At 39.6% G+C, this 72,089-nt stretch overlaps 1 protein-coding gene across 1 annotated transcript in view; it reads right to left on the minus strand.

The window, feature by feature from the left end:
• Positions 1–71,271: 71,271 nt before the first annotated feature.
• LOC145086537 (NDR1/HIN1-like protein 10) overlaps positions 71,272–72,089 on the minus strand; it is a 985-nt gene continuing 167 nt past the window's right edge. The window contains exon 1 of the mRNA XM_079024340.1: positions 71,272–72,089. This exon is cut by the window's right edge and continues 167 nt beyond it. Within this exon, the coding sequence (XP_078880466.1) occupies positions 71,413–72,089 (677 nt within the window). The 3' untranslated portion in view covers positions 71,272–71,412.

Genomic DNA, 72,089 nt, shown 5'->3' on the forward strand with positions numbered 1-72,089 from the left:
CATCCGAGCCTTGTTTTTTGTGATTACATTCCTTTGCAAAATGATCAGTGCTCCCACAGTTATAGCATTGAGCCTTCTCTTTCTTATCAGCACCATGCTTTTATCAGCTTCTGATCCTTTTGAAAACTTTCCACCCATCTTCTTCTGAAACTTTGAGAAGTTTCGGCCTGATTTCTCAAAGGTCTTTACAATCAAAGCTGCACTAGCCACAACCTTTTCAAGATCATCAGCGTCAGTTTTAGAGGAATCAGTGTCTGAATGGCTATCAGTGTCTGAATCTGACACTAGCTTTTTGTTTGAGAACAAGGCTACAGATGATTCACGCTGAGAATCTTTCATCAGCTCCTTTCTTTGAAGCTTGGATTCCTCATAGTATCGAAGATTTCCATACAGACTTTGTAAGTCCATAGAGTTGATATTCTCACTATTTTTCAGCACATCAACATGGTTCTCCCAACCTGTACCTAGAGAATCCAAAAACTTCTGAACTAGAACAGTTCTATGCTTCAACTGATCTAATCTCTGAAGATCATTAACAAGAGTATTGAATCTGTTAAAGGTTTGAGTCAAGGTTTCACCTTTCTTAGCAAAAACATGTTCATACCTTCGGTTAAGATCATTTATTTGAGTAGCCTTGACTTCTTCAGTGCCTTCAAAAGATACAGTCAGAGTATCCATCATCTCTTTTGCTGAGATGCAATTTTGAACTAGCCCAAAAATGTTGTATGGCAGAGCGTAGCTGATTGCGGCACGAGCACGAACATCTAGACCATTTTTTCTTTTGTCATCTGCCGTCCAGTTTTCTCTAGGTGTTTTCTTCATAACACCATCAAGAACGTTGTTTTTTAGAGGCTGATACATTGGGACATATGGACCTTTTTCGACAATGTCCAACATGTCTTCATCTACTGACTCTAAAGCATATAGAGCCTTTATTTTCCACATAGCAAAGTTTGTTTCATCAAAAGGAGGAATTTTAGCAGAAGGATGATTTGATGAGTTCGATGAAGAAGAAGATGAAGCCATTTGTTTGATAAGAGAAACCTGCTCTGATACCAATTGAAGAGGCCTTTAGATCAATCAATTTATCAAACAGTAACAGTAAATAGGAATAAGAGGAATTCACGAAGAAAAGCTTTCACTAAGAAGAATAATCTCACAAAGAGATTATCGTGTGCACAAAGCAACGATTAGGGTTTGTGAAAAGCGTAGCAATTCACAAACCTATACAAAAGATTATATACTGCTATTCTAGAAAATCCCTACAAATCAAGGATACGCCAGCTAACTAATTAGGCTAACAATGGAAACAAGATAAATACAAGATCTGTTACAATGTACTGACTAAACTATTACAAACTGAGCTGCTGAAACGTTGATGCTGACACTGAGATATGTACTGATGCTGAGGTCTATTTTAAACATTATCATATTTCAAGGTTTGACCTTACACTTCACCAACAAACACGAAGCTTCCATCACCTCTGCCACTGCTGCCATTGATGCATCCTCAAAGGCATGCACTGTTGCGACCAAAAAAGTCGAAAAACTATTCAAAGATGCTAACATTTTTCTGGAGTCTTTGTAGGGGGCTACCGAAACCAATGCAGATAAGGTCAATTATGCCATTACGAAGCTGACCACTTTGTTTGCCACTGAACAACAGAACTTTGCTAGTCTTCGACAGACTCTTGAAGCAGACCATAAATCCTTCCAGTCCAGCATTGACGAGCGTCTCTCCAAACTCCAACAGGATCTGGCCACAGAAAATTCTATGATGGATGCCCTTGCTCACAAAACCTCTGCGCTTATAGCCAAGAACCTTCTTCTTTCTTAATCTAGAAAGGAGGTTGTTACTCTTCTGTCAGAGCGAGCAGTGATTAAAAGTTGTGTTTCGGATGTCCACAACACCATTTCCAACATCCTTGAAGTGCATGACCCGATTCTCAACTACTCGGTGAGGCGAACCCTGCATGAGAAGCTGGCTCCTACGCTTGCCATACTCAGCCGAATTGAGGGGCTTCCTGAGCCTGTGGCCTATCCAAAACAAGGGGGAGAAGACATTTCAAAGGGAAGTGATCAATCTCAACCTCCTCCTGTTTCCACTGCTCAAACCCAACCGCCTCCCATCTCTTCATCTAATCTAACCAAAGCAACCAAACCACCAACTGGTCATGCATCAGGTTCGCGTGCTAAAGATAAAGGCAAGAAGGTTACTGGTGATAGTGATGAGGATGAAGATAAAGAAACTATTGCAGAGATCTTGAAGAAGCAGGCCAGGGACAATGAACTGGATCTGAACGCTCGGGTTGCTAGGGAGGCCGAGGCAAATGAAAGGAGGATGAAGGAGGCTCATGATCTCCTTGAAAGTCGAAAAACTCTGTTCCCTCCTTGGACTCTTGAAAAGCTTATCAAAGAAGCAATCGAGTCTCCAAGTCTCCTCTGGCTAGAACCTGTGATCTCACTGGATCGAGATAACTCTGTCGACTCACAGTTTGACATGCCCCTGACCCGAAAGGCCTTCATCTTTCATGCTTTCGACCACATTGCTGAAGTTCCTCATCCACACCCGAAGGTTGACAGGGAGTTGATTGATTTCTACCTGAGGTATGCTCAGCCTCAGCATAAAACATGGAGTGCATAGAAAATCATCAACGTCCGGGTTCTCAAACCTGCAAAAGAGGGCAACTTCATCAATGTTCGATTCAAAATCTTGAGGGGATCAGAGAAAACCGTACATGCCATTTCTCTTGCTGATCTTCCCAACTTAAATCCTCATGATTGGATCATTCTGCACAATATCCTCCTCACCAATGAAAAGGAATATGAGCCGATCATAGATCACTTAAAAAGGATGTTGGGCTGCTATGTCATGGAGGTTGCCAAGCTGGATCAAGAAATCGCAAGTGTCCTCAGAAAGAAGCCTACCGTCGCCCCAGTCGGTTCTGCAAGTGATTTGAACAAAATGCAGATGGGGGAGGATTGAATCGAAGCGAAACTCGGTCATGTTCACAAGAGGAGAAGGCCAGAAGTGTTTGTTTGCCTTAGCAGATAAACATCTCTACTCTACAGCTTGTCTGGAGCATGTTCTGGGGATCATCCATCGATGCAGGCAAAACTCTAACAGTGACAAGAAATACTTCAACGATATGATCCAATGGTATATTCGGTTTAGGGTAACTCTTATCGCCATCATTCCTTGCTTATTCAATGCTACAAAGAAGGCTGATGCTACTGGGTCTAGTAAGCCGAAGTAGAGTCTCGCCCCATTTGATGCAAAGGGGGAGATTGTTGGGTGTATGGTGTTGCGTCTTGGGCTTGGCTCTTAGCCCTGTTTTGTATCCGGATTGGGCCTATCCAACCGTGATTTATTTGTTAGGGTTTGAGTATTTATAGATGCTTGCATGCATCTTAGTACGTAAGATTTCAGAGTTAATTTCATAACGTTTATTGTTCTTATCGATTGTAACCCTAAAAGCCTCTACATCGGAAGTTCTTTGTCGAGCTCTACTGAGGCTTGAATCATTTGAATCATTAAGCATAATGTTGATTCCATCTCTTGTTTATTACTTTGTTTGAATCGTTTTGCCAAACCTGTGTAAGATCTAAACAATCTAAGAGATTAATATCTCATCAGGATCAGGGGCTGAATGGTAAGTTTTGGACCTAAAATGAAAGGAAATTATAGAATCAAGGGCTATATGGTAACTTATGGTCTAGTTTTGAAAAGATCTTGTGGGGGAGGGGCTAATGTTGTAAAATTGATCAAATGTTTGATTGAAGGCACGGGATTGGGCGGTGACTCCTTTTCATTCTCGTTGGAGCATATGAACCCTAAACCTAATCTTCATCAACCGCCTCCATCAAGCTCTCTTAGTCACCGCCACCTGCTGTGTCACCCGCCGTTCGCTACCAGGTCGTTGAAGAACCGCCACCAAAACTTGCTGCCAACGACGGCGGGATCAGCCGGGAGTTATGCCAATCGGAAGGAGGCATTGGGTCGTTGTGTTTGGGTCTTGAGTCACCGGAAACCCACAGTTAGTTCACATCTAACCCATCCTTGCCCCTTCTCTCTCTCTCTCGTTCTTTTGTGAGTGTGAATCCAGAATTGTCGCTGCCACCTAAGAGTTGGATGATTGTGCCACTGTTGCATTTTCCGGTGACACCTGATGCCAAGTGGAGGATGATGGTTCTTATGTTGATTGTAATGGTTGTTTTCGGTATTTTGTGGTGTGGATTGTGTGCATTTGTGGCCGAGAACCCACTGTCACCACCGTGAGGAGGTGGCTGCCAACCATTATCATTTTTTGCCACCATTAGCTGCCACCATCCACCGCGGGAGGTGGCTGTGGGTGTGTGTTTATTATGTGTGAAGTGGTATGTGTAACGCCCCGTCTCTGGTATGTTGCTTCCGTGGCATTTATTTAGAAGTTTTATTGAGGGACTCAGCGAGTCTATGGCCTGACTCGTCGAGTAGGGTCGAGTTTTCGAGCACGTGTTAGTCGGCGACTCGGCGAGTCCATATTCGGGACTCGGCGAGTCTGCCTGCCAGGAAGAAACCCTAAATCCCCGGGTTGCTCACTATTTAAGCAATGTTATGTGCCCCAAACTCGCCTCCTTCACCCTCAGAGAGCTGTGAGAAAACCCTAATCCATCCCTTGATTGTTGTAAGTGTTTTTGTGTGGATTTTGAAGGTTTGAAGAAGAAGAAGAAGAAAGGAACAAAGAGAAGAGGTGTAGAGCAAAGATCCAAGGGCAAAATCAGAGTTCATTGAGGTATTTCTCGGATTCCTTCTGTTTTATGCTTTAGACCTCCATTAGAACACTTCTAGGGCTAGTTTGATGTATTTTCCAAACCTTATAGTTGTATGGATGCCTTAATAGGTCGAGATATCCCTAGATCTGTTCATTTAGGAGTTGTAGAGCCCGGATCTATTGCCTTTTTGAAGATGCTTTGCATAAGAACCATAGATCTAGCCTTTATTATGCTTTTTGAGCCTTATTATCTTCTTGGTCGCTTATGGGCACGTAAAGATAGAATCCTTACGTGCTAATCGAACTAAGGAAGCCCAGATCTATAAGTTTTAGACGCTGGATTCAAGCAGAATCGAGTTTAGAGTAGCTGCATGGATATGACTCGGCGAGTCGGAAGAACGACTCGGCGAGTCAAGTCGCGAGTCCCGTTTTTCCCTTTTTGAGTGGGAGAGGGCTCTTCTTGTTCCTCAGTATGCCGCCGATGAGGAGATGAAGAAGGCCCGCTATCATGAGATGTTGCGGAGCGATATTCGCCAGTTTGTGAGCCAGTCCAGCTGTAAAACGTTGGACGACATGATTGCTAGGGCTCGAGAGAGGGAGATTGATCTCGAGATGGAGAAGAAGAGGAAACTGGAGGCGGTTTCGGGTTCAGGAGGTTCGGGCAAAAAACCCAAGGTTTCAGATCACAGATCTAGGATTCAGCCGAGCCACAGTCGATGTGGCAGGTGTGGGAAGATGCACGATGGGGTGTGCAAGGCAGGGAGTTCCGGCTGCTTCAAGTGCAGTCGGATTGGGCATTTGAGCAGGGATTGTACGACCCCTGCTACTGCCGTTGCAGCAGCAGATCTGATTTGCTTTCAGTGCAATCAGAGGGGACATAAAAAGTCCCACTGTCGGAGTTTAGCTGCAGTAGGGAAGGTGGCTGCACCTGCCCCTGCAACCTTGAGGATTACAGATGGCCGGCAGGGCCGAGCCGAGGCACCAGTGGCGAAGAGTAGGGCGTTTCAGATGACAGCAGAGGAGGCGCGAGCGACTCCTGATGTGGTGACGGGTATGTATCTTCCCTTCATCTCTATATTATTATTATTATTGATTGATTATTGCTTATGATTGTGTGTTTTATATAGGGTCGTTCTCTGTGAACGACATTTCTGCTATGGTATTATTCGATTTGGGGGTACCCGATCATTTGTATCTCTTGCGCTTAGCAAGAGATTTAGCAGAGCTCCAGGGGAGCTGGATTGTCCACTAGAGGTTGAGATAGCAGATGACAGGACCGTGAGGGTCGCCAGAGTGCATAGAGGGTGTTCTCTTCAGTTGTTTGACGAGCAGTTTTCGGTGGACCTGGTTCCTATTCCCCTATGAGGGAATAAGGTTATTATAGGCATGGATTGGCTAAGCCCCAACGGGGCGGTGATTGATTATGAGCTTCAGCTAGTGAGGGTTCGCACTCCCAGTGGGGGAGAGTTAGTGATTCAAGGCGAGAGGCCACAACGCGGACCGACCTTTTGTTCCGCCGCAAGGGCGAGGGGCTATTTTCAGCAGGGTTGTGCTGGTTATGTAGCTTATGTCTTGGATGCCCGGGAGAAGGGCAAGACGACAGTTGATGATGTTCCGATAGTGCGAGACTTCCCGGATGTATTTCCCGAGGATTTACCGGGAATACCTCCTGAGAGGCAGGTTGAGTTTAGGATCGACCTGATTCCTGGTGCAGCTCCAATAGCCAAGGCACCGTATCGCCTAGCTCCCCCTGAGATGCAGGAGTTGTCTACGCAGCTGCAGGAGCTGCTAGACAAGGGTTTCATTCGACCGAGCAGTTCGCCTTGGGGAGCGCCGATCCTGTTTGTAAGGAAGAAGGATGGGTCGCATCGTATGTGTATAGATTACCGGGAGTTGAATAAGGTAACGGTGAAGAACCGTTACCCACTTCCAAGGATAGATGATTTGTTTGACCAGCTTCATGGAGCGTCTTGGTTCTCCAAGATCGATCTACGCTCCGGGTATCATCAGATACGGGTTAGGGATGAGGATGTGCAGAAGACTGCTTTCAGGACCAGGTATGGTCATTATGAGTTTGTGGTGATGCCATTTGGGCTCACCAATGCCCCAGCCGCGTTCATGGATCTCATGAATCGCGTGTGCAGGCCGATGCTGGATCGGTCAGTGATAGTATTCATAGATGATATCTTGGTATATTCCAAGACGCAGGAGCAGCACGAGGAGCACCTGAGGGAGGTGCTAGAAGTTTTGAGGAGGGAGAAACTTTTCGCAAAGTTCTCCAAGTGTGAGTTCTGGTTGCGCGAGGTGCAGTTCCTTGGTCACCTCATCAACCAGAAGGGTATTTTGGTGGATCCGGCCAAGATAGAGGCCGTGATGCAGTGGGAGGTCCCGAAGTCTCCATCCGAGATTCAGAGCTTCCTAGGATTGGCAGTGCCGCTCACCCGACTGACCAAGAAGTCGGTGGTTTTTTGTTGGGGGCCTGAGCAGCAGGCAGCGTTCGAGACCCTCAGGCAGAGATTGTGCGAAGCTCCGATCCTTACCTTGCTAGAGGGAGTAGAGGACTTCGTAGTCTACTATGATGCCTCAATCACAGGTATGGGAGCAGTGTTGATGCAACGAGGCTATGTGATAGCTTACGCCTCGAGACAGTTGAAGCCTCACGAGGCTAACTATCTTACCCATGATTTAGAGCTGGGGGCGGTTGTGTTTGCCCTCAAGATTTGGAGGCATTATCTTTATGGGGTCCGTTGTACTATCTACACGAATCACAAGAGTTTGAGGTACCTTATGGATCAGCCGAGTCTGAACATGAGGCAGAGGAGGTGGTTGGATGTGCTGAAGGATTATGATTGTGAGATCCTTTACCATCCAGGGAAGGCCAACGTGGTGGCCGACGCCCTAAGCCGCAAAGTGTCGGCAGCCCCTATCAGAGATTTGTGTTTGAGGATGACAGTGATTACTCCGTTGTTGGAGCGGATCAAGGAGGCTTAGGGTGAGGGCCTCAAGGAGGAGAGGCAAAAGTGTGAAAGGATAGTGGGCCGAGTATCTTCGTTTGATTATGACAGTCGGGGATTGCTGACACTTCATGGGAGAGTATGGGTACCGTACTGGGGTGGGGTACGGCAGGTGTTGATGGATGAGGCTCATAAGTCTCGATTTTCTATCCACCCAGGGGCGACGAAGATGTATAGAGATCTTCGACCCGATTATTGGTGGCCCTGCATGAAGCGGGATGTTGCTTGGTATTTTGAGAGATGCCTGACCTGCAGGAAGGTCAAGGCGGAGCACCAGAGGCCTCATGGCAAGATGCAGCCGTTAGACATTCCCGTGTGGAAATGGGAGGACATCACCATGGATTTTATCACCAAGCTTCCCAGGACCACACGAGGAGTAGATTCGATATGCGTAGTAGTGGATCGGTTGACGAAGAGTGCTCATTTTATCCCGATTCAGGAGAGTATATCGGCAGAAAAGTTAGCCGATATCTATGTGCGTGAGATCGTGGCACGTCATGGAGTGCTGGTATCGGTAGTGTCAGACCGAGATGTCCGTTTTACATCCAGATTCTGGAAGCGGTTTCACGACGAGATGGGTACTCGTCTCCATTTCAGCACCGCTTTCCACCCTCAGACGAATGGGCAGAGCGAGAGGACGATTCAGACTCTTGAGGACATGCTCAGGGCATGTGTTCTAGACTTCGGTGGCAGTTGGGATACGTATCTTCCGTTAGCGGAATTTTCGTATAACAACAGTTATCATGCGAGCATTGATTGACCTCCCTTTGAGATGCTTTATGGGAGGAAGTGTAGGACCCTGATTTGTTGGGGCGAGGTCGGTCAGTGAGTCGTTGGGAGCACAGAGGTGGTGCTCAAGACGACCAGGTTGATTCAGCAGGTCCGTAGTAGACTGCAGACTGCGCAGAGTCGGCAGAAGAGCTACGCCGACAGGAGGCGTTCAGACTTGGAGTTCCGGGTGGGCGATATGGTCCTTCTGAAGGTCTCACCCTGGAAGGGTATCATCAGGTTTCGGAAGAGGGGCAAGCTGGGCCCCAGGTTCATTGGTCCTTTCAGGGTTTTGGCCCGAGTGGGTCGGGTTGCTTATCGGTTGGATCTTCCTGTAGAGCTTAGCCAGATCCACAACACTTTCCATGTGTCTCAGTTGAGGAAGTGTTTGGTGGATGAGTCAGCAGTTGTTCCCTTAGAGGATATTTAGGTTGATAGCAGCCTGAATTATATTGAGAGGCCGGTCGCGATTCTGGACCGGAAGACAAAGACCTTGAGGAACAAGGCAATTCAGTTAGTGAAGGTGCAGTGGCAGCACCGGAAGGGGTCTGAGTGGACGTGGGAGGCTGAGGCAGAAATGAGAGAGCACTACCCGGAGTTATTTGCAGATTCAGCCGTAGCAGACTTCGAGGACGAAGTCTGAGACAAGTGGGGGATAATTGTAACGCCCCGTCTCTGGTATGTTGCTTCCGTGGCATTTATTTAGAAGTTTTATTGAGGGACTCAGCGAGTCTATGGCCTGACTCGTCGAGTAGGGTCGAGTTTTCGAGCACGTGTTAGTCGGCGACTCGGCGAGTCCATATTCGGGACTCGGCGAGTCTGCCTGCCAGGAAGAAACCCTAAATCCCCGGGTTGCTCACTATTTAAGCAATGTTATGTGCCCCAAACTTGCCTCCTTCACCCTCAGAGAGCTGTGAGAAAACCCTAATCCATCCCTTGATTGTTGTAAGTGTTTTTGTGTGGATTTTGAAGGCTTGAAGAAGAAGAAGAAGAAAGGAACAAAGAGAAGAGGTGTAGAGCAAAGATCCAAGGGCAAAATCAGAGTTCATTGAGGTATTTCTCGGATTCCTTCTGTTTTATGCTTTAGACCTCCATTAGAACACTTCTAGGGCTAGTTTGATGTATTTTCCAAACCTTATAGTTGTATGGATGCCTTAATAGGTCGAGATATCCCTAGATCTGTTCATTTAGGAGTTGTAGAGCCCGGATCTATTGCCTTTTTGAAGATGCTTTGCATAAGAACCCTAGATCTAGCCTTTATTATGCTTTTTGAGCCTTATTATCTTCTTGGTCGCTTATGGGCACGTAAAGATAGAATCCTTACGTGCTAATCGAACTAAGGAAGCCCAGATCTATAAGTTTTAGACGCTGGATTCAAGCAGAATCGAGTTTAGAGTAGCTGCATGGATATGACTCGGCGAGTCAAGTCGCGAGTCCCGTTTTTCCCTTTTTGAGTGATGTCGAGTGGGAGCCTGTGAGTAGTAGAGTGGACTCAGTGAGTTGGAGGGCAGACTCAGTAATGGAGGGACTCGACGAGTTGTTCATACAACTCGGCGAGTCCAAGGCAATCTGCTTAGCTCAAGAACAACTCGTCGAATTGTTCATATGACTCGGCGAGTAGGATGCAGATTGTCTAAGTTCTTGGATCGAGAGGGTACTCGTCGAGTCGATGCCATACTCGACGAGTAGCCCCGAGTAGGGTTGAGAAGTGAGACTAGAGACTCGGCGAGTTGGCGGCCCAACTCGGCGAGTCAGGTCAACTGTAGGTTGACTTTGACCAGGAGGGTTGACTTTGACCAGGGGGTAAAAGAGTCATTTTACCCAATGCAGTGATTAGCATCTGATTGAGTGTGTTTATGGATTGTAGCCGGGGAGATACCGGAGCTGCAGCAGTTAGCTTCCAGATCCATACACACAGCAGCCTATTCACGAGGTGAGTTTCCCTTCAGTAGGAACGGGTCTAAGGCCACAATGCCGGCCCGTTCAGTTAGCCGTAGTTTCTGGACTTCGGTCTAATGCAGTAGCTAGTATGTTTTACGCCTCCGTGGCTCAGACAGGATTTATGTGTTTATGCTAGTTGATATGTTTATGCTATGTTCAGTCAGCTTCGGACTTCGGTCCGATGTAGGGGACAGAGGTCCCAGTCAGCTTCGGACTTCGGTCCGATGTAGGGGACGGAGGTCCCAGTCAGCTTCGGACTTCGGTCCGATGTAGGGGGCAAGGCCCCAGTTAGCCCGGACTTCGGTCCGATGCAGTGGGCAAGGCCCAGTATGTGCTTTATATGTTATTGTGTGGTATGTGGTAGTTTGGGGGAGCTCACTAAGCTTCGTGCTTACAGTTTCAGTTTTGGTTTCAGGTACTTCCGCAAGCAAAGGGAAGAGCTCGGGATGATGGCATCGCACACACCACAGCTTCAGTTTTGTCCTGGGAGTTGATTCAGTTTTCTTGATATGTTTGGATACAGTTGTGACACAGTTTTTCTCACAGTATTTTGTTATGGTTTTTAAAACACGCAGCATTTGGTTTTATTATGTGATGCTCAGTCTCGTGGGTTTTGTTATAATAAAAATCGAAATTTTTGGGTGGTATTTTTGGGTTGTTACAGTATGTGTGATTTTTGGGCGGGAAGCACCACCACCACCATTGGAAATGGTGGTTGCCTCCGCCCGACGCCATGAGTTACCGCCGATCACCACCGCCCGTGGTGGCGGTGGGTGGTGCCCGATCTAGTGGAACCTTAATGGGCCTAAACACTTGATATTGGACTGGGCTGCTTTGTGATTGGGCTAGAAACCCTAATTAGGGTTTAGAAAACCCTAATTTTGGGTTTGTTGGTTTGGGCCTATTGGGACCCGCATTTGGACCAGTGGATTGAAGATATAACTCATGATGATTCTATTGTATGATGGATTAGTAGGATAATGGGCTTAATGGGTCAAGTGAGAAACACTTAACCCTAATCGTCATTTTATGTGAAAACCCTAAATTGTTGGGCCTTTATATTGGGCTTTGGATATTGGGCTATTGATGGGCTATCTAAGAGCAATCATGTGGACTAGAATATTTAGATGGGCTTTAGGGTAAGGCCCATATGAGGGTTTGTGCCCAATTTGGAAAATTGGACCATAGTTGGGCCGTTAGAGAACGTTTTGTGGGCCCAATTGGTATAGGGCCTTGGTGGGCCCATTGGGCTTGGATCATTTATGGACTGGATTGGTGAACCATATTTAGACCTAATAATGTGAAGGTTGGTCTTGGATCCTAATGGGTTTATTTGTGGGTTTGGCTTAGTGATAGAAGCCGGAGTGTACCAGCAGCATTTATAGGATCTGTTCGCCATCCGATGTGAGTCTTCTCACTATACTTACCTGTGTTGTAATTTGTGTGTGACCGGAGGGTCTTATTCTTGTTGATGACCAGAGGGTCTTATTTACACTATTGACCGGAGGGTCTTAGTATATTATTGACCGTAGGGTCACTGTACATTGTAGACCGGAGGGTCTTAGTACATTATGAACCAGGGGGCCTTGCTTGTTTATAATGTGATATGTATTATGTGCATACTGTCTTTGTGACTTATGCTATTATAGTAATCTGTGTATATGTTGATCTTATGTGTATAGACTGTGTATTGAGATATCCTGCTTATCTGTGTATTGAGATATTCTACTTATTGTCTTGTGATATGTATGATGTGTTTTATTGAGTTACTGAGCTGAGGGACCGGAGGGTCCATCTGAGTTGTGGGACCAGAGGGTCCCACTGAGACACATTGACTAGAGGGTCTTACAGAGTTATAGCCTAGAGTGGCTAATGACTTGTGTGTGTGGTATTTGGGGAACTCACTAAGCTTCGTGCTTACCGCGTTACGTGTTATGTGTTTCAGGTACTTCTCAGGATCACGGGAAGACGTCGGCTTGATTGTACACACCAGAGAAGGAGTTATGCTTTAAGGATCCTGGATTTTATTCAAATAATTATGAACACGTGCTTTGATAATTGATACCAAGGTTGTAAAAAACGCTCGACGTTAGCTAGTCGGTGGACTGGGGTCAAGGGATTAATCGGCTAGGTAGAGATTTATCGGAGGATTAATCGGGGACCATTAATTGCTAATTTTTTGAATTTTAAAAAATTAAATATGACTAATATCATATCAAAGTTCGTAAATACCACTAATATGATAAAGAAATAGGTTAATATGATTAATACAACACTAATCATGCCTCATATTGTTTCCATTGAAATAAAACTTCTTCAAAATGTTAAAATTTCATCATTTTATAATGTTTCACTCATTATGTATTCAGAGATTAATTGCTAGGTGCCCTATAATCAGTCGAGTATCGCCTAGGGATTAATTGGAGATTAATCAGGACCTAGTCGGGATTTTTACAACAATGATTGATACATTGAGATTTTGTGAAATGTGTTGATGTCATTTATATGAATTTAAAAATGAAAATTTTGTATGAAATTTTACGGTGTTACAACCTCTCTGTTTCCACCTGCCGCCAGTTACAACGCAAACCAAATATTCATTCGTTTTTTAGAGAGGTTTTAAACAAATTTTCCAAGGAAATAACAACAAAAATGATAATTTTTTGAAATTTTTTATATATAATAAGGTTGTTTCGTAATTAAACCCTATCAATTTCGTAGTAAAAAAAACACACATACACACACAAAATCGCACGTGAATAGAGAGGAAATCGCAGATGGACATCTGCGATTTTAGGGCTGGAAAGGGGTTATATATACAACGAAAAAAAAAAACCACCTGCGAACGTACAAGTGGTTAAAGCATGGTTCGCACAAGTGGCTAAAACATGTTTGTGCTTTAGCCACTTGTACGTTCATAGATGGAATGACGAAATCAAAGATGGATTATACCCATCTACGATTTTAGTGGCTAAAAATACAATTTTAGTTTTTTTGACAATTTTCCACAAAGTAATTAATGTATTTAGCTAAATTCGTATTTTTCTCATAATTTTTTTAGAATATCCTTTAATATTGAACTCTTTTGTAACCGGCTAATCAATCATTTTCGCAAAAAATAGGAAAAAATTATTATTTTTTTCCTAAAAAGATGTCCAACTATAGTGGTTTTAATATCGTTTGCCCAATATATGATTCTAGATCCAAGCTTCTGAGGTCTTGGTTCCCTGAAAGTATATTATGTACATTATTATGAGTTTGTTTAATTATGATAATAAACTATTTGGTTCTTGACCAGGTCTTAAATCCGGACACGAGCATGGCTATTGGTCGGACTTACATCCAAAAAAAAACCAATTCCAAGGACCTAGGTCTTAGTTGTTCAAAAAAAAAAAAAACCTTGTTCTTAATTATCTGGAATAGATATTGACTTTGACCCGTTTCTCACACGACCTATACTTTTCAAAGTTTGTTTACTATTTCTTTCATAGTTTTTTCATGCTTGGAATTGGTGTATTGTTTGCATATTTTCTTTATTCTCATCTTCACTAGACACTATCAAACAAAGTTGTCAATAGCTAAACCTATATGTTACGTATTGATATCGATGAAATAACGCCCGTTATTCTATGTTTAGCGACAAGTTAATAGAAAATTGAATATATAGTCACCTTAATTATTTATCGATTATTATATAAGAATAAATAAACTATGGTCATTATAATATAAAAAATAAGTAAACTGTCATGTTATAAGAGCCTCCACATCGTTTCTTTTAAATCCAATTGCAATGCGATGTTTCAATTTATTGCAAGACATCTTTGATTGTTGTTTTTATATATGAAAGCCTTTCAAACATACAATTAACAATGATTACATTTTTCTCATTGTAATATTACACTCTTTTACTTTAAATTTTATTAACATATTCACCTATATAAATATTAATAGGTCAACATGTATTATAAAAAAAAGTAAATATTGCACATTTTTACTTTAAATTTTATTAACATAACAAATTATATAAATATTAACAACGATCAATCGGGATAAAAAGAAAAGTGACATTTTTAAAAGATGCTTGACATTTCATTAATATTGTAGAAGTAATTATAAAAACTGATGTGATATATTTAAAAAGAAAAGTGACATTACATTGATATAGATGACATAATCTAAAAACGAGCAAACTAAACATTATAATATAATACTATTACTTCGTGAAAAATAAAGTGGCGTTTAGAATCAAATTGATAACATGAAAACTTAATTAGATACCAAACTTAAAAATCATATGTTTAATAACAAGCTTTTATGAAAAGGCCTTTGGCCTATGTGTCTTTATTTAGTTAAGCGTTCAAGTCTCACTTGATACATATGTAACACTTGGAAAATTGGGCTTTTCAGTCTAGACCCTTGGGGGTGGAAAGTTTTGCGGATTTAGTCCCTAGGGGGAAAAAGTGTCAGTTTCAGGATAGATGGAGTACGTTGGGCATACTCCTTGTACGCTGGGCGTTAGAAAGTGGTGGATGCGGAGCTCATCCATGTATGCTTAGCGTACATGAGCATGAAAAAGACCCTATTTTTCGGGGTTGTACCCTATTTAAACCATAAGTTAGCCTCTTGTTGCCTTGTTGAACTAGTCTCCTCACCCTTGAAAACCCTAATTTGTTCCTTAGCCATTGTTTGGAGCTTTTGAGCTCTTGTGAAGCTTTTGTGGAGGATTTTGTGCATCTTGAAGGGAAAAAAGAAACTTGAAGACTCGTTTTTTAGGGGAGGGCTTTGGGATCCAACTTAAGCACCTTATTTTGGTGGCTTGTGAGGTATAAAGTTCAAACCTTGCTGTAACACTCGGTTTCGAATTTGCTTCTTTATTCACGGTTGCGGCCCAATCTTCTGTGGTCATGGGGCTTAGGGCCTTGGGAAAGAAAGGATTATGCCTTTCTCAGGTGTGGGTATTATGGTTTAAGTGATCCAAGTGTTCGATTGTGTCTTCGGAGGTCAAGGATATAATTGTAATTTGATAATTCGGTCTTTTATGGATTTTCGGTTTAATTCAGGAAGTTTTAAGGCTTGGATGTGTTGTTAGAAGCATAGGGCTTCTTGCCACCTTTCCGTGGATATAAGGTTCGTTGGAAACGAACCTAAGATGAGGAAGTTATGGCATTTTGAAGATATTGGCAGAATTCGCCCCTAATGGAAATAGTTGGCATATCGTTCCCATGCATGCAAGGATAGAATGCGCGTGTCTGGCTGGGTACGCCCAACGTAACGATCAGAGTGCCAAGCCCTAAAATTTTAGGGTTTAGGCACTATTTAAACATCTTTATGAGCTCAAGGCTCTTTCATTTCTCAGCCTTCATTCCTTCTAGCCTCATTTCGGAAACCCTAATCTCATTTTGAGTGTTTAAGAGATCTAAGTGTGCTTTTTGGTGCGTTCTTGCTCATTTCCAAGAAAATGGTGGTTGGTGCTAGCTTGTGGTTCAAAGGGGGGGGGGGCGTTTAGCTCCAAACTTTAGGCTTCATTTCCAGCTCATCCAAGGTATAAAGCTCTCATATTGACCTCTTATTGTGAAAGTTTGAGTTTAGGGCAAGATTAAGGGTTTTTATGGTGTATTAAGATCTCCTTGTGAGTTTGAGCCACTCCAGGAGCTTGGAGTTATAGATCTTGCCTCTTCTGTTGTTCCTAGTTCATAAAAACGCTTGTTTGATGTTTAGAAATGGTCCATGTATGTTCTAGTTGGATTATGTTGGGTCTTAATGGATTAAGTTGGTTGTTGGGTCCCATTGAGTCATGCAAATGCATAAAGGTGCTGACTTTATGCATTAAGAACTTAGTTGGAAGGTCTTCTGAGGTTTTGAAGTGAGGACTTAAAGGGTTAAGACGTATTTTGAATTTTGGAGAAGTTCTAGTTACGCCCCGCGTAACTGATGGTACGCCCAATGTACCTTCTTTTGGTGGCGATCCTGATTTCGTCAAGTACGCCCAACATAGCTGAGCGTACGCCCCATGTTCGTCGATCAGATAGGTTTTGGGTTGTTGCGTTTTGGGCTTGCATTCCTTGGGCCACTTTGTTGCTTTGGGCCTTTTGGGCTAATTGAGATTTATTGTTGGCTAAGAAATTCTTGGGCTTTAGGATAAGGACCATATAGGGTTGGGCCCAATTTGGAAAATTGGGCCATTAGTGGGCTTTTATGGATCTTGTAGTTTTGGGCCTTTTTGGTTTTGGACTTGGCCTCAGTTTTGGTTCATGTTGGTTCAGGGGTAAAATGGTCATTTTATGCCAAGTATGAATTATGGATCATAGCTTGGAACCTAATTGCTAATTGGGTGTTATTTTGGTATTGATAGCTCGGAGGAGTCGTTAGGGTAGCAGCTAGGGATTTCTTTCAATGAGCTTCTGCTTTCGAGGTGAGTCTCCTCACTTTTCTATTGGTTGAAGGCACCAATGTCGACCCATTTGGTTTACGTATTATAGGAAGACCTGGGGGTAACCCTTGGTAGTTTGTATGAAAGACTAGGAGGCGGCTCCTGGCAAACTGTATGCAAGACTAGAGTCTGAACTTTGGTAGATAATTAGATAAGTAATGTAGATTGTATGCTAGTTTTCTTTGTGATGCTTACATGGAAGACCCAGAGGTGGCTCATGGCACTTGACTGTAAGAGCTAGGGTTTTGGCCCCCGGCCTGGCAAGGATGACCACGAGGCGGCTCATGGCATAATGGCTTGTTTGATATGTTTGGTATGTGGTATTTGGGGAACTCACTAAGCTTTGTGCTTACAGTTTGTGGTTTATGGTTTCAGGTACTTTCGGTTCAAAAGGGAAGGGCCCGGCTTGATCGTAGCGCATGTGTTGGATTAGGTGTCTAAGACCATAACTATGATTGGTATGTACTTGAATTGATAGTAGCACAATCCTTTTGGGTTGCCTTCATACTAGCAACTAACAAGATAACTTTTAGTGAGAGAGGTTGAATTTATTATGAGAGGTTGAATTTATTATTTGGAATAATAAATTAGTAATAAAATGATTTATTAATGTATTATGAAATATTATGTAGTACAAAAATAATATATTAAGTAAAAATCATGTTATTTAATTAATATTTAATCAGAAATTAATTTGGAATTAATTTTGGGATTAAAGGAATTAATTAAAAGTATAGGGGTTGTTTTGCAATTATTTAATAGTTGTGGTTTGGGCTCTTGGATCATCCTAAAGAGGGTTGGCCGAAAATTCTAGGGAGGCATTAGGGATTTTCGTCCAAGTCCTTGAGAAGGGGAGTCCATGGGCTGCTTAGGCCTTAAGTTGGAAATTAGGGTTTCCTCCAGCAAACCCTAGCTTTGGCTCTATGCAACCAACAACTATATAAAGAGCCCCAACCCCTTGAGATTTCGGCCACATGCTTCCAAACCTTAGAAGAACTGAATTCTAGTGCTTCCTCCTCCTCTCTCCTCTCATCCTCTTGCATAGTGTGTTTGTGAGCCATTAGAGGTGTTACACTTGTGACACTTGCTCTCAAAGTTCAAGAGCTTCAAGGAAACCATTGTTATTACTACATAAAAATAAAGGTATGTATCTAAAACCTAGTTTTATGTTAATTTCAAAATTGTACATGCCTCCTAGGGTTTCTAGTTTTTGTGTTCAATGCTTGTATGTCTAATAGAGAAAACATATATCCAAAAATTAGGGTTGCATGCACACATATGATTGTTTGTTATGCTCAAATCCCATCAACATGGGAATGAACTCTGATAATTGTTTTATTTTGAAATGCTTTTCAATGTTGGATGAAATTACACTAGTGTTTTGAATATAATAAAAATGAAATTTTTACCCTTGATCTTTTGGGATGTTACAAGTTGGTATCAAAGCCTTAGTTTGAGGGATTCAGGTATACTCTCAGGTGTTCCTGGACTCAAACTGAGGGTTTGGTGAATTTTTTTATAAAATAAACATTTAAATAAAAAGAAAATTATAATCAAAGAAATAGGTGTGATGCGCGCAATCGGATGAGCTCAAGTAAGTGGTTCTCAAAATACCAATACATGTTTATTATGATATATGCTATGATTATGAGAAATGCATGCTAGATTAGGGTTAAGTATCTGCTTGTGTTATATGATAGGAGAGATTCCTTTTTATGCCTGATTGTATGAGCTTTAGAATTGCATGCTAGTATGGATTCCAAATGAGTGGATAGAATGGCTTGGTTAGTGTATGCTAGTTAGATTTTTCTGTTGTCTGAATGCTGCTTGCTTAGTGCTTTGTGGGATTCTTAGTGATGTGAACCGACTGCTAAGTGAAAATTCTAAGTCGCATGTGGCACAGGTTAAATAATCTTAGAGTGATGAATTTGACCCTATTGTGCAGCTCTTATTTGAGTCCAACCATTCTAGGGTTGAGTCTTTTACTCGAAGGATTATCTGATCTCTGTTGCATGTGACAATATTCATGAGGGAGCTAGTTGACATTGGTGGGAATCTTTCAGCAGCTGAGGACTGGGTGAGGTCTGGAACCGAGAGCCTAGGATATGCTTTAGTGGGTTTACTGGTGCGGTTTATTTAATTTTGGTGCATTGGTTTGAGGAAGTGACTTAGTGGATTCGGGAGGATTACTGAGTAAAGTATGGATAGGTGTGGAAGGTAGTATTGGGCCCGTACTACTGAACGCACATGTTCTATACTCAAATCGATGAGTGTCTTGGAGAATCTAAGAAGCTTATGGGAGGAGGATTTTGGATATGTTTTGATATTTGGCATGTCGTATTTCAATTTGGTGATTGGTGGGAAGAGGTTGGTAGTGAGTTGGGTGATGGTGGGAAGAGGTTGGTAGTGAGTTGGGTGATGGTGTTGTTGATGTTATTTCATGGGATGACTTCTCGACTAGGTTCCAAGCTGCATTTGCACTGACGATTGAGGTGCAACAGTTGGCGCGAGAGTTTTTGGATCTCTGCCAGACTATTGAGACTGTGGAAGCGATCGTTGCCAAGTTCCGGGAAAGGGCTTTATTGGTACCGCAATATGCAACAGATGAGGAAACGAAGAAGGTGAGGTATCATGTTATACTACGAGATGATATAAGGGAGTTCGTGAGTATTTCAGGGTGTGAAACCCTGAATGATATGGTTTCTAGAGCCCGAGAGCGGGATATCGATTTAGGGAACCTCGGGAAGAGGGGATCAGATCAGGTGCATATAGTGGAGGGTCTCGAGAAGAGACCCACGACTTCTAATCAACGTTTGAGAGGCCAGTAGGTTCGGGGTCAGTGCAGCACGTGCGGGAAACTATACGATGGAGTTTGTCGTTCCAGGGGTTCGGGCTGCTACAAGTGTGGCAGGGTTGGTCACGTCAACAGGGATTGTCCTCAACGGGCAAGCTCGTTATGTTTTCAATGCAATCAAGTGGGCCACAAGAAGGTCGACTGTCCGATGTTGAGGGGATGAGCATTAGGTGCGCCTCCTCCAGCTACTTTGAGGATAACCGATGGACGAGAGGATAGGACAGGAGTCCCAACGGAGAGGATTTGGGCTTTGCAATGTTAAGGGACGTCAGGACTCCATCTGGCGATGTTGCGGGCATGTATCTTTTGCTTTTTTTCGGTTTTATCTGTATTTTTTTGTGTGGAGTCTTGGATCGGTTTGGGTAAGCATATCTTTGGTTTATTTCACTGCTTATGTTTGGGTTATATCTTCAAGAAATGTTATATGCCTTTTGCATGCCATGAATCATTAGTGGTTTAGTGAAGGGTTGATTCTCATACAACGGGTTCCGAGTGTTCGGTTGTTATTCTGGGTTGTAGTCTAGATCGGTTCAGGAGAATTGTGTGGAAGGTTTATGGTCAGGATTTAGTTGGTTAGTTATCCGTATCGTCGGGATTTAGTGGTTTTAGCATTGGTGCGTGGATTGGCTTTTGGGGGTGCCGAGGAAGTGGTCTGTTGCTGAGGTTTAGGTTGGAGCATTAGTCCTTGGGACTTCAAGATTTGAGTGTGATATCATTTTAAGCATCTGGGGTTATCAGTGTTGCTGGGATCCTGGAAGTGCTCAACTTGCAGGGGTTGTGCGGTCTTTTGGGATGGTTAGTAATGGAACACTAGCATTGGTAAGCGCTGGTTGTCAGCAGATCGATCATTGGAGGGTAAGAAGGATTGGTAATCTTTCAATTATTGTGTTCTGTGAGAACTTAGTCGAATCAAAGTGGAGGAGAATCGTTCAAGTATTCAGGAAAAGAAGCAGTTGTGAAACTAGGATGAGTTTCGCATCCCCGTCGGGGAAGAAGGCGGCTAGGTGGCTACCTGGATTGAGGATTGTGTGAGTTGGGAGTTTCGTCAACTTCCTAACATTGGGTTTGCGTCTTCTTGGTGTTTGATATCAGGCTTTGGGGGACCCAGGGTTGGGTTCCAATCATGAATCGAGTTCAGCTCGAGTGTTTGGTTGAGTGCATGCTCGACTCTGGATATGTTCGAATTGATAGGTTAGCGCTAAGGCATTGGGTGGCGGTTGTGGCAAGATAGAACTATTGTAAGACTATGGGGTGGCCCATTGTATTCACTAGTTAGTAGTTAGTGTGGAAGTATTGTAAAACTATGTGGTGGGCCCGTAGCATTCACCGGTCCCTGTGCAGCGGTGAGGTTGTGGCAAACTGTGTTTTGGTCACAGATTTCTTCAGATGGTTTAGGCTAAGGTGGGTTAGTTCGCAAGGTTGTGGGGAGGGGGCACCGCAGGTTTGGAGTTAGGAATTGGTAGGTCGTGGGAGATCGGGTATGAGGTAAGACTAAAGTTAGTCCGATAGCGTTCAATTTAGCATCGGGTTGATGTCGTGATGGTTCGGGTAATTATTGGCAGTCGAGGTTTTCTTTCGGAAGTCGCATGGGGTGACTGTGTGAGTGTCTTTTGGCTTAGAAACTGGGCGGGAGTCTGGTATTTAAGATATTTGGCTGACAGGTTGGGACCAGGGAGGTCTCGACTGCTTTTGGGAAAGCAACAAGGAGGCAGTATGATGTTTCAGACAGTAGTAGTGATTTGGGATCTTTATGTGTGGGATAACTTGATGATCGGGAAGTGATAAGCCTCTTGCAATGGGATTAAATAATCTCAGAGTAATCGATTTGACCTTGTGATGCAGATCTCATTTGAGTCTAACCGTCGTAGGGATGGATCTTCTACTCGAAGGATTATCTGAGCCTTCTGTTAAGTATGGGCATTCTGCATCTGGTTATGGTCAGTGAATTGTTCTGCTAGTAGCATCGAGATGATCAGGCTTGAAAGTGTTATGTTTGGTCTGTTGTTCGATGATGATTTGGCACGGAGTTGTTTCAGCGTGGGCGGTCTGTCGGGGAGTCAGACCGATGTAGATTCTAGGTTTCGGAAAGGGTAGAAATGGTTTCCTTCGGGGTCTAAGGGTTTGTATTTATTCGGGATGGAAGTTTCGGTTTTGGTTTGGTTGTCTTGGGAAGGTTGTTTCAGGCGTAGAATTTTCTATTGCGTTCCTCAGGATGTTAGTTTTAATATGAGTGTTAGTAAGGAGCAATTTCGAGGACGAAATCTAATTTAAGTGGGAGAGAGTTGTAACACTCGGTTTCGGATTTGCTTCTTTATCTGGGGCTGTGGCCCAATCTTCTGTGGTCATGGGGCTTAGGGCCTTAGGAAAGAAAGGATTTGGCCTTTCTCGAGTGTAGGTGTTATGGTATAAGTGATCCAAGTGTTCGATTCTGTCTTCGGAGGTCAAGGGTATAATCATAATTTGATAATTCGGTCTTTTATGGATTTTGGGTTTTGTTCGGGATGTCTTAAGGCTTGGGTGTGTTGTTAGAAGTATAGGGCTTCTCGCCGCCATTCCTTGGATATAAGGTTCGTTGGAAACGCACCTAAGATGAGGAAGTTATGGAATTTTGAAGATATTGGCAGAATTGGCCCCTAATGGAAATAGTTGGAAAATCGGTCCCATGCATGCAAGGATGGAATGCGCGTGTCTGGCTGGGTACGCCCAATGTAATGATCAGAGTGCCAAAACAAAAAAATTTAGGGTTTGGGCACTATTTAAACATCTTTATGAGTTCAAGGCTCTTTCATTTCTCAGCCTCCATTGCTTTTAGCCTCATTTCGGAAACCCTAATCTCATTTTGAGTATTTGAGAGATCTAAGTGTGATTTTGTGTGTGTTCTTGCTCATTTCCAAGAAAAGGGTGTTTGGTGCTAGCTTGTGGTTCAAAGGAGGACGTTTAGATCCAGACTTTTGGCTTCATTTCCAGCTCATCCAAGGTATAAAGTTCTCATCTTGACCTCTTATTGTGAATGTTTGAGTTTAGGGCAAGATTAAGGGTTTTTATGGTGTATTAAGATCTCCTTATGAGTTTGAGCCACTCCAGGAGATTGGAGTTATAGATCTTGCCTCTTCTGATGTTCCTAGTTCATAAAAATGCTTGCTTGATGTTTAGAAATGGTCCATGCATGCTCTAGTGGGATTATGTTAGGTCTTAATGGAATAAGTTGGTTGTTGGGTCCCACTGAGTCATGTAAATGCATAAAAGTGCCGACTTTATGCATTAAGAACTTAGTTGGAAGGTCTTCTGAGGTTTTCAAGTAAGAACTTTATGCCCCACGTAACTAATGGTACTCCCAACGTACCTTCTTTTGGTCGCGATCCAAATTTCATTGAGTACGCCCAGCATAGCTAAGCGTACGCCCCATATTCGTCGATCATATGGGTTTTGGGTTGTTGCGTTTTGGGCCTTGCATTCCTTGGGCCACTTTGTTGCTTTATGTCTTTTGGGCTAATTGAGATTTATTTTTGGCAAAGAAATTCTTGGGCTTTAAGAAAAGGCCCATATGGGGTTGGGCCCAATTTGGATAATTTGGTCATTAGTGGGCTTTTATGGATCTTGTAGTTTTGGGCCTTTTTGATTTTGGACTTAGGCCTCAGTTTTGGTTCATGTTGGGTCAGGGGTAAAATGGTCATTTTACCCCAAGTATGAATTATGGATCATAGTTTGGAACCCAATTGCTAATTGGGTGTTATTTTGGTATTGATAGCTCAGAGGAGTCGTCAGGGCAGCAGCTTGGGATTTCTTTCAGTGAGCTTCTGCTTTCGAGGTGAGTCTCCTCACTGTTTTATGGGTCGAAGGCACCAATGCCGGCCCATTTGGTTTATGTATTGTAGGAAGACCCGGGGGTAACCCTTGGCAGTTTCTATGAAAGACTAGGAGGCGGCTCCTGGCAAACTGTATGCAAGACCATAGTCTAAACTCTTGCATGTGATGGGTTTGGAGCATAACTACAATCCTATTTGATCATGCAACCCTAATTGCTTTGGATCTAAGTTTTTCTCTATTGAACATGCAAATATGAACACCAAAGCAATAACCCTATAGACTAGCATATACAATTCGAAATTCATATATAAACTAGGGTTTGATGATTACCTCACTTGTTATATTGTAATAACAAGAACAATCCTTGAAGTCCTTGACTCTTGAAAGCTTAATGCCCCAAGTGGTGCATGTCTAATGGAGTCACAAACACTCAATGCAAAGGATGAGCTGGAGAGATGAGGAAATCGGCCACTCTAGGGTTTCATAAGCATATGACCGAAATTCCTTAGTCTTGAGGGTTTATATAGGTTGTGAGCTGCTAGGGTTCCAGGAGGAAACCCTAATTCCTGCTTAAGGCTTAAGCAGCCCATGGACTCCTCCATAAGAGGCCTTGGACGAAATCTATAGGGCCTCCCTATAGGATTTCGTCCACTCCTAATTAAGGAGTCCATCAGCCCAGTTTTGCAACTACTAATGATTTGCAAAACAGTCTCTCCATTATTAATCAGTTCCTTTGATCCCAAAATTAATATCAAATTAATTTCTGATTAATCACCAATTAATAATCTGTTTTCCAAATAATATATTAATCTTATAATATATTAATTAAATCATTCTGAGTACCAATTTATTATTCATATAATACATCCTACTCTCTCTCTCTCTCTCCACTATTCATCTTATCAAGTTGCATGTGTGAAGGCAACCCAAAAGGACCATGCTTATAATCAAATCAAGTATATACCAATTATAGTTATGGGCTTAGACACCTAATCCAGCAGTCTTCCACTTGGATAAGTCTAATAACTATAATTTCAAGTACGACTTCAGAATCCGATCAACAATCATAACTTTCAAAAGCCGTTGTCGAACTCTGATCTTATCAGTAATGCGTCCTTTAGATAAGGGATCAAATATTCCTCTATTCTATCAGATATCGTATGGACATGAGACATGGATTATAATCATTCTCTCTGTCCAGGGTTTGTTTCTCGACTTCTGATTTATGACAACTTTCTCATACTACAATTGAACGCATCAACTTATTCCAGGCTTGGCCAAGCGCTTAGGTTTTCATCATTAAATCATCGAGGGGCCCACAAATATCGCTTTTATCATATTTAGGGTAAAAGGAATGGATAAACTTCGACTTGTATGCTTGTACTATTTATTCATCAAATCATACACAACAATACGTTTTATAACATCATGTTACTGATGCGTTTACGTATTATCAATGTACAACTGACTTGTAAACAACAATTATATGTATCCATTTCAAGAATATAAGATATTATCATCTCACAATCACTCGTGATAAAATCCATGAAGTGATTCAAATGAGCGTGGGTTTAATCCAATACTCAAATTCCTATTTTAGGAGTACTCATGAACACCGCATCAAACATTTTCCATGTCTAAGAACTTAGACAATCTACAGTCGGATTCATGACAATCTTACCTCATTACTTACTTCCAAAGTATGATCGACTGTGGATGTTTGAATAATCTTATTATTCGGGAAGTAAAACATGCAAAGTGAAACAAAAGAATACCCTGATCCAATATGGTCTCAAAACTTTTGAATATATATAAAACACTTATTGTTTAATCACCATAATGATTAGACTTTACTCATTGTATAATGTTTCGAACAATCAACTTAATACTTGAATCAAAAATAATAGTCATCCCATGCTCCAAGAATGCACATTGCGTTTATCTATGGTCCTTCCTTTGTGAAATAAATCAATTGAACACATTTCCAATGATGCTCACTTCACAATTTCCTAATCCTTATAGCAAGTGTAAGAATACCAAATTCTTTCCATTATTAGAATCTTTTAGAGTCTAAACTTACATGCAATGATCCTTTTGTAATGTCTAGGCTCCAAAGTCACAGAGACTTGGTCAATGATATTACAAAACATTCCATTGAGATTATTAATAAGATAATTCCCCAGAAACAAAGTCTCACATTCAAGGTACATTCCTTGAACATCCTTCTTGCATAAAAGTTTCTGACTTACACATAGATTCTCAATATCCAACTCCTATTATGAAAACATTTCCATATCTGACATATGACAATCCATTCTTAATAGAATCCTATCTATTCAGAATTATATCAATATGGTCCATCCATTACTATACTTACAACTGTCCGGTAAACCTTAGATTGTCCTTGGCAGTTGTTTAACAATTTTAGTCATATCTGGTTCCAGTCCTTTTTCCCTCTTAATGAGCTAGGCATTCGGAAAAATTAGAACATGCGAATATTATAACATACGCAATTGATCCTATACCCGAAGCATATGGGATACGATTCATAATGTCTTACATAAAGACATGATACTTGACCAGTCTTTTGCTAAAATATTCCCATATATAGAGTTTCCTATGTTGAAACATTTCAACATGATATTCATATATTTCCATGACTAAGTTTGATTAAAAATTTTCAATCTAAACTTTTAGATTCGAAATGAAGTATAAATGTCCTCTCCCTTAAGCCTTACTATAGCGAAATAATTTTCAAATTCTGCAATTCTACAAATTTAGAACTTTGTTTCCTATAAATAGCATTGCTTACTTGCAACACTTAACACAATAATTATGCTCCCACTAGCATAAGAATTATGATCTTATTTGCATAACAATTATGCTCCCACTAGCTTTAACATGTACTCAGAAATTAGCTGGACTTCTAGAAATCAATACTTATTGCCTTTCTTACCGAAGTTCAGATTTCTGATACGTGGTGCTTCGATAAGTCTTTATCTGGACTTCTCAAGCTCATACACTTTTCATTAGACAGCTTATGTGTGTGTCTAAACCTTTTCAGAACTTATGGCAATAAGTTCCGAATATTTAAACTATTTTCCATTTCTCACAATTCGAACTATGAAAAGGGATGCCGTAATCATATTCGAATTTGAGAATGCAATTATCACAACCGCTTACTCTAATCCTTTAAAATCTACTCCTAAAAGTGTTTCCTCACAATCATTTTCTTGAAGTAGAGAGAAACCTTTACCACTTAGATTTTATTGTGTATGTGTTCTTATTTATGTTAATTTGTCATTTCCAACCACTATCATAAGACAAGGTTTATGAAAAATTCAAACTCATATGAAGTGAACTTGTTTAATCTTAATTTCTTGCCACCTGGTAGCACAAGGGTCTACCAGTGCTTCCAAGTTATTGAGCAGCTCACCCATATAGATTAATGTACTTTCATTGATCAAGGTTCTTTGCCTTATGCAATCAAATGAGAACTCATAGAACTCACATGCATGGTATACTTAACTGGAATGGGCACATAAACAATACCATGTCAACATGATAGGTTATAAACCTCAAGTCGTGTGCTAGTGATAACTAAAAGGTTTATTCTTGATTAGTTCTTGAAACTATTCAAGACTATTAAGACTCCCACTGACCTCTTGACATATAAGATTCTCTGTTAAAGAACATTTCTCAACAATCAAATATTCAAGAGTTAGTGTGGGTTCTTATCAAGGCAACACTTCAAATAATTAGTCTTTGTTTTAGCCAAAACATCAAACTACAAATTTGAAATGTGCAAGAGTAAAAAACATTTCTACTCCACATTTCATGAGGTGTTATAAACCTACTTAGAACATGTCACTCAAGGTACAAATTGGAGTAACTAGACTATGACTCTAAACCTTGATATTGGAACGAAGTATGAACCATCCTTTTGATTTAACCATTTCAACAATACCCGATTCCTTTCTTAGTCATATAAATGCACTAAGGTGTCCTTAGAGGATCAATTGTGACATGGTTTCAAAATCTTTAGGATGATCATAAAACACGATACTAAATTACGCTCCTTTCCTTTTCGTTCTGCTATACTTTGAAACTTTTCAAGGTATTAGAATTACACTTAATCTTGTAAGCATAACCATATTTACTGAATTATCAGTAAATCATGACGAATAGACTTTATTGTCCTTTGTTGTGGATCTAACCAGTGCACATCAAAGCGTACTAGATCCTTTAGCCTTTCACTTAACTCACATACATACGTGAACAAGGAATTAGTCTCAATTTACCAAAGATCAAGATTCTCATACATCACACAATTCAAATTGTATGATTCCAAGTTTATGTCCAATTGAAACTTGGGTTATGATAATCCTTCCTCATTTGGCAAATTAAGACGCTACCACAAGTGATATCCTTTTTTCAACATTGCTAACAATAGAAATATATAAACACCAATTTCCATAAATGCCATTGCAAGGAAACATAAAGTATGTAACACCGAAACTTTCAAAACAAAATTTTCATTTAAATTCTCTTATCTCTTTAGCACTTTTCATTAAAATCTCATTTTTATTTAAATTACAATACCTGAATCTTTTGTTCAATCAATTAATAAACCAGGATCCTCCAAAACAAACGCTTCCTCTGGTGTGTACAATCGAGCCGGTGCCGTCCCGTGATCCTGAGAAAACTTGAAACATATAACACAAAACACTGTAAGCACGAAGCTTAGTGAGTTCCCTAAAATACCACGCATAACACGTACTAGCCACTCAAGGCTATAACTCTACGGGCCCTTGAGCCCTAACTCCGTGGACCCTCTGGTCCTAGCTCCGTGAACCTTCCGGTTCTAACTTTGATATACTCTGATATACACATGGCATAAATCACATAGAAATAATAAATCCCAACACATAAATAGCATACAAATACACTGGCACATCTAACTCTGTGGACCCTCTGGTCCTAGCTCTGTGAACCTTCCGGTTCTAACTCTAATATACTCTGAGATACACACGGCATAAATCACATAGAAATAATGCAGTGCAACACATCACATAAATAGCATACAATAACTCTGTTACCACTCAAGGTAAAGTATAGTGAGAAGACTCACCTCAGATGTCTCGGTAAATCCCTAACGCGGTAGCAGTATAGTCTAGCCTCCGCCTAACCACATAAAGTAAATACGCTCATAAATATAACTCTCGAGACTAGACCCAACCCTCTCTTAGCACCCTCAGAAGGGTAAAAGACCATTTTACCCCTCTCTTGACTCAAAGACCCCATTGTTGACCAAACCCTAAAAGTCAACAAAGTCAACGGTCAAACTTTGACCCGACTCGTCGAGTGCACTTGGGCGACTCGATGAGTCTACACGTGTCCACTATCTTTCTATCCTCTCATGACACGTCGGGCCTTTCCCTGCTCGACGGGTTACACCTGGCATGAATCGCGGGGCCAACCCGACTCAACTCGTCGAGTTCAATTATGAACTCGGCTAGTTCCACCTTCAATCCTCTACCCCCTTCTGACTCACCGAGTCATTCCCCAACTCGACAAGTTACTCACTGAATGACTTACGGGAAACCCTAGCCCTACTCGCCGAGTCTGTTCTTGGGACTCGGCGAGTTCATGTCATGCTCATTTAGAAATGAACTCCTGAGGTCAGATCTGTTCCTCTAACCAATAGATGTGCCCTCCTTGATCATAATAAACACGTAAAGTTTGGATCTTGATGCCCATACAAAGACCCTATGACTCTATTTGATGAAATGGCCTCAACATGCCATCCAAAACTCATATCTCTCAATGACACTCAATAAAGATCAAGGATTTAAGGTCTCTGGACCTCTTTGGATCCAGATTCGAAGCCTCAACACAAGAAGGGACCATTTGTTTCACAAATCATACTCTAAAAGGGGCTAGAAACCCTAACTCTCAAAACTTTCACCAAAACTGAAAGAGGATCGAACATTTACCTCAAGATGAAGCCCCTAAGCCCTGAAATCCACAGATTAGCACCCTCTTCAGTTTCCTCTTGCCTAGGCCACCTTCTTCTTGCAAAACACCCACACAAAGATCAAAAATGGATTCCTCTCTCTCTCTCTCAAAACATTCACACACTCTGGGGTTTCTCTCTATCAACTGGTAGCCGCAAATGAAGGCCATAAGAGCCTTTAAATAGGTCTTAATCCCCGGAAATTAGGGTTTCATTAAACAGCAAGGACTCGCCGAGTCCACTAGTCGACTCGCCGATTCCGGTCATTAACCCGGATGGAAATTCGCGACTCTACTCGGCGAGTCTAAGCATCAACTCGCCGAGTCTCTCTCAAAATCTCCAAAATAATGAATAAATAATGTACCTGGAAATCCGGATGTTACAAAGTAAATAAAAGAATTTTATTAATGTGTGGAGAACTTATCCTTACAACGCAAATACATATGAAAACTATGTTTCTATATATTCCCAAGCAACCTATCATAATTCCTAAGCAGCAGCTCAAGATATGATCATTGAACCATGCGACCGAAATCTACTTCTTCATGATCAGACTCAACTTACTTTTCTTTTAAGCTTCCTTCTTTCTCTTTAGATTCTGCAAAACATCAAAATGTAACTTTACATCATGTAATAAGAATCTATAAATAGGAACTTAATAGAGTTAGATAGTGAATGTACCTGAAGTAGAGCCATACAATTTGACTTTACGATATCTTAGATCTCTCAGGTAGTCAGGGCAGTTTCGCTTCCAATGCCCCTTCAATTGGCAGTAGAAACAAATGGACTTTAGGAGTGACATGTGGAACTATCTCAGAATCGGCCTTTCTCTTACGGCCAAACCTTTTGACCTTGGCTAATTTCTCTCCCTTAGGAGAAGAAATCATTTTTGGACTATCAACGTTGTCACTACCTATGTCCATGGAAATTTTGGAGATAGATCTTCCAATTAATTTTGCTTTACCAGTGCATCAAATCATTGTTGATTCAGTAGAAATTAGCAAATATGTCAGATCAATAAGGGTCACGTCGTGGTATGTCTTATAGTAGTCCTTAACGAACTGATTATACGACTCAGGAAGTGATTGAAGAACCATGTCAATAGCCAACTTCCTCGGGAAAACAACACCCAACATTCCCAATCTGTCAATGCGCAACTTCATCTTCAGAATGTGTGCACACACATGACTTCTATCTTGATGCTTACATGCCAATAGGGCTTTAGTGACCTTGAACTTTTTGATTCGATGAAAACATGGGCCAGGGAGAATCACAGGAGGATGTGGAGGAAGAGAAATATTATTTCCAATTCCACCAATGCACGAAGAAGGGATTGATCTTTCACTTTGATCGACACATGGAATATCATCTTCAAAAGGAAAACCTTTTCCAAAGGATTGAGGAAAACCATAGTTGTCAGAACTAGACATCTACAAAAGGGAGAAATCCAAGTTAGTTGATTAATCCTTAATATAACACCCAAAGGAAATATTAAGGCTAGGACCAACACGATAATTCACAATTCGGAAGAGGGATGCCGTAATCCAGTTGTAAATTATTTGAAGGTAAGTAAATGATGATTTACCAATTTCAACATGAAAAAGAAATTTTAAACGAATTAAGTTTTAAATGAAATTCCTAGATCTTTTGAGATTCATTGAACTTTTCAATGGCATGTTTAATCTCGATTATGCCATTCGAGTTTATGACTGGGATATCGAGGATCACAAACAAGGTGTGAATAACCATTCAAATTAGCTTGGTACTCTCGATGCCATTTATCATCCAATCAATATGCCGGTTAACCACACACGCTCGATTGATCAACGATAATTAACGAGCTACCCATTGTCATCCTTCATTAGTCCCATATTAGTGTGTCGGTTAACCACACACGCTCCACTAACGACCAATAAGGTGTAATGTGTAATTTCATGGGTTAGCATCAAATTCACATTTTCCTAAAGTAACTAAGATTGAGAATTTATAAAACATTTAGTTACTTTGTATTTCATTATACTTATAATGAGATTTAATGTTCCATCAAATCCATTCGGCTAACGACCCTCCACTAGTCAAGGGTGCGGTGGGTAAGAGTAGATACTCAATGACAATTATTTTACAGGCCGCTTCCTTAAACACCCCTTATAGACCAGCTTCGTGAATGAGGCCTATTAACGGTAAGACTGGCCCTTCTTATATATATATATATATATATATATATATATATATATATATATATATATATATATATATATACTTTTTTATCTTATATAGTATAAGGGTGTATTTTATACATTCAAAATACTAAGTGGTTTAATATTTTAATAAATTAATCTTTTAATTTAATTAAATTTAAACCTATATATAGATTTATTAATTGCCTTTTACTTAAACACTTAATTAATTTATTAATAAAATCCATGAGGGTGTACTTTTAAACTATTAAAAATATTAGGGTTTTACTATTTAAATTTCAAAAAAATTAAAACTTTTAATTTCAAATTTAAACTATAAAACCAAAAGGGTGTAATTTGAAACTTTTCAAAATCTAGGTTAAATCTTTGAATCAAAATAATCTTATATTATCCAAAATTAACCAAATCCTTCAATTTTGATAAGGATATCACATTACCAATTAGAAAAAATGATTATAGGCAATAAAAACGAGTTATGGTAATTATCCAAATCAAAATCTGATCAGAAAATTGAAAAATTCGAGATCCGACATGCCAACTCGTCGAGTAGGGCCAACTCGTTGAGTTCTGGGCACTGCACTCGCCGAGTAGGGCCAACTTGTCGAGTTCATCTGTCAGACAACAAAAAATGATTTTTTCCAGCTTAGAACAATTCACTCTTGCATTGATTCAATTTAAAAACATCATAGGCTCTGATACCACTGATGGGTTTTGAGCATAAATACAATCTCATGTGATCATGCAACCCTAATTGCTTTGGATCTAAGTTTTTCTCTATTGAACATGCAAATATGAACACCGAAGCAATAACCCTATAGACTAGCATATACAATTCGAAATTCATATATAAACTAGGGTTAGATGATTACCTCACTTGTTATATTTTAATAACAAGAACAATCCTTGAAGTCCTTGACACTTGAAAGCTTAGTGGCTTATGTGTTGCACCTCTAATGAAGTCACAAACACTCAACTCAGAGGATGAGATGGAGATATGGGGAAATGGGCCACTTCAGGGTTTCATAAGCATAGGACATAAATTCCTTAGTCTTGGAGGGTTTATATAAGCTGTGGGCTGCTAGGGTTCCAGGAGGAAACCCTAATTCCTGCTTAAGGCTTAAGCAGCCCATGGACTCCTCCATAAGTGGCCTTGGACGAAATCTATAGGGCCTCCCTATAGGATTTCGTCCACTCCTAATTAAGGAGTCCATCAGCCCAGTTTAGTCACTATTAATGATTTGCAAAACTGTCCTTCCATTATTAATCAGTTCCTTTAATGCTAGAATTAATATCAAATTAATTTCTGATTAATCACCAATTAATAATATGATTTCCAAATAATATATTAATCTTATAATATATTAATAAAATCATTATGAGTACCAATTTATTATTCATATAATAAATCCTACTCTCTCTCTCTCTCTCTCTCTCTCCACTAGTCATATTATCAAGTTGCATGAGTGAAGGCAACCCAAAAGGACCATGCTCATAATCAAATCAAGTACATACTAGTTATAGTTATGGGCTTAGACACCTAATCCAACAACATGGAAGACCCGTAGGTGGCTCCTGGCACTTGTCTGTAAGACCTAAGGTTTTAGCCCCCGACCTGGTAAGGAAGACCATGAGACGGCTCGTGGCGTAATGGCAAGGCTATGGTTGGCACATAGTACATTTATTGATTTATTGGATATGTATGATATGTATGGCTCGTTTGATATGTTTGGTATGTGGTATTTGGGGAACTCACTAAGCTTTGTGCTTACAGTTTGTGGTTTATGGTTTTAGGTACTTTCGGTTCGAAAGGGAAGGGCCCGTCTTGATCGCAGCACAAGCACCCGTGTTTTCTGCAATATGTGATTTTGGGAATGAACTCTGATAATTGTTTTATTTTGAAAGGCTTTCAATGTTGGATGAAATCACACTGGTGTTTTGAATATAATAAAAATGAAATTTTTACCCTTGATCTTTTGGGATGTTACACTTGCCATTTCATTTTATAGATCTTCTCTTTGGTATGTTTTTGGTCATGTTGGGTCTCCTTGGTTGGTGATTGAGTATTAAGTCCATTTTGGAGCTTATCCATGTAGATCTGGACATATTAAGGATTCCTTATACATAAAGGTGCAAACTTTATGGTGTTTTGGTCTCATGCAAGTATTAAGTCATTTATTAAGCTCCTTTGAGCTCTAGAGCCCCATTAAGCCATGCACACATAAAGTTGGCAACTTTATGTGATTAACCACCTTAAGTAAGTTAAATCTGAGTTTGGATCGAAGTTTTATTGGATTAAGAGTTGTAATGGAAAAGTTGGCCAATATGGTAGGTACGCGGGGCGTAAAAGCCCTTTATGCAGTGCGTTGAGTGTACAGGCTGTGTATGCCCCGCATACGTGGGGCGTACAACCCCTTGGTGAGTTCTTGGACAACTCCCCTAGCGGGGTCCAAGGGGCACACGCTTACATCGGGTATGACTCCAGCCATGCATTTTCCAGCCAAAACTCATTGTTGACATCTTGATGATGCAAGCGTTAGTTATATCTAATAACTATCAGTTTTTGGCACCAAATCTGGAGTCAACCGCCATAACCACTTTTCCATTTGGTATAAGAACATTCATGTTCCAGAAAACGGGTTACAAACCATATACTCTCAAAATCTAATTTTATTCTCAAGAACACATTAACATGTATTCTGTGTTTCACAATCTGAATTAGGCCTGTAATTCAAATTAGTTCTTTTTGGATTATCACACTTCTGAATTCGTATACCCTAGGAGAAATGGACGAATTATAGATTTCGGAAAGTGTTTGATAAACACGATCTTGAATCTATCCAAGTTTGTTTTTATTGTTATTTTGATCCCTTAATTTCTACACAAATCAAATATGAAACATAGCAAATAGCAGATGGTTGTTGGGTTTTGAGAGCAGTTCATAGGTGGATGAAGCATACAAGTTACTGATGCACAAGTTGTGCATCAGGGACTTATACTTTCATAGATATATGTGTAGATGAGAACATACAAGCAACTCATGCACAAGTCATGCATAAGGAGCTTGTATTTTCCTAGGTTGATGCTCCTTATCTGAATGTACAAGGAATTGATGCACAACTTGTGAATCAATAGTCAACGCTGTCAATTTCGAAGTCAAAATGAATAAATTCGTAGTCAAACTTAAGTACTTTTTTGGGGGGAAATTTAAAAAAAATCAAGATTTTTCGAGGATAAATCGTAGGTGAGAGCAGAGCAAATCGTAAGTGGAGCACACCCAACTACGATTTGTGAAAAAAAAAAACTTTGATACATCACTCTTATCGGCCTATGGGCTAAAAAATGGACCAAAATCGCAGTCTAAGAAAACAATTTGCGGTTGGAAGATAACAAAATAGCATATAGGGTTTAGTCATCCGCTATTTCTTTAGCTAGTTTCCTAAAAACCAATTTTCTTATCTATTTAAAAAAAATCAGTGTTTTTGGCTAACTTTATAAATTTATGTTATTAAAATCATCAATAGTGATTGTGGGTTTTAATGTGTAAGAGGTTTTCAATCTTTAATGCGGAACGGTCTGTACCCTTCTTTTTGGGATTTTTTTTTCATATACAGATCAAGAAGGAAATTCGTTTTCATCATCAATTTGTGTGTTTTGAAATTGATAATGGCTTCTAATTTAATTGATTTCCATTCATCCTATTATAGACGATTAATAGTCATTTATATATGTTTACTCCACTATTCTACTTCACTTACTTCATTTATGTAACAAATAACAACACACATTTACCTATTAAAGCACTATAGAGTCCTATTTTGTATTCTTCCTCATATGGAGTTATAATGTCTAATCTACCCAACCATAACAAATTCATCATCACCTTCTTACATGATACTAATATAAACTGACTTAGGTCCTGTTTGATATATGTCTGACCCGGCCCGATCAGATGTTTTTTGCTGACTCGGTCACCTATTCTTGTTTGGGAAACAGATTTTGCATGTCTGACTCGGTAAGTTAGATCTGGACGGGAAAGATATGAGATATCTACTGACTGAGAAAGTTCCCAAAAGTGCCCTTGCCTTCCCTTTCCCTGCGTTCAAGTTTCAGCGCCTCCATATGGATCTTCTCTCTTTAACGGTCGATGATCAGAACATTTTCTCCCCATCGATCGGTGATTTCAGCCACTGCACATGTACCGATCGAAGATATCTTCTGATCAGGTACGACTTCCCTCTTCTCAGTTGCCTTTTTTTAGCTGTTTCTCTTTCGATTTCTTGATGTTTGTGTTCCGATTTTTCAACAGATCTTTCCTGTTCCGGTTTTTGTTGTTTATGTTCAGATTTTTTGTTGTTGTTCTTCTGATTTCTTGCTGATTTGTTGTTTATTTTGATTTTTCCTTGTTCTTCTTCTTATGCAGATTGTTAATGTTGAGAGAAAAACTTTGAGACACACTTGAACAAATGTTAGAACAAGTATATTTCGGAATAGTTAATCTCGAAGGATCTAAAATCTCAACAATAATATTTAGAGTTAGATGGCTAGAAAGTTAGTTGCGGAAAAGTAAAGAAATGGAAATGACAACAATTGTTATATCAATTATACACATAAGTTGATTCATAACGAGGAATGCAGTCAAGCCAAGTTAATAAGTGAGATCAAACTTAGTGATTAAGTCACAAAAGACTTGCTCCGAAGAGAGATTGTAATCGATTATGAGAGAGTAAGAAGTGTGAATAAGAGAGATAGAAAAGATAACTTTAGAGATGTGTATTCAGAATAGATGCGTAAGTTTTTAATACAAGAGAATGAGCTCTATTTATAGAGACTCAAGAAGTACACTAGATCACATCTCTAAGAGTAGTCATGCAAGGCATACTGGACAATAGAGAGTATTTTGATAAAAGACAAGTAATCTAGTAAAGATATTGCGGAAGGTAGAGACTGTGGATGCGATTGCTGATGAAGAAACTTGACTGCGGGGGCTTGACGACTGCGGTAGCTGAAGTTCAAGAGCGTCACTTTTTATGATTCAACAATTTCCCCCTAAGTGAGCTCTTTAACTTTTGATCAGCTATCAAGTTTAATAAACTTGATCAGGATCCACCAAAACTTCCTGATGTTTTCGAACCAGATGATTCTTCTTAAGATCTCAAACTTGACTTCTGCAGTAGTGTGCTTTGATTTTCAACTGCGTTTCGGTAGATATCAAGTTGCTTCTTGGTGAGGCGATGCATGGCAGTCATAGGAATGAAGTATTTGACATTGTCGATCTTTTTTTTGAAAATGACTCCAAGTTCAGGGTAGTTTGTTGCACCTAAGGATCTTTCTTCATAGCCTTCGGTACGCATTGGTGCGGGTTCAAGTGGTGGCAGATCGAATTTCTTGGCAATGGTGGGGTAGATGTCAGCGTCGATTTTAGCAAAATTACAAACAGTTTCCTTCAAGAAAGTATTAGCCCTTTCAAGTGAAATCTTCATCTTTGGGTGCTTCTGACTTGTGTTGGAACACCTTTGCAATGAGAAAGACTTCTTCCGGATTCATATAGGGGAAGTCAGCCTAGGTGCGGACATAGTCGTGTTCCCTTTTAGTCAGAGTGTACTGGATGAAGTCAGCCTTCATGAACTTCCTGATCTTGTAGTTCTTAACTACGGATGGTCTATCGTTAGACCATATATTCTCAATGGGGGAGGCATGCTTAGCATAAAAAGACTAAGTCTCTCAAATTCCATTGACAGTCTTTTGGAGTCTGGATGGCTTCGGTCGAATTGCTCAAATACTGTGAAGTATCTGGCATTCGGAGAGACTGGGACATCCTAGTAGCCATCCGAAAGGGGTTCAGCATAGGTGAGGTGAGGAGTGTAATCATCATCAAGCATTATGCGGTGAGGATTGATCCAAGAATTTATCAAGGACCCATCCATGATAGTATCAAAACCGCATTCTCTCCATATGAGATCAACAAGTTTGGCTGCCTACCAATCTTTTTTTCCTTTGGGTGGTGGCTGGGGAGTCATTTGAGCTCGGAGAAGACATGTGCTCCGCAATATTTTGAAGTGAGGGGGAGTCTCTGGTTTCTCAAGAGTGTTTTCCTCTTGTGGTGGAGAGTTATGAGGTGGAGTATGATGAGATGGTTGTGGTGTAGGAATTTTTTCTGTAGAGATGGGGGGAGTTTGATGTTGTGAGATGGAGTGGTTGGAGTGATGGATTTCTTCTTCACTTCTCCCTTTTGAGGAGTTCAGACTCGGAGCCTCCTCAAGCAATTGACGAAGGCCATCAACTTTGGCAAAAACTTCTTGAAATTGAGTTTTGAGGGCTTCTGCCAGTTATTGATTGTTGGGGATGGTGGGGTTGAAGAGTAGCCTGTGAATTTCCTTGGTGAGTTGAAGGATTTCAGGACCATGGAAATTTGTGGACAAGGATTGCTGCATGCGGTTGATTGTAGCTTGAAGGACTGCGATCGTGGACTCATACGCAGTGTGAGTCTCAGCAATCAGCTTTTGAGATTGGGAAGCTTGATCCACAACGGCTGCTTGAAGATCTTTCTTGATTGCGGTTACCTCAGAGATGAGGCGTTCCGCAGCAGCCATGAAGTCCTTGTGATCTGCTTGTCTATTGTTGTCAAGGGACCGGATCCCCATTTCCACTTTGAGGGAGATACGCTCAGCAACCAATCTCTCACGAGTTTCCACGCGCTCTATCCGTTCAATCAAAGACTGCGGTCCGGGGATATCTTCTGGTTGCGGTTAAGTTCGCTTGACCGCAACAAGGATTTGATCAACCTTGGCTTGAAGACTCAAAAATTCTTTCCTAGTGACTGCATTCTTCTTCTTTTTCTTCTTCTCTTTGGGCTTAGAAGTTGAATGATGAGAGCCACTAGATTCTTCGTCTTCATCGAACATCATAAGATCATCATCAGAGGGAGAGGGTTTGTTTACCTCTTGAAAATCAGCATCATCAAATCCGAAGGTGGGAGCAGAGCTCACTTCTATTTCGGTTCCTTCGTCTTGTGATCTTTAGACAGTGGGAGAGGGAGGAAATTTGGAAGCATTTTGATCAGCAGTTGCTTCCTGAGCCTTGCAGAAGCTTTCGACCATTTTAGACATCTAGTCTTGATCTTTCAAAATGGTGGCTACCGTATGGGCATTGTTAATTGCATCTGCCCAATACTTAGCCACAACTTGGATTTCTTGTTCCTTCTGCTGCTGTTGCTTGACTTGTTGATCTTTACATGCTTGGAATGCCCTACGGAAAGCGGCATATTTCTGAATCTCGGCTTCTGTTACCGGATTGTAGTTCAACCAAGAATCATTGGAGTCTTCACCGTCAAATCCTTTATATCACACTGAAGTGTCCTTTGGGACCACGGATCCTTGCACAATTGTGCTCACCATGCCTAAACCACCTGTTACAGATGTAAGCAGAGTAGGATTTCCTGAGCTTCCTTGGTCTCCTTGACCCGTGGTCAAGTTTGGCCTTGGCTCAGTTTTGGCATGGGCGAAAGAAGTGCCCTACGGTTAGGAAGGTGTTTGCAGTGTATGGGTTACGCTCAAAAGGATGGAGTTCAACTCCTTAGGAGAAAAGAAATGCAGTCGTGAAGCCCTGGAGACTTTAGGACGATAACCAGTATTATCCTCTTGGGATTGAACTGGGGGGGGATCCTCCTTGTTGCGGTGAATCAGACTCACTTTCTGAGTTTAAGTGGTAGAAGATGGTTGTTTTGAATGGATGTTCGTGATGGGTTTTAGCCATAAGAACTTTCCTATGTGCGCATGCAAAACCCTAATGCTTGGATCTAGGCTTTCTAATTAAACATGCTTTGAATCCAAGACTTCTAATGAATAATTAGGTATAAGAACAATACTAAATCATATCTAGAATTATACCTTTGAATCTCTTGTTTGATCTTGTTGTCTTGGAGCTCTAGAGTCACAATTGTCACTCCTCTAATGGCTTACAAACACCAAATAGCAAGGAGGATGATTTGAGAGAGAGGAGAGGGGAGGGAATTCAGCCAGGGGTTCTCTACTTTAGTTCAAGTTCCGATTTCCCTTTGCCATATGGTCTATTTATACTTGTAGACTCCTTAAGGGTTACAACTTAAACCCTAGTTGGATAATCTTCTCTTAAAGCAATCCAAATCCATTCCTTAGATAGCCTTGGACGATTTTAAGCTATCCTTAGCTTCTAGAATTCGTCCACCATCTATCCAATATGGATTTACAATCTAAAGTTTAACTATCAAACAATTGACAGTTTATACCCTCTTATTTAATTAATCTCTTTAAGTCACCAAATTAATTCTAATTAATTCTATGACTTATATTAATCAAATAACAATATTATTATTCTTTATATTATTCTCATAATATATTAATAATATTTATTCTCTCTTAATAAATCATCCTATCAAGTTACTATGGTGAAGGCAACCCAAAAGGACCATGCACAACCGGGTCAAATACTTGCCTAATATAGTTTCAGCCTTAGACACTATTCCAATAGTCTCCCACTTGGATAAGTCTAGTAACTATATGCACAATTATAATTCGATTTGCAATCGTGGCTCTCAAAGACGCTGTCAAACTCTGATCTAATCAATCTTGTCCTTTAGATAAGGGATTGTACAGTCCTCTGTTAGATATCATGCTGACAATTCTATGGAATGATTATTCAAGCATTTAGGTTTCTCGATCTATGATTTATTTGACATAGAACTTAGGCTTTGTTTGATAGTGAGCTGATTGGGTCCAGTCAGCAAATTTCGGCTGACTCGGTCCGGTCAGACCATTTGATAGATCCCGAAATTGACTGCCTCGGTCAGCAAGAGCTGACCCAGCTCCTTACTCGGTCCTGAAAAAAATATGAGCTGACTGAGACTTTTTCTTTGATTGCCCTCCTTTACACACAACCAACACCATCACTGAGGGCGCCCTTCTCATTATCCTAACATGTGATGCAGTTTCTTCTTCTTCTTCCCCAGACACAATTTCTTCCTGCAGCTCCTCCCAACTCCGACCTTCGCCCACCTCCGACCTGAGCTCCGACCTCCTTTTCGTGGTAGGAAAAGACCTCTATTTTCCTATTTTGTTGTTCGGTTTTCCTATCACGTTTGGTTCAATTTTTCTTCCTTGTATGTATCTTTTTGTTAGATAGAAACACCATGGCTTTATCAAATTTTAACGTTGTATTTCTCCTTTCTTCAATTTTATTAGTCTTTATCAAATACCAATATCACTTTAGTTTATCATCATATTATTAATCCTTTAAATATGTTTGTAACTCTAGTTGCACATGAAGTGTTTGATGGAATGCTTAAATGAAACTTTTTGATTAAAATGAGTCTATATTTGCCCCTGCTCAGACCCTCATTATAATATCCCCAGGTACTTTCACAATTGACAATTATTCTGTCTTAATAATGATTTTACAGCCTTGGTCCTTGTTGTTCTTCATATTGCTAGATTCTTTTCTGATTATATTCTTGTAAATGGCAAGTCATCATATTTTTGTGCTTTTGATGGGTCTAAATTGATAAGGATGAAGGGCCTAAAATTGATATCAGATGTCCAATATAACATCATGTTTTTATTATTAATCATCTTATGTGAATTTGCTTCCCATTACATACATGCTTTCCCATTACATACATGCTTAGTGTCAATGTATTTTTTTTTGTTGGTTTTAGCTGTAGGTCACCAGAGGCTGTTGAGAATCGGTGATGTGAGTCTTGTACTATAAACGTGATGATGTGCTCTACTCTTTTTATGCAAATTGTGATCTTTTTTTATTACAATTTAGGTTATGTATTTTATGATATTGAATGGTTGTGAGAGAAGAGTAATAATATTTTGTTTGATATGGCATTTAATTTTAAAAAGGAAGATTGGTTTATGTTTTCTTATTGATTTTGTGTACATTAACTACAAACAATGTTGTAAGTTGTTTTCTAAGCTTGTTGGTTTCGAGATTAACATTTAATAGTATGTGTTTCTGTACTTCCTTTAGTTTTCATCTTCTAAAAAATATGAACAATAATATCATACTTTTAATAATAAAAATGAATCTATATGTTTCACATTGCTCATGGCATGCCATTAGAAAATAGAAATGATCTATAGTGCATAAATGTTAGCCATGGATCTTACAAGTGATTAGTTACGTATGTTGAGTTGCAAGAACAAAAGGGTAGAATGGTCATTTTTAGCATTCAGCACAGCCAGTCAGAAAAATAATCAAACAACATAAACTCAGTCAGATGTGGACTCAGTCAGAATTTCTAACCCAATCAGTTTCTAACCCAATCAGCTCTAACCCAATCAGCAACTATCAAACGACCCCTTAATCGAACACATCAATTCAGTTCTGACCGGGCCCGGCACATAAGTCAAATCAAATCATCGAGCGGCCGAGATATCGCTTTTACCTTCTTAGATAAAAGTTACAGATAAACTTCGACTTATATGCATTTACTTATTCATTAACCAACTATACACAACAATGCGTTTTATAACACCGAGTTACTGATACGTTTTCGCATTATCAATGTATAATCAATTAACAAATAACAAACCATATATTTAGGTTTTAAGACTATATGATATTATCGTCTTGCGATCACCCTTTTTATATCATATTCCATAAGGTGATTCCAGCAAGCGCGGGTTTGTTCCAATGCTCAAAACAATTTCATAAGCACTCATGAACGTTGCAGCAACCCTTTGCTATGTCTAACACCATTTAGACAATCTACACACCAATTCATGACAATCTTCATTCATATCTACTACCAACATATGAACGATTGTGGACAATTTGAATAATTCGATTATTCCTAATAAACTCAATTATTCTGGAAGTCAAAACATGCAAAGTTTAACAATAGTTAAACAATTAACATAAGATAGTAACATTACTCATAAATAAAACTCCTTTATTTAATCATCAAATATTAATTACATTTATCTATTACACGTTTCTAATACTATCTAATCTATGCTAATATCATCCTTCAGCCCAATACTCCTAGCATGCTGCAAGTGCTTAACCCAACTCAGTCCCTTCGTAAGCGGATCTGCTTGGTTATCTTCTGATGATATCCTCTTCACTACGAGTTTTCCTTCTTCTACACGATGTCTAATAAAGTGATATTTTCTGCCGATATGTCTAGATCTACCATGATCCCTTGGTTCCTTGGTCAACGCAACCGCTCCTTCGTTATCATAGAAAATCTCCATGGGCTCCTTTATGGCAGGTACAACTCCAAGATCACCGATGAAGTTCTTCAGCCATATTGCCTCCTTCGACGCTTCGCTCGCTGCAATGTACTCTGATTCGCACGTTGAATCAGCTACGGTTTCCTGCTTGGAACTCTTCCATGTCACTGCTCCTCCATTCAGGGTAAAGACCCAGCCCGACTGTGAACGGTAGTTGTCCCTGTCGGTCTGAAAACTGGCGTCACTATACCCTCGCACCTTCAATTCATCACTCCCTCCAAGGACTAAGAACCATTCCTTCATCCTCTGAAGGTACTTAAGGATATTCTTCACCGCAATCCAATGGGCTCTGCCAGGATTCCCTTGATATCTACTAACCATGCTCAAAGCGAAGGCTACATCAGGGCGAGTACAAGTCATAGCGTACATGATTGAGCCAACTGCGGAAGCGTATCGTAATCGGCTCATTTCTGCTATTTCAGCTTCGGTACTCGGACTTTGAGTCTTACTCAACTTGGCATTACTTTGTATCGGTAATTCTCCCTTCTTTGTGCTTTCCATACTAAAACGTTTTAGTACCTTCTGTAAGTAAGTGTTCTGACTAAGTCCTATTAGTCTCTTACTTCTTTCTCTTACTATCCTTATTCCCAAAATGTAAGAAGCCTCTCCGAGGTCCTTCATAGCGAAGCACTTCCCGATCCAGGACTTAACTTCCTGCAGAGTCGGGATGTCGTTTCCTATGAGTAATATGTCATCAACATATTGAACGAGAAAGCTAACTATACTCCAACTGGCTTTGACATATACACATGATTCATCTTTGCTTCGTACAAATCCAAACTCTTTGACTTTCTCATCGAAGCAAAGATTCCATCTGCGAGACGCTTGCTTAAGTCCATAAATGGACTTTTCAAGCTTACACACTCTATTCGGATGCTTCGGATCCACAAACCCCTCTGGCTGAGCCATGTAAATATCCTCAGCCAACTTTCCGTTAAGGAAAGCGGTCTTGACATCCATTTGCCAAATCTCATAATCATGAAATGCGGAAATTGCTAGCATCACTCTAATAGATTTTATCTTCGCAACTGGTGAGAAGGTCTCATCATAGTCAACTCCGAGAGTTTGAGTAAAGCCCTTCGCAACCAATCGCGCTTTATACATGTGTATGTTTCCATCCACGTCGGTCTTCTTCTTGAAGATCCATTTGCACCCAACGGTCTTACGTCCGGGCACATTATCAACCAAATTCCAAACTTGGTTATCATACATGGATTGGATCTTGCTATCCATTGCCTCTTTCCATTTCGCAGACTCCGGGCCTGCCATGGCTTCCTTATAGCTATTAGGTTCATCAAGATTTATTAGTGTACCATCACTAATATACGTGTCCCCTTCGGTAGTAATATGAAAACCATAAAACTGGGGATGAACTCTAACTCTATCGGAACGTCTAAGAGGTAAGGACTCGTCAATCGGTTCAACCGGAGTTTCCTCCTCGGGTTGAGTGCCAGCGGTAGAGGTTCCTTCATCTATCGACTCTTGAATCTCTTTAAGCTCGATTTGCCTCCCACTGTCTCCTTGGCCTATGAGTTCTCGCTCTCGGAAAAATCCTCTCCTCGTAACAAAGACAACATTGTCCTTCGGTCTATAGAAGAGATACCCAAAGGATTTCTGCGGGTAGCCGATGAAAATACATCGCTCACTTCGAGGTTCGAGCTTGTCGTGAGTATCTCGTCTTACGAAAGCCTCGCAACCCCAAACCTTGATATGTGCTAACGAGGGAGCTTTCCCTATCCACATCTCGTGAGGTGTTTTGGCAACCTTCTTAGTAGGGACTCGGTTAAGGATATGGGCGGCAGTCTCTAAGGCATACCCCCAAAAAGAGATTGATAGTGAAGCACGACTCATCATAGAGCGAACCATATCCAATAAGGTTCGATTACGCCTTTCTGCCACACCATTCAACTGCGGTGTCCTAGGAGGCGTCAATTGTGAAACTATTCCACACTCCTTGAGATAATCGTGGAATTCAAGACTTAGGTACTCTCCTCCTCAATCAGATCGAAGCATCTTGATTTTCCTGCCCAATCGATTCTCCACTTCATTCTTGAACTCTTTGAACTTTTCAAAGGTTTCTGACTTTTGCTTGATTAAATAGATATACCCATATCTACTATAATCATTGGTAAAAGTCACGTACAAGCGGTTCCCATCCTTCGTGGTTGATCTAAATGGTCCACATACATCGGTATGTATTAGGTCCAATAGACCCTCACCCCTTTCACACGTACTTGTGAAGGGTGATTTAGTCATCTTTCCAAGCAAACAAGATTCGCACGTGTCATCTTCCCTAAGGTCGAATGACTCCAACACTCCATCCTTTTGGAGTTGGGCTATGCATTTCTTGTTGACATGTCCAAGACGACAATGCCACAAGGATGCTTTATCCATACTAGTGGAAGAATCTATGTTCAAAACATCATTTCCTAAGTTATCAACAATCATAACAGTTTCATATATTCCATTACATGGTATAGCTTCAAAGTAAAAGACACCATTTAGATAAGCCAAAATAGAACCATTCTCATTATTAAAAGAAATTCTAAAACCTTGTCTAAACAAACCATGAAATGAAATGATGTTTCTAGCCATTTCTGGCGAATAGCAACAATTGTTCAAATCTAAACATAAATTATTCCTAAGCACTAAAGAATACACTCCAATCTTGGTCACAGGCGACGATCTTCTGTTCCCCATGATTAGATTGATCCTTCCTTGCTCCACATCCCTACTTCTTCTTAGTCCCTGCACATTAGAACAAATGTGGTAACCACAACCGGTATCAAGAACCTAAGAAATAGCATGATTAGAATCGTTAGATTTAATTGTGTATATACCTGTGAAAGATGGCTTGATCTTTCCTTCCTTGATGGCTTGTAGGTACTCTGGGCAGCTTCTCTTCCAATGTCCTATCTTGTGGCAGTGGTGGCACTCTGCCTCCTTAGGGTTAGGGCAGGGCTTAGCGGGATCAACTTTGGTCCCACTAGAAGAGGCACCATCTCGGGCTTTAACCTTGCGATAGTTCTTAGACGAAGCCTTCCTCTTATTTCCCTTTCCTTGAGCAATAGCCAAGACAGAAGCAGCAGGTGGATTGGGAGTTGGTGCAACAGACTTGTCTTTGAAGTTGCTCCCAGCGACCCTCAAGAGGCCTTGGAGATTGCTTAGGGTGACCTCCTATTTGTTCATGTGGTAGGTCATCTACATCGGAGGCAAAGAGTGAAGCACCATGTCGATTGCCAAGTCTTCCCCAAAGTCAACATTTAACTTGCGAAGGCGGTCGACATACCTTTGCATCTTTTGCAGGTGCACGATAAGAGATTCTCCATGACCCATCTTAGCGGAAATCATGTTAGTGAAAATCTCATAACGCTCTTGTCTCGCGTTTTGGTGGTATCTCTCCAATAAGTCTTGATGCATCTCGTACGGGTACATGTCCTTGTAGGACTTTTGGAATTCGGAGTTCATGATGGCTATCATGATGCAATGTACCTTCGTTGCATCGCGCTCATGAGTTTCAAAAGCGGTCATTTCCGCCGGAGTAGCGATTTCAGGGTTGATCTTCTCGAGCTTCTCATCGAGGACATACTCCTTATCCTCATAGCAAGCAATGGTGCAAATGTATCTTATCCATTCGCTAATGTTCGTTCCATCGAAAGTGACCTTTTGGCAAAGGCTCATCAATGTGAAAGAACTAGCAGCAGCGTTGTTTGCGTTCGACATCTACAAATAGAAAGGACAAAGATAGATTAGAATATGAATCCCTAATTATCACCCAATAAGAAAAATTAGGGCTAGGATCCAACAACAATATTTACATATTAGAAAAGCGATGCCGTAATCTAACATGCAACTAAATTGAAGGTAAGTGAATGACGATTCACTAATTCTCCACCATAAAAACCTAACTATTAGTCCTAAATGTATTGAGAATTCCTAGGTTCGGATGAGATTCATTGAAACTATTCAATGGCATGTTTGAATCTCGATATGCCCCTCTTTTTTGTGACTGGGATACCGAGGATCACAAAGCGGGTGTGAATTACCATGCAAATTCACATGGCGCCTTAATTGTAACGATCACCTATTCGATGTGCCGGTAAACCACACACGCTCCATCGAATTATGATAAACAATGAATCACCCTTTGCCACCTTTACTTAGAACCAATTAGTGTTCCGGTAAACCACACACGCTCCACTAACTTCTTAGCAAGGGTGCAAAGTGTAATTTCATGGGATTGCATCAATTCACTTTTCCTAAAGTAACTAAGATTGGGAAATTTTAAAAAAAATTGTGTAGTTACTTTGTATTACATATTATACTTTTAATGAGAGGATGAGGTTGCCCTATCCTACCCGTTCGGCTAACGACCCTCCACCGATCAAGCAAGCGGTGGGTGTGAGTGTACACCCATTAAGCGCCATTTTATAGGCCGCCACCTTATACCCACCTTATAGATCGGCTTCGTGAATGAGGCCTACTAACAGTAAGACTAGCATTTTAGTTATATATATATATATATATATATATATATATTATTCTTGTAATATTATATTAGTATGGGGTTGTATTTTAAACCTTTTAAAATCTAGGGTTTGAAATTTAAATTGTCTAAATTAAAACTTTTAATCACAAAATATAAATTTCAAAACTTGAGGACAAGGTTTAAACATTTAAAACATGGAGGATCAAATAACAAATAATACTAATTAACATTTAATTCCCTAATTATCTTTATTTGATTTATTCAAGATTTCTTGCAAGATAATTACCAAATGAATCAAAATAATTAATTAATTATCATATAAGGAAATTAAATATTTTACTAGTTGATAAATATCTTTAATTAGATCAAGATAATAGTCATATATATCAAAAAATCGGATTAGGGTTGATCTAATATGATTAAGGTAAGTTTCCATAAGATAATCATGAAGAAATCCAGAATCTGGCCATTCCTGACGCTTGGACTCGCCGAGTGCACCAAGTGACTCGCCGAGTCCACTATGGAACTCGTCGAGTCCATCACTCAGAAGCACAAAAAACGAATTTTGCAGTTAAGTTTCAAACAAATAAGCAACAATTTAATGAAAACCAAGCTAGGCTCTGATACCACTGATGGGTTTTAGCCATAAGAACTTTCCTATGTGCGCATGCAAAACCCTAATGCTTGGATCTAGGCTTTCTAATTAAACAAGCTTTGAATCCAAGACTTCTAATGACTAATTAGGTATAAGAACAATACTAAATCAGATCTAGAATCATACCTTTGAATCTCTTGTTTGATCTTGTTGTCTTGGAGCTCTAGAGTCACAATTGTCACTCCTCTAATGGCTTACAAACACCAAATAGCAAGGAGGATGATTTGAGAGAGAGGAAAGGGGAGGGAATTCGGCCAGGGGTTCTCTACTTTAGTTCAAGTGTCAATTTCCCTTTTCCATAGGGTCTATTTATACTTGTAGACTCCTTAAGGGTTACAGCTTAAACCCTAGTTGGATAATCTTCTCTTAAAGCAATCCAAAACCATTCCTTAGATAGCCTTGGACGATTTTAAGCTATCCTTAGCTTCTAGAATTCGTCCACCATCTATCCAATATGGATTTACAATCTAAAGTTTAACTATCAAACAATTGACAGTTTATACCCTCTTATTTAATTAATCTCTTTAAGTCACCAAATTAATTCTAATTAATTCTATGACTTATATTAATCAAATAACAATATTATTATTCTTTATATTATTCTCATAATATATTAATAATATTTATTCTCTCTTAATAAATCATCCTATCAAGTTGCTATGGTGAAGGCAACCCAAAAGGACCATGCACAATCGGGTCAAATACTTGCCTAATATAGTTGCAGCCTTAAACACTACTCCAACAGTTCGGCCATCCCAAGGACTACCGGAGCCTGTTGAGAGGCTGAGGTATCAGTCCGGTGACGTATATGGCTAGTGGGATCGGTTTTGCATTTCTTGAGGATTGAAATGGGTTGATCATCATCGTCACGGTCACTGCTGGAGTCATGTTGGCTTGGTTCAACAATAGTGACTACTGGTGGTGTTTTTCTTTTCTTGGAAGGCTTGGAAGCATCCTTTTTAGGAGTTCCTTGCTTCTTGGTGTTGCGGGGGCCATGAAGAGCAGAGACTTTATGCTTGCGTCTTTGGGATTGAGAAATGTTGGAAAGAGTAGTGGAAGAAGGGACTGCAGTGCCTTCAGGGTTAACGATTGCGGGTGGATTTTGAAGAGGTGTGGTAGGAAGGTATGGGTCAATACCTTCAGTTGCCTCAATGTGGTCTGAGACATCAGCAGTCTCAAGACCAAGGGTAGAAAGAATGTGGGTAGGAAGTCTTCTGATTGGTCCAAAATTGATTGATCAGATGAAGGATTGTACCTTTTGAGATCCTTGGTGACAAAGAACTTGATGTCACTGCCCATGTCGATTCCTGCGTCCGCATGAAGGTCTAAAATGCAGAGGGACCAGAACCTTGTGAAAGTGAGTTCGGTTGGGGTCTCCCTTGGGTTCTCCTTGGGAATGTATCGAAGGAAGTCATCCCATAGGATCTATCCATAGTTCGCGTCATGACCTGTGAAGATACTCCACACCAGCTCTAAAAGTTTGAGTCCCATATTATCCGTGCCTCCGGTTCTGCCGGATAGACTGCGGATGACGAAGTGGCACACGAATTGCCAGACCGCAGGCAATTGGTTCTTCTTGAATTCACCAATTCCTTTTATCTTTTTCTGATATCCCATTTGGTAAAGTGCCGAAGTAATGTCCGCCATGGATGGGGTGAAAATCTTGATAGAGGGATGAACCAGAAGGTTAATGGCAGTAAGAAACTTTTCTTTGGACAAAATGACCAAAAAATCGTTAATCAGGTTGAGATGAACTTCTTGGGGGTTTTCGAGTGGGCGATAGGCAGATAAGGCACATTTGAAAAGGGTTGTGATCGGGACAACGTCTGTGAAAGCATCGAAGGAGCCAAACAGAGGGTGATTCTTCAGGAACTTGATCATTAGTTTCGTGGGAGCATTGTAGAAAGGATGTTCTTCAAACACGGCTCTGAAATTGCTTGAAGCAATCGTGGGAGAGTCTGAACCAGTAGGGTTCACTGATCCAGAAGCCTTGGATTGTTTCTTCGATACATTGGATTTCACCATTGTTGAGAGTTTGAGGAAGCTTTAAAGAGGTAGGGTAGAATGCAGGAGAAGGTTTACGGTTTAGAGAGCGTAAACTTTTCTTTGTGGAGAAGAAAGAGGTTTTATAGTGGCTTAAGGGAGCGGGAAATGTTTTGCCCTAAGTGAATTTGGGTGAAAACGATTGGGTTTTTCTTTTGAATTAGGGTCTCTAATCTCAGCCACATATTGATAAAATAGGGATTAAACCTAAATTTGGGGTTTACAAAAAAATGTTTGCATTTAATGAAATGTTAGATTTGATACCACGTCTGGCGAACGTGTGGTGAGAGTGAGATCAATCCGTTGGGTAAAGGGGAAGTTGTAACGGATGTGATGTTTTAGGGTAATAGGAAAGGACATATTAAAAGGATTTGATTTGGAAAATCTTTTTTTTGTCATCATACCTAAAATAGGCCTGACACGATGTTTAGAGAAAAAAGAATGAGACAGTTTCTTAAGGAATGTTTTTATTTAATGTTTTATTTAATGAAGGATCATTAAATAGCACACCATGTTTTTTTGTTGTTTTTCAAAAGAACGAACAGTCTGAAAATCAATTAATGTGACTGCGGATGGACACATCATTGCGGATGAATCCTTTGCCATTGCGGATGAGTAGATATATGACTGTAGTGGAAGAAACTGAGAAAAGCACTTGTACAATAAGTTGGTAATAACAAACAAGGACCAGTGAATGATAAATATAATATATGGTTGCGGTACATAGACTGCAGTACACAAGATATACTAAAACCATTAATTATAAATAACATTCAGTTAGGACCGCAACGGAGACCAAGGATGGTCTGCGATACCTATTAATTCAAGAAGAATTGAGGGTCCGAATTCATCATTCCTAACATTTGTAAGAACACGTTAAGTTTGGTAGAGTCAAGTGCTTTTGTAAATACATCAACAATCTCTTCATGCGTAGGGACAAAGATGAGTTCAATGTTACCTTTTAGAATGTGTTTTTTGATGAAGTGATACCACAGTTCAGTATGCTTCGTCTTGGAGTGCTGAATAGGATTATGAGAAATCGCTATGGCACTTTCAGAGTCACAGTAGATTGGTATCCGCAGCATTCTGTATCCGTAGTCTAGCAGTTGTTTCTTCATCCATAAGACTTGAGAACAATAGCTGGTTGCGGCCACATATTCGGCTTCTGCAATAGACAATGATACACAACTTTGTTTTCTTGAGGACCAGCTGACAAGTCTTCCTCCCAGAAATTGACATCCACCGGAGGTGCTTTTTCGATCAAGTTTGCATCCGGCATGATCCGCATCGGTAAATGCTTGAAGAATGAAGTCATTTCCTGCGGGGTACCATAGACCAAGAGATTTGCTTCCTTTTAGGTACCGAAGAATTTATTTGGTTGCGGTCATATGTGACACTTTTGGGTCAGCCTGATATCTTGCACATACACCAGTTGCAAAGACAATGTTTGGTAGGCTTGCGGTGAGGTACATTAGAGAGCCAATGATACCTCTATAAGTCTTGTGATCCACAGATTCGCCAGAGGGATCAGCAGAGATCTTATATCCGAAGGCCATGGGGACCTTAGCCGAGGAACAATTATCCATTGAGTACTTCTTCAATAGTTTAGTGGTGTATTTCTCTTGATGAATGAATATCCCTTGCTGAATTTGTTTCACTTGAAGACCTAGAAAGAAATTAATCTCTCTATTCATGCTCATTTGAAATTTGTTGGTCATGAGCTTATCAAATTCATCCACCATTCCTTGATCAGTCGATCCGAAGACGATATCATCCACATATATTTGTACAAGCATAAGGTGGTCCTCCTTTGCTTTTCTAAATAGAGTGGGATCAATCACTCCTCTTTTGTAACCTGAAGAGACTAGAAATTCATAAAGAGTCTCATACCAAGCTCTTGGGGCTTTCTTCAGACCATAGACTGCTTTTTCAAGCTTGTAGCAGTGGTCAGGGAATTCAATATTTTCAAAGCCGGGAGGTTGCTGAAGATAAACCTCTTCTTTTAATTCCCCATTGAGAAAAGCACTCTTAACGTCCATTTGGTATACTTTGATGTTTTTGTGGGCTGCGTATGCTAACAAGATTCGGATGGCTTCCATTCGTGCCACCGGAGCATACGTTTCATCGTAGTCAACACCTTTAAGTTGACTGTAGCCCTTTGCAACTAGTCTTGCCTTATTTCTGATGACCGCACCAGATTCATCTAACTTGTTCTTGAACACCCATCTTGTACCAACAATAGTGTGGCCTTGCAGTATGGGAACGAGTTGCCATAACTTGTTCCTTTTGAATTCTTCCAGTTCTTCTTGCATTGTGGATATCCAATCAGGTTCCAATAATGCTTCTTTGATCGATTGTGGCTCAACTGAGGACATAAATGCTGCGTAGTGACAATGATCAGATAAGTCCTTAGAAGATCGAGTCTGGATACCTGCGGATGGGTTGCCAATAATTTGACCTGGTGGGTTGTCCTTCGTCCATACGTGTAGACGAGGTATCAGATGATCAACAGCTGCAGTAGAAGGAATGTCTTCAATATCAAAAGTTTCTTCGGTTGGAGATGGCAGTTCCCCTGGATTTGAGAACATCCTGCGGAATCATCTTGGCTTGTTGGAACGAGAATGGAATTTTCTTGAGCAGTTTGGAGAGGTTCTCCTTGGATTGCTGATGGGAGTTCCTCTGGAACCTAAGAGGGTTCCCCCTGGACTGCGGATGGGAGAGTGATAATCCTTGTATCGGTTCTAGTGTCAGTGTTCTCTATGATTTCATTATCCATATCCGAATATACGTTGGATGGTAATGATTTTCTGCGGATAAGAACTTGAGCATCATCAAGTACTGGAACCTCGATGGTTGTCGCTTAATCCGGAGTAGAGCTTTCCCCCTCAACCAGAGAGGTGAAAGTATTGAGAGATGCTACTTCGGATAGAGATGGACCAGAAACATCAGTGTGTTGTTGTTGAGTGGTTGGTGACACAAGAACTTCGGATAGTTTCTCCGTTTCAACAGGGTCGAAAAGATCGTCATAATTGACTTCAACTAGATTTAAAGGACCTGAAGAAGCAGGAATATCGCTTTCCATGATTGCGGTGGTTTCAGTGGATGGAGGGGCGTTGCGGATGTGAGAATCATCAAATTTCCCATCGAACCTTTCAATGATTAGCCTTGTACGTCTGATGAGAACCCGATAAGTAACCTTGTTCTTGGAGTAGCCAAGAAAGATGCCTTCATCAGACTTCAGTGCAAATTTGTTAAACTGATCTCTGTTGTTGATCACAAAACATCTACACCCAAAGATATGAAAGAAACGAGCATTTGGTTTGCGGTTGTTAAGGCCCTCATATGGTGTTTTATTGAGACGTTTGCACACAATGCTTCAGTTTTGTACAAAGCATGCGGTTGCTACTACTTCAGCCCAGAAGCAAAAAGGAAGGTGTGCGAAGTTGAGCATGGATCTGGCTACTTCTACTAGTCTACGGTTCCTTCTCTCTACTAATCCATTTTGTTGTGGTGTATAAGGAGATGAAAAGTTGTGAGTGATGCCTTTGGACACCAAGAAACTGTTGAGAGGATGATTAGTGAACTCGGTTCCATTATCACTGCGGATTCGTCTTACTGGCAACTTGATCTGAATTTCTATTTCTTTGATGAAGTTGATGAGAATTTTCGGTGTTTCGGATTTGAGTCTAAGGAAGAAAACCCATGTGATGCGAGTGAAATCATCTACTATAACAAGTATGTACTTTTTGTGATGGAGACTAGCTACGGTTGATGGACCACAGAGATCAATGTGCAGAAGCTCAAGTGGTTCAGATATTGAAGAGTCAATCACCATGGGGTGACTTGCTTTGGATTGCTTACCACATTCACATCCAAGACAGAGAGTGTCATTGTTGAACTTGAGAATAGGGAGTCCTCTGACCAGCTCTCCAGTGACCAAAGTGTTGATGTATCTGAAGTTGAGATGAGTGAGCTTGTGGTGCCATAGCCAACAGACTTCGGATACAGCTTTGGAAAGGAAACACAACTGCGGTTTGCCAATGATCAGAGAGACACCCAGAGGATACATGATGCCCTTGGATCGAGACTTGATCAAATAGGTGCTCCTATCACTTGTCATTACATAACAAAATTGATCATCAAATTCAACTCGACGGCCTGCCTTATATAGTTGGCCAACACTGATGAGATTGTGTTTAACGCTTTCTACATAAGCAACCTTTTGAATTGAGAAGTTCCCCGTAGTGAGTACACCGTAACCTCGGATGATTCCATTCGCATTGTTGCCGAATGTAACATTTCCACCGTTGCAAATTGGCCTGAAATCCCGAAGGTATTCTAACCTTCCGGTCATGTGCAAAGAGCAGGCACTGTCGATTAACCATTCATCTTCTTGTTCCTCCTTGCACAAAGCCTGATAATTACACGGTTAGTTTAGGCATCCAAACTAGTTTGGAGCCTTGAACAACAGATGAGTTTCTGAGTGATGCATGGACCGAGGTTGCGGGGACTGGTTTCGTGTCAACTTTTAAACCTAGTCCTGTGTGTTTGTGTATTTTTGGAGTGTTGTGTGTTTTTGCAAAGTTACGAGGTTTCTGATTTTGGCAACTACACTGACATTCACAGGTTGAGGTTTTGTCTTTTGTTCTGACACCACATTTGGTCAACGGTCTAAAGGATGAGTTGTTGGGCTTATGACTAGTCTGAGATTGAAAAGTTCTGACATGAGTGTTGTTTGGTTTCTGAAAAGTTTGTTTTGAAAAAGGTTTAGCATGTGTAGATCTTTGAGTCCTTTTTGTTGGATTTGGTAGAATACCCTTCCACTTGTTAAAACTTTGATGTGACTTTAAAGGTGTTGGAGTGGGTAAGATACCTTTCCATTTCGGATCATCTAAGGAATAGATTTGAAAACCATTGTTTCGAAAAAGACTTTACACCCTTTTGGGTTGTGTTAGATGAATTAGGAATGACTGTTGAAACTGTACATTCCATTTTGGATGTTTTCTTAATGGTAGAGTTTTTAGAAAAATAGTGAGAGAAAACAAATTTTTCTGGATTTTTGGATTTTTGAAATCTGACATGCTTCTTGTTTTTTGAAATTTTTTGTCTATTTGTGCCTCGTGAGCGAATTTCCTCTTTGAAAGCCTTTTTAGCTAAGGATTTTGGTGAACCGCAGTCTCTGTTGTTTAACTGCGGTTTCCTAGAATCCTTTGAAATTTTGTGAAAACGTGGGCTTGATTCATCCGAACTTGAGGACTTAGGGATTTGAGAACATTGACCCACTTCAAAGTTTTCTATGGGTAATTCATGATGAATTGTTTGAAGAGTGGCAGAACTTTTGTTCGAAGACTGCGGTATATAAGACTTGACTACCGCAAAGTAAGTCTTAGTTGGGACTTCAGTGAGACTTTTATGGGACTTTTGACTACAGTGTGGCACACTGTGGTCTGAGGACAGAGATGGAAAGTTTTTTTAGACTTCAGTGTCCTCAATGACAATTTCTTCATCAACTACGGATGAGTTTTGAGAATTTAGGTAAGTAGTGCCATAGATGGGAATTTGATCACATGTGTGACCCGAAACCTCAGGTACAATTTCCTCAATGACACAATTGTTGCTTAGATTATGTAGTCTACCGAAGTGAGTTTTGATGTCTTCGGGAAAGGTTTTGTCATTGACTGGGAAATGAAATTCTCGGTCTGGAGGGACATACAATCTGTCTTTGTTGAATCGGGGTGAGAAATCCATTGTGGTGTGATATACATTTGACCAACCCCAATTATATATGTTGTCCACGGTTCCATTATTTACCAAATTTTCAATAGCTTCACTTTCATTGAACAATTTTTCGATTAAAAGATTTAAGCGTACAATTTCACTCTGAGCTAAATCTCTCTGATTCAAAGCTATCTCTAATTGGGTTTCACTCAACATTCTTGCATATTTTTCTAATTCTAAATCTCTTTCTAACATAGCCATTTTGAGTCTTTTGTTATCCAGTTGTCCTCTCACATGGAACATCTCCTGGGACGCAATGTTCTTCTCATCTAAGACTTTGTTATAGTCTGTAAGGACGGCAACACATGTGTCATTAAGATCATCTATGTAAGGTTGACAGTCATGCATGCTATAATATAGAGTTTGGATCATGAGTTTTACCTGTTCGACGATGCTTAGAGTTCCATCATTTGCCATGTACCAGTAGTTTTTGTCCATCTTTGTAGACCTATCATCATCCGCAGTCGCCAACATGCAGATCTTCCCTTTTCTTTTGACACTGCTGATGCTTCATCTTCGTCTCCGGATGACCAAACTTGATGGTCTCTTTTGACATGGGCTATGTATGCCCTTTCTTTTCCTTTTCTTCCAACTCTTGAGCCATTCTAAGGTAGAATGCTCTGTCTTTTACTACATTGGCCTTACAATCTCTTGCAAAGTGATTCTCTTTGTTGCATTTGTGGCAAACTACAACATCAGTCTTGTCTTCTGAGGGAGTACCTAAGTCAGTGGTTTGAGTAGGCTGCGGTGCTTCCTTTGGTTGATTATTTTGAGATTGTGGTGGTGGATAAGAACTTTTAGGATAATGTGAGTGATTGTTTTGTGGGTTGAAGTTACGGTTGAAGGGTGGTTTGTTGAATTGTTTGTTTTTGCGAAAAGAGTGAGGTGGTAGTCGGTTGAATTGTTTGCTAACTAGAGAATTGCCTTTTGAAATTCTTCTTCATCATCATACTCTGAATCAGCTTCGTATGATTGCGGTGAAGTGTCATACGAGGGAGAGTAAGATTGATTATGTGGAGTTTGTGTTATGAGAGCAAGAGGTCCTTCGAAGTCAGCACAGTCTTTGAGTACGGTGGATTCCTGTGCTTGCAGTTCTCCATAGAGTTTGTAGAGTGACAAGGAACAAATCTTTCTATCGCCTTTTACTATCATCTTAGCTGTAGTCCAATGTCTTCCCAAACCATTAAGAAACTGAAGATTTGTTTCATGGTTACTGCGGATGGTGCCCGCATTGGATAACTTGGTGACAATCAGGTTGAACCTTTTGAAGGAGTCTTCCAAACTTTCGCCAGTATGAGCTTTGAAGTTGTTGAACTCATTGAGTGCAGTTGTAAGCTTCTTGTCTTGTGCTTGTTCTGAGCCTTCGTACAGATTCTTGAGAACATCCCAGATTTCTTTTGCTGATTTGTAATTTATGATAATATCGAAGTTGTCAGGAGCAACTCCACAAGAGATTTCATAAAAAACAACAACATCATTTTCCATTTTATTGAGATCATCCTTGGTGGGACGGTTCATAGCTGGTTGACCTCCTCCTAGTCTGGTTGTAGCTCCGTCAGTTTAGACTGGTGTAAGGACAGGGACATGTGGTCCTTCTTCTACGGATCTCCATACATCTCTACCAAGTCTCCTTAAGTATCTTTCCATTCTTTATGACCAGTGATGATATTCATTTCAAACCAGTATTGGGGCTCGATTATAACCACCAACACTGTTGGAAACATTCAAAGATAACGATTGTGCTATTTTTTTGTTTTAAAAGTGAGCTTTAGTGGTATAGAAGGCTCTTCGAAAAATCAGAGTTTCGATTTTCAAAAAGCAACCAATCTGGCTCTGATACCAATTGTTGAGAGAAAAACTTTGAGACACACTTGAACAAACGTTAGAACAAGTATATTGCAGAAGAGTTAATCTCGAAGGATCTAAAAGCTCAACAATAATATTTAGAGTTAGATGGTTAGAAAGTTAGTTGCGGAAAAGTAAAGAAATGGAAATGACAACAATTGTTATATCAAGTATACACATAAGCTGATTCATAACGAGGAATGCAGTCAAGCCAAGTTAATAAGTGAGATCAAACTTAGTGATTAAGTCACAAAAGACTTGCTCCGAAGAGAGATTATAATCGATTATGAGAGAGTAAGAAGTGTGAATAAGAGAGATAGAAAAGATAACTTCAGAGATGTGTATTCAGAATAGATGCGTAAGTTTTTAATACAACAGAATGAGCTCTATTTATAGAGACTCAAGAAGTACACTAGATTACATCTCTAAGAGTAGCCATGCAAGACATATTGGACAATGAAAAGAGTATTTCAATAAAAGACAAGTAATCTAGTAAAGAGACTGCGGAAGGTAGAGACTACGGATGCGATTGCTGATGAAGAAACTTGACTGCGGGGGCTTGACGACTGCGGTAGCTGAAGTTCAAGAGGGTCACTTTTTATGATTCAACAGTTAAATCTAATGAACTATTTCGTATAATCATCTCAATCCATTGTAAACACAAACTGATTATCAATTCATCATCCTCGATTTGATGCCATATGACTTCTCCATCCATTGAATTCTTATAAGTGTCGTCTGATTCTTATCATCACCAGGTATGATTTATGACAACACGAATTTCGTTCCGTCATGGTAACCGATCCGTCAGTAAAATTCGTCGTTTTTGAATTGTTTCCGTTTACCTTTTTAAAATTAAGTCATTAATTTTAAGTCTTCTATTATGACTTAATGAGTGCCCAAACACATTAGAAACTCATGATAATGCCCCAATTTAATAATTGGAAGATTTTTAGATTCGACCATATCAGGTAACGGCAATTTAATCGGGTACAACCAAAAGCCTCGGTAAACGTCAGTATCGGAAAGAATTCCACCGTGTCCCAAACTCAACCCATATATAAAGATCAAATGACCTCATTTTGAAGCTTTTCACCCTCTCTCACTACTCTCTCTCTACAACTCAATCCTAGGTCCAAAATCACCAAATTCAAGCTTCAAATCATCAAGGTAACTATCCTAACTCATTGTATAACCTTTTCACCTTTCAAATCCGTGTTCAATCTATGATTTAGGACCATAAACATGTGTTTACGGCCCTGGAACACTCATGGGCCATGAACACATATAAGATGGGTTTTGGAGCCCAAAAACCCTCCTAAATCACTTTTGGAGCTTGGAATCGACTTAAGGACATATTGGAATGGACTTAGAACACCTTGAGCTCATCATTTAGGGGGTAAACATGAGTTTACTGCCCAAGAACATGCTTGGGCTGTAAACTCCATATCATGGGCAGTAAACTCAATTTAAAGTGTTAAGATGCCACTTAAACACATCATAAGCCTTGGATTAAAGTCTAGAAGCAACCACAATCGATTTTGGGGCCTTAAACATGATGAAAACCACCCCCATAGGAGCTTACGGCTGTAAACCCCCCATGGATAGGTTCCTGGCTGTAAACTCCTATACCTTAGTCAAATGATGCCCTAAATCCATTCTATGGCTTGTAAAATGACTTAGAATCACATATGATTAACCTAGGACCACCAAATCATGAAAAGAAAGGGTACTTAGGAGCTTACGGTCGTAAACTCCTAGTTCACGGCCATAAACTCCATTTGGTAGTCCCTTTGGTGGTTTAATCCATTTCTATGCCTTAGATTTGATCTTAGCTAATTTCCCCAAGTAATATAAGGCCATTTAGCAACCTAGAACCCACCATCCATGAGTTTACGACTGTAAACTCATGAGGGCATGGTCTTAGGGCTGTAATCTCTCCAATGAGTTTACTCTTGAGGAGCAAACTCCATATCTATTCCCTATACGTCCATAGATGCCACCCGGGACACTCCAAACACTTGATTTGAAGTGTTTTCGCGCCTTGGAGTGTATTTTCATATCTAATTAATGGTTCAAAGTCTAATTAGATACAATTATGTATCATTTCATATTACATAGGAGCCTCGCATGTAATCAAGCCCCGAACTGACATCTAACATCCAAACTGACACACTTCTCGACTGGTGAGTTCATACCCCTACGCCTTTTTCCGTGTTTTTCAATGTTTTCAGGGGGGGGGGGGAATACAAGCAAATTATAAATGTTTTCAAAACCTAAGACTGATGTATTTCTATAAATATCTGGCTAACTTTTAGATATCTTTACCCCTTATGTATTTTGTGGAGCATAAGGGATGTTTTATTGGATATAAATACATGGATTTCAATTACAGTAAAGGAAACAATCAAAACAATCAAATTATTATGGGAATAATTTGGGATCTTCAGTTCTTATTTAACGAGCATAGAATTATGTAAAGTTAATAGACTTGTTTAACGAGCATAGATTTATGTAAAGTTAATAGATAAACTATGTCTGATTTAGTTTATCACTGTTTAATTTAGAGTATTATGCCAAATAATTTCATTGTATTAAACTGTTTTTACTGTATTATGTTTCAAAACGATTAGTATGTTTGATAACGTCCGAGAACACCATGAATAATTTAATACTAGCTTGTGAGATTATCTTCATTAAACCCTTTGGGTCATCAATAAATCCTCCCCGAAAGTGTAACCAGAGTCTCCTGGAGGGAGAGCGTGGAATTTGTGAATAGATCTATTCGGGACTGACAATCCCACACCTTAACTGCTAGCTACAGTTAGGCGGGCACGCTTGGGGTGACAAATTCTGGATATCGTCCGACGCCTGAAGAACGTCAAGGAGGTCTCGTTGTCGTATTAGCATGGTTACCCGACTCACAATACGTATTAATATAAGTTCATTCGCGGATTTTCATATCTATCTTTGATCTATAGAATTTATATCTAGTACGGGATGATATTTCCATGGTTTTCAATCTATAGATTTTATATCTAGTACGGGATGGTAATCCCATGGTTTTTATATATAGTACGGGATGGTATTCCCATGGTTTTTATATATAGTACGGGATGGTATTCCCATGGTTTTCAATCTATAGATTTTATATCTAGTACGGGATGGTAATCCCATGGTTTTTATATCTAGTACGGGATGGTAATCCCATGGCTTTCAATCTATAGTTTTAGTGTATTAAAACTACCTTATATCTAGTACGGGATGGTGTTTCCATGGTTTTCAATCTATATTTTTATGTATTAAAAATATCTACTGCTGTACTGGATGGTATTCCTAGTGGTTTTCAATATATAGTTTTATGTATTAAATTATACACTGATGTATTTAACGGAAATTCAAAACTTTAACTAAACTGTCTTTATAGGAAAATATGAGATTTTCTTGGATAACAACTTTTCAGAAAAACAAAGGAAACACGTTCATTTTCAGAAAAATAAAACACTTATGAACTCACCAGCTTTATGCTGATTTTCAAACTGCTTGTATTCTCAGGTTCTCCTTAGACAGGTATCCCGCGTTCTTTTGTAGAAGACGGAGCGTATGGAATTCCCGTTATATTTTGATTAACTTATGTAAGTTTTGAACTTGTATTACTTTACTTTCAAACAAATGTAATTAATCTATGTAATGTAATGTTTTGTGTTTACTATTCTTACTATGTACATTGGTTACGATACTTCATGACGTCCTCCGCCCAGGAAGGTTTCCGCCTTCGGTTTCGGGGTGTGACAGATTGGTATCAGAGCCCTTGTTTATAGTTAACTAGTATACCAAACCTTACATGGTATAAGACTATAAACACTAAGGGGCCTAAGTGCTCTTAACTAAAAGTATACTTTAAAATATAAGTATTTTCAAAAGTATACAAGTATACCTAACCGTCGGATTCCGTAATTATAAGTAGAACAAAACATAAGTAAATGGGTGTTTCATGTTGTAGTTAAACCTGGGCAGTTATGTAGTCGTGTCTAGGGTCAATATAGCCTGATCAACTATATTCATTCAAGACACGGCCAACATGTGCTTGGGAGTGACTGTAGTATGCAGCATGCCTAAAACTTACCCAATACCCAAAACAACAAGTCGTCGTCGCAGCGAAACATAAAATACTATGGGAGTATTTTAGCCAAAGACGAGTACGTTGTAGAAATTCATTCCAAGTATTGCTACTCGTTCCTTCTGTAGCGATAGTTTACCTGTTTTGATAACTCGTCCTGCTTATCGCTTATGGAACCTTATATCTGTCATAAAGAGATATTCCCTGTTTCATATCTCTTGATTCAATTCAGAGGACTTACCATCCTCTTTTTCCTAATCATTTTAGATCATCATGCCTCCAAAGAAAGGACCCAGCTCTAGGAACAACAACTCTCCGCCACCATATTCTCCTCCGTTCGACCCTGTCTTATTTCAGACAGTTGTTACTGCCGCAGTGACGGCTACAATAACGTTATTGTACCCTAGCAAGTTCAGTGGACCAAGAAGTAACACCTACCCTTAAACCCATGAAAATGATCAAGAGCATTAGATTGAGCGTAATGAGAGCAAAAAGGTTATCTGGAAAAAGAAGCGAAAGGGTCAGAGTTCACAAGGACCCTCCAAGAGGCATGAATCAGTGGTAGTTCAAGCTGCCACTACTCCTATTGCTGCGTCTACAACTCAAGCACCTACCACTAGGTATGTTGGTACCCTCCCTTGGTGCAATAAGTGCAGTTACCATAATCTCGCTTCCAGCCCATGCCGTGAGAAGTTTTACATAAACTATGGCCAAGAGGGTCACCTTGCGCGAAACTGTAGAACACCAACCCAATCAATCGGTCAAGCTTCCGGAGCGGGTATCAGTCAGGCCTGCTACGGTTTCGGTGAAATCGGGCATTTGAAGAGAAACTGCCCCAAAGCAGCAACAACTAGCAATGCTGAGATAGCTCTCGCTATAAAACAGGAGGAGGCAGCCACCGATCCCACCGACGTCGCGGGTACGTTTCTTCACGAAAATCCTTATACTCGCATCCTTTTCGAATCTAATACCAAATAAGTTTTATTAATCATTCATTCAAGCATCTTCTTAAACATAGTCCCCATCTAGTAACCGAACCATTAACTGTCGAGATAGCTAACGGTGAGAAAGAATATGTCAACGATAGATTCATAGGTTGTACCCTTACCTTGAACGATCATTCCTTTCCCATCGACCTAATGCCAGTTTCCATAGAGAGCTTTGATGTTATCATTGGCATAGATTGGTTGAGTTCCAATCATGCAGATATCCTTTGTTACGAAAAAGCCATCCGTCTCAACCTTCCTTCTGGTCAGACTCTCATGATCTATGGCGATAAGCTTAGCTCAAATATTCATATCATTTCCTGCATCAAAGCTCAAAAGGCTTCCCCAAAAGGAGTGCCATAAATTCCTAGCCTATGTGACCATCGAGAAACAAGAAGTTGCATCCCCGAAGTCTGCAACTTTCCTGGTGTCTTTTCCCGAAGAGCTTCCAGGAATTCCTCCCGAGCGTCGAGTCAAGTTTTGCAGCGACCTAATCCCTGGAGCTACCCCCGTAGCCAAGTCCCCATATCGATTAGCGCCAGCAGAAATGTAGTCGTTATTCAGTCAGTTCAATGAGCTACTCAGCAAAGGATTCATCAGCCCGAGTTCCTCACCCTGGGGAGTCTCGGTATTGTTGTGAAGAAGAAAGATGGATCCTTTCGGATGTGTATAGACTACCACGAGTTGAACAAGTTGACCGTCAAAAACCGATATCCTCTTCCTCGAATTAGTGACCTTTTCAACCAATTTCAGGGAGCCAATTATTTCTCGAAGATAGAGCTCAGATCAGGGTACCATCAGCTTCGAGTTCGCGAGAATGATGTTTCCAAGACAACATTCAGGACTCGATATGGACACTACGAGTTCGTAGTGATACCCTTCGACCTAATCACTTTCCTTGGTCACGTGGTAAGCAAGGAAGGCATACACGTGGACCTGTCCAAAAATTCAAGGCGATGAAGAATTGGTTAGCACCGAAGACACCCACAGAAATCCGTCAATTCTTGGGTCTCATTGGCTACTATCGCAGGTTCATCCAAAATTCTTCCAGAATCGCCAAACCCCAGCCACTCTGACACAGAAAGACTTAAACATGAGGCAATGGCAATGGGTATGGATGCTCAGTGTTATGAGTGTGAAATCCGCTACCATCCCGGCTAGGCCAATGTGGTAGAAGATACCCTAAGCCGAAAAGAAGAGTTCAAGCCGCAAGATGGAAAGACTCACGCAAACCTACATCCAAGAGATAGTCCGACTGCACGGTGTACCTGCATCCATTATCTCCGAACGAGATAGCCGGTTTACCTCAAGTTTTGGCAGTCCCTTCAGAAAACTCTCAGAACTAAGTTGGACTTGAGAACGGTATATCATCCTCAGACTAACGGACAAAGTAAGAGAATTACCCAGACCCTAGAATACGTACTAAGGGCATGTGTCATCGATTTTGGAAAAATCGTGGAACAACCATTTACCCTTGACTGAATCATCATAGACCTGCATTAAGACTACCTCGTTCGAAGCCCTCTACGGGCGCAAGTACAAGATCCCTTCTGTGCTGGACCGAGATAGAGGACGCGCAGCTAGACAAGAGACCATTTCCCTGACAGTGCCTTCTCTGGTACTTAAAATCACCCGTGAAACCATTGAGAAAATCATCCAGATCCGAGATCGACTGAGAAGCTTCACGAGACAGACAGAAGTGTACGCCGATAAACTACGAAAACCCTTAGAATTCTAGATTGGGAACTGTGTCTTGTTGAAGGTCTCGCCCTGGAAAGACATGATACGCTTTGGAAGCACGGAAAAACTTAACCCGAGATACATAGAACCTTTCGAGATCCTAGCCAGGATCGGTCCTGTAGCCCATAAACCCCGACTACCTTTATGACTTAGCTGCATTCATCTTGTATTCTACGTCTCTATTCTTAAGAAGTGCCTACCCGATGAAACCCTAGTAATTCCTTTGATGAAATCGAGATCAACGAAAACCTGAACTTCATGGATGAACCAATCGAAATCATGGATAGAGAGATCAAACGTACGAAACAAAGCCGTCATGAGGACATGGTCTTAGGGCCGTAATCTCTCCAATGAGTTTACTCTTGAGGAGCAAACTCCATATCTATGCCCTATACGTCCGTAGATGCCACCCGGGTCACTCCAAACACTTGATTTGAAGTGTTTTCGCGCCTTGGAGTGTATTTTCATATCTAATTAATGGTTCAAAGTCTAATTAGATACAATTATGTATCATTTCATATTACATAGGAACCTCGCGTGTAATCAAGCCCCGAACTGACATCTAGCATCCAAACTGACAAACTTCTTGGCTGGTGAGTTCATACCCCTACGCCTTTTTCCGTGTTTTTCAATGTTTTCAGGGGGGGGGGGGAATACAAGCAAATTATAAATGTTTTCAAAACCTAAGACTGATGTATTTCTATAAATATCTGGCTAACTTTTAGATATCTTTACCCCTTATGTATTATGCAGAGCATAAGGGATGTTTTATTGGATATAAATACATGGATTTCAATTACAGTAAAGGAAACAATCAAAACAATCAAATTATTATGGGAATAATTTGGGATCTTTAGTTCTTGTTTTACCAGCACAGATTTATGTAAAGTTAATAGATAAACTATGTCTGATTTAGTTTATCACTGTTTAATTTAGACTATTATGCCAGATAATTTCATTGTATTAAACTGTTTTTACTATATTATGTTTCAAAACGATTAGTATGTTTGATAACTTCCGAGAACACTGTGAATAATTTAATATTAGCTTGTGAGATTATCTTCATTAAACCCTTTTGGGTCATCACTAAATCCTCCCCGGAAGTGTAACCAGAGTCTCCTGGAGGGAGGGCGTGGAATTTGTGAATAGATCTATTCGGGACTGACAATCTCACACCTTAACTGCTAGCTACAGTTAGGCGGGCACGCCTAGGGTGACAAATTCTGGATATCGTCTGACACCTGAAGAACGTCAAGGAGGTCTCGTTGTCGTATTAGCATGGTTACCCGACTCACAATACGTATTAATATAAGTTTATTCACGGATTTTCATATCTATCTTTGATCTATAGAATTTATATCTAGTACGGGATGATATTCCCATGGTTTTCAATCTATAGATTTTATATCTAGTACGGGATGGTAATCCCATGGTTTTTATATCTAGTACGGGATGGTATTCCCATGGTTTTCAATCTATAGATTTTATATCTAGTACGGGATGGTAATCTCATGGTTTTTATATCTAGTACGAGATGGTATTCCCATGGTTTTTATATCTAGTACGGGATGGTATTCCCAAGGTTTTTATATCTAGTATGGGATGGTAATCCCATGGCTTTCAATCTATAGTTTTTGTGTATTAAAACTACCTTATATCTAGTACGGGATGGTATTTCCATGGTTTTCAATCTATATTTTTATGTATTAAAAATATCTACTGCTGTACTGGATGGTATTCCCAGTGGTTTTCAATATATAGTTTTATGTATTAAACTATACACTAATGTATTTAACGAAAATTCAAAAGTTTAACTAAACTGTCTTTATAAGAAAATATGAGATTTTCTTGGATAACAACTTTTCAGAAAAACAAAGGAAACATGTTCATTTTCAGAAAAACAAAACACTTATGAACTCACCAGCTTTATGTTGATTTTCAAACTGCTTGTATTCTCAGGTTTTCCTTAGACAGGTATCCCGCGTTCTTTTGCAGAAGACGGAGCGTATGGAAGTCTTGTTATATTTTGATTAACTTATGTAACTACAAAACTTGTATTACTTTACTTTCAAACAAATGTAATGAATCTATGTAATGTAATGTTTTGTGTTACTATGTTTACTATGTACATTGGTTACGATACTTCATGACGTCCTCCGCCCCGGAACGTTTCCGCCTTCGGTTTCGGGGTGTGACATGATTAAACTTCAGAATATGCATCTCTTCAATTAGCTGAACGATATCTTAATTTATATGTTTTAATTTCGTTTTGATGCCTTAAACTTCATTTGTTGCTTTATAAATTCATAGGTTTATAATTTTGAATGGCTTGAAGTTATCAGTAATCACTACTAATTTTTAATATTTTTTGCAGAATTAATTAGGTAGCTTGTAATGTATGTTTATTAAACTCTTGCCAACAATTTTCAAAAGCTTTTAACGATATAGAGGGAGATAAAGGTCGATTATGCTATGTCTTTAGCCCTCTTGATCGATCTTGCCCAAAGAAAGTCAATTACCTTGTGTATTTTGTTTCCTTTTGCTAGTTTTAAATTAAAAGGAACATGTTAGAATATGATTTAAGATGTTATTGGTTATGCTTCAGATCAGTTAAAGGTAGTATCAACTTTAGGAGGCTAAACATTCTTTGTTAATGTTGATAATGAGCTCTATTTTTTTGACTAAATTGTCCCTAAGCTTTTGTTCATCTCCAGTTTATGATAAACATCATCGTTGATTCTTGGGAGGCTAAAATAAGCAAACTTTTGCTGCCTAGTTTAGTACTTGTCAAGTTTATGTTATTTTGTTCGGTTCAAGTTGTAGATACTTAATTTCAGACGAAATTGCCCCTGAACTTTTGTACCTGCCTTTGACTTTTTTTTACCTGTTAGTTGGAAGACTTCATTCAATTGTTCAGTTGCTCTTGGATGGTAGTGGTGAAAACATATTGTTATTGAGGTTAAGTACATTGTTTGTTTTCTGTACTTTTCTTTTGTTTTTATAACTTTTGTTTCTCTCCAACCTCTTGCAAGCATTTCATTTATTTTATTATTTTTTTCCTATACCGGTAAAAAAAATCTTCCATATTCGTCCCTCAAACGTCTTTCTTTAAAATCAATAGAATGCTCTTTTTTACTTGTTTTTTTATAAACTTTGTAGATATGAAGAGTTGAAGACCATGAAGTTGTTTTCTTCAGAAGTCATGCGGGTTTGTTTAAATTTTACAAAAAAAACATGTATTTGTTACCGAGGTGGAATAGCTTGGATGCAACTACCAAACCATTTTGTTGCGAAGATTAGGAAGAAGACAATTGAAGATTGTTATTTTATGTTTAAAATGACGGATTTCGGAAACCATTTGGGTTTAAAACTTTATTATTTTGAAGCAATTTTGATTATTTGTTATTAGAACTTGTGTTAATATGAGAATTTTAAATAATTTTTTTAAATAAAAATGTTAATTTTGAAGTGATGTATGTCAAATAAAGTTATTATTAACATTTTTGTAAAAGGTACTATGGTCATTTTTATATCTTGTTCTGTCCGGTTTTATTTTTACCAAACAGTTTTAGACAACTTGTTATGTTATGTTCCGATCTTACCAAACGCTATACAAATTATTTGTCATGTCCAATCCAGTTCTGTTCAGTCCAATCTAGTTCTGTTCCACCCAGTTCATCTACCAAACGGTACCTAATTGTGCTATTATTATTTAGGATGATGTTGATTTCATTAGTAGAAAATTGTTTTATGTTTAAAATTGTTTTTGATCATGATAAAAATTATGATAAATTACTTTAAATATTTATGTTTTAGGATGTTGGTTTAAAACGAAGGTAAAAGGATCATTTGTTATTAGTCAGTACATCTAATCAGATGTACATTCAAACAACATGATTGTTTACTCGGTCATGATTTCTTATCCAGATAGACCTTTTCCAGTCAGTACTTTCTCGGTCAGCAACTATCTAACAGGTCTTAGATAAATAAAGACAATATAATTGTATTATGATACAAAAGTCCTTTTTCAACCATGTGCAATCAACTTGTGTAATCGTAAGTTACATATTAATAAAGACAAAAACACACAATAAAGACAATAAAGACAAAAACACATTTAGCAGGCCATGTGATAAGTCTAGGTTGGAAAAAAAGTGGCTAAGTAGGCGTGTCAGATAGCGGATGTCCTAAGACTTTATTTATCATTTTAAATTCAATAAAAAAATTGTGTGTTTTACAGGGTGAGTTTAACACATAAATAAGTTTATAAGGTAAGTTTTAACATATAAATAAGTTTAACACATGAACAAATATGACTGCTGACAAAATTTATTGGATGGTTGTGATTGAGGAGGTCATAATTTTATAACCTTATAGAACGGTTTTTAATTTTAAGTTTTTATTTATCATGATTCCAGTGTTAGGTCATATAACTTGATTTTGTTTTTAACACATTGTAAAATACAGCCATATACCGTATGCAGTTTTCAATTCGTTTGACTTTAATTGGTCGATTTTCTTGGAGTATTTGACAATTTCCTTTACTTCAACAAGCTTTATCAAGTCCTTTATGTTCCACCCCACTAAGGCTCCATTGACAAATACAATCACTTAAAATAATATATTTTTCGATTTGTACATATTTGATCATTGAGTTTTTTTCATTTATATTTCCCTATTAAACTTTTTAAACTGTACACATTCAGTCCTTATTACCGTTTACTTTAAATTACCGGGAAAAATAACTTAATATGGTAATATATTTATCATTTTATACACATTTAGTCATTATTATCTTATTGTACATTTAGTCCTTAATACTTTTTTGTTTCAAAATAAATCATTTTTGTTTTTATACTCATTCAGTACTTATAAATTATTTATTTAGATTTTTTTTCCATGACATCTTACGTGGGACAATCATTGATAAGGTGTTTAGGGTTGTTAATGTTTATGTCCATCATGATCTCGACTGCTTGGTTGCGTAGGTCTTGTGTTCTGAACGTCGTAACTAATTCGTACAATATCATATTTAAATGATCTTTATATCCACGTGTTCGTTTTTTAGTCTACTACAACTTTTGTTAAGATTACTTCCGTTAAAATGTAATATATTTTTACTTACGATTTTATAAAAAAACATTCATACATGCATTTATAAAAAGCGTATGGATATAAAGATCGGAAGTAAAAATATATTACTTTTTAAATGGAGTAATCTAAACGAACGTTGTAATAGATTAAAATACAAATGTATGGATATAAAGATCGTTAAAATCTGATACCGTATGAAGATATGACGTTCATAACACATGACCTAAGCAACCAAATAGTCGAAATCACGATGAACATAAGCATCAAAAGCCTCAAACATCTCATTAATGATTGTCCCATGTAAGATGTAATGAGAAAAACTTTAAGAAATCATTCATAAGTACTAAATGAGTACAAAAACAAAAATGACTTATTTTGAAATATATATATATATATATATATATATATATATATATATATATATATATATATATATATATTAAGAATGAAATATGTACAAAAATATTAAAGACTAAATGTGTTAAAGTAAGAAATATATTACCATATTAAGTCATTTTTACCGGCTAACCTGAAGTAGCCGGTCACAAAGACTGAATATGTAGAGTTTAACAAGTTGAAGGGGATAAATGTGAACGAAAAAAAGCTCAGTGACCAAATGTGTACAAATCGAAAAATATATTATCTTTTTAAATCATTATCCCTTTGCCATAAAGTTCCAACAATCAGAAAATAAAACAAAACATGATGATTGTTTTATAAATTGGACTAGGACTGAGGACTCAATTACAAAAAACTGCAATAGAAATGTATTTCTTATAGGACTAAGAACAGAGGCCAGAAGTTTTGAAACTTGTCAGTAGAATACTCGTTTGACCAACGATTTCACATACAACAATCACCAAAAAAAAACAAAGAACTTTAAAACCTAAAGCATATTCAAATATCCAAATATCCAATCCAATAATAAGAATATAATAGAGGAGATCCTCCATTGAATTATCAAAATAAGTTTTTTGTTTCACATGTACCCAACAAGATGCATCTAAACAAACGGTTAATACTGTGTTTGACAAGCATTAGACTGTAACCAGCTAAGTGCTAACTGTCTGCAAATGTCAAAGGAACAATAAATGCGAGTGGGACAGCCAACCGCTCTTGCTTTATGTATTAAAGAACAATGTGGTAACAGAAAGAAATAAAGAAATAGAAGTAGGATGCTATCATAAGCAAGCAAACGAAGTGTGCTCATATTTCTTTTTGTCATACTGAAAGTTGCTATTTAGACAGTTTTAACAAAAGGTGACTTGAGAACACCAGGTCAGATTTATATCAACATAGAGCACCAAAATTATGAAATTTTGCATCTACAGGAAAGAAAATAAATCAAAATTTGGGCTTTATAGGATTATTACTTTCATGAATGTGTATTGAGATTATTACTAAATCTCAATACCAACTCAACATTGGAAGATGAATGAACACATATCGAAACACAAGAAGGATGAAAAACGAATTTGAATACATATATTCAAAAGAAAGGTACAAAAAAACAGCAGTCTGTACATATCATACTAAGAAAAGGTCAGAAGATCTCGACTACAACTGTATTAGGTTTCAGAAAAGCATGATAAAGTACCTTGTAATCACAGACCAACCCTGCAGTTCTTGGAGCCACCAGACAAAGATCCACCGGTGCTATTTGTAGAAACCCCAATTAACAAATTAGGGCAATAAATCTTCAGAATCCGCCGTCTAGCCCACCAAGCACCAGCCTTAAACCGAACCCTAGCCATCATCCTCAAATTGAAGTCTACCGTGCCACGAGATCTCTCGCTACTGATACCATTCCGATCATCGACATAGGCGGACGCGGAAACGAAAGTTGCCCGAACAGTCGTCTCATTTTTCTTTCCCTGTGCGAAAGGCGGCACTGTTGTCTCCGAAATCGATTCGGATTTGTAGAAGACGGCAGCTTCGATGTGATCGTAGTAGAGAACGATCTTTGAGTTAGGATTACGTACAGTGAAACGAGCGTCCCAAGTGCCGGAAATCAGGGAGTTTGATGACATGTTGAAGTTAGATAGGGTTAGGGTATCTAAACGGAACTGAGGGACTTGGGGGCGGAGGATGAGCCACATGATGAACACTATGGTCCCGATGATGATAATGCAAGCAATAAAGACAGCGAAGATGCGGCGGATGAAGGTGGCACGTTGTTGGTTGGCATAGGGATCGGAGTAGTAAGGGTTGGCAGAAACGTTGAAGTATGCGCCCTGATTCTGTGGTGGCGGTGCAACGTAAGGGTATGCAGTGGCAGTCT

Source organism: Lactuca serriola, chromosome 2 (genome assembly GCF_051521515.1).
Source record: "Lactuca serriola cultivar US96UC23 chromosome 2, Lser_US96UC23_V15, whole genome shotgun sequence".
NCBI classification, from domain to species: domain Eukaryota; kingdom Viridiplantae; phylum Streptophyta; class Magnoliopsida; order Asterales; family Asteraceae; genus Lactuca; species Lactuca serriola.